Here is a 70,726-nt window from a genome sequence, read left to right on the forward strand (position 1 = left end):
CAGAATCCAGTCTCTGCTCCTATGTCACTTTCTACGAACTGCTCTCTGTTACATAGCATCTTCCCTACTCTTTTTTTTTTTTTGTGGTACACAGGCCTCTCACTGTTGTGGCCTCTCCCGTTGTGGAGCACAGGCTCTGGACGCACAGGCTCAGCGGCCATGGCTCATGGGCCCAGCCGCTCCGCGGCATGTGGGATCTTCCCGGACCGGGGCACAAACCCGTGTCCCCTGCATCGGCAGGCGGACTCTCAACCACTGCGCCACCAGGGCAGCCCCTCCCTACTCTTTTATCCCCTTCCCCTATAACTGCTTCATTTTTCTGCTTTACATTTTACCCCAATATATATTTATTTGCTTTTGTGTTTCTTGTTTCTCTTTCCACTAGGGCATCAGCCCCATGAGTGCAGTGTTATGGATTTAATTGAATCTCCCCCTGCCAAAAAAGTCTTTGTATGTTGAATTCCTAACCCCTCGTACCTCATGATGTGACCATATTTGGAGACAGGCTCTTTACAGAGGTAATCAAGTTAAAATGAGGTCATTGTGGTGGGCCCTGATCCGATATGATTGGTGTCCTTATTAAAAGGGGAAATTTGGAGATAGGCACATACACAGGGAGGATGCCATGTGAGGATGGGGATTATGCTGCTCCAAGCCAAGGAACCACCAGAAGCTGGGAGAGAGGACTGGAACAGATCCTTCACTCAGCCCTCAGAAGGAGTCAATGCTGCCGACATCTTGACGCTGGACTTCTAGCCTCCAGAACTGTGAGACAATACATTTCTGTTCTTTAAACTCCTGGTCTGTGGTACTCTGTTATGGCAGCCCGAGCAAACTGATACAGGCCGAGACTTTGTTCTGTTCATCGTTGTATCCCCAGTCTAGAATAGGGCCAGCGTTTAGTAGGCAACACAATTCATGTTTCTTGAAGGAATGAACCTTGGTTGTGATGTGAAGCGAGGAGGACCATATCCTGGGTGACCGTGCAGATTGAAGAGCGGAGCTGCAGGAGCAGGGCAGAGGTGTGGTGCAGACAAGGGGGGCTGGTGGCTTCAGTCCCTTACAAGTCTCATCCACCCACTTTCTGTTCTTCTTTCCCAAAGTGGTGATCTTTTGCCTGATCAAATCCCATGTTTCTCTTACCCAGTGTGCAAAGCTCATGGGACTTGGGGGCAACTCAGATCTCCCCTTGGGGGAGTGGGGAAGAGAGCTGTCCTCATCCGATCACCGTCTGTGAACAGAGTCCTAAAACAGGTGCTACAGGAGCCACACAAGACTTGCCGTCGAGAGTGTACATTCTGTTGGAGGAGACAGAGCCCTATTTGAGAAAGCCCCTGGTCTGCTGGAGAAGATAAGATATGTGCCCTTGGAGAGCCTCCAGTCTGGTGTGGGTACACAGCCCCTGCCCTGCAGGGAGAGATTGCCAATTGTGATTGGGAGCTTCCAGTCTGATGGGGGAGACATACACACATACATACACTAATAAAATATCCCATAAGAAGCTGCTCCTGGGAGGCCTGGAAAGACTTCCTGAAAGAAGTGGGTTTGCACGGAGTTGGGGGAAGGAAGGGGGGGGTTCTATATGGTGGGGGGAGGAGGCGTGGGCAGAGCAGGGAGGGACTAAGTAGTTATCTCTCCTTTCCAGTCCCAGGTGAGCTAGCCTGGTATCTGGACACACGGGTGAATACGTGACTGGCACAGCCTTTCAGTGGGCTTCCTAGCCATCACGAATCACCCATTTTTAGGAGAGAAAAAAGACTGTTGACAGGGGACGGGAATAGCTTCTAAAGCCTCCCTTCATCCCTGCTGCTCCTGTTTTCCCAAATGTTGTCTCCCCAGGCCCTGGATCTGGAAGGCAGTGCATGCCCACAGCGCCCTCTGCTGGACGGCATCAGAACAGGCTGAGTGCCAAGGCATTTGTGCAGGCAGCCCCCGGGTTTCCTGCCAGGGAAAAGAGATTCGGAAGTCAGGAATGAAGGATAGACAGACCCTGGGCCCGTGTCTGGGAGGGTCCATATCTGCAACCTGGAGGATTTGGAGCTTAAGAGTGGTGTAGTGGAAGGTTAGTTCTGCTTGTGGTGACCATGATAGTTAACTTGCCCCCCAGATCTTATCAAGGGCTCAGGAGCTGGGGGTGGCCACCGCCCTGGGTAACCAGGACCTCTCCTCCACCCCAGTGCATGGAAGGACCCCTCCTAGCAGACTGTCGATGTCTCATTATATCCTAGAGGATGTGTGTCCCTTTCTTCCTCCAACCTGGCATCTGGGGTGGCTGGAATTGGGGTGGGTGGTCTGGATGCTTCCGAGAGGGGTTGATGGTTGAGAGACTCGAGGTGATGCTCAGATGGCAACGAGGGCCACTGTGCTGGATGGCAGAAGAAGAGAGCTTGGCAGAGCTAGGCTGGGACTCAACTTAGTATTTTCTCCCTTTTTCAGACCAGGATAAAGATGAATTGAGTCTACGGGAGCTCAGGGGGCCAGCAGTGCCTTGGAGTGGACAGGCAGCCATAGGACAGAGGACCCAGGAGGCCCAGAGACCCACTGGGCTCACTTCATTCTCTCCTTCTACAGAGATCCTGCAGAGAACCTGAGTCCCTGCTTTCCTGTGCACGTTTTTCATGGTGTGAGAGACTAGGAGACCCTTACTGCCATCCCAGCAGGATGCGCATGTGCACACCCGCCCCCAACCCCAGCTTTTGCAGGATGCACAGTGCGAGAAGAGGACAAAGCAGCAAGCTGGAAGTTTCTTAGAAAGGTGGAGGTAGTGCCCAGCTCATGTAAGTCAGTGAGGTGCTAAAGGGACCTTGGTTCCCCCAGCAGCTTGGAGCTGTGGTGGGGATCAGAGAAAGGGCTTGTCTGTCTTAGTGAAGGTCATTACCTGGCTGAAAATCACCAGTGAAGGCTGCCCGCGAACAGCATTTCTGTTGACCCTTTAATCTCAGCTTGTTGCCTCCTGGAATTTTTTCTATTAGAGGCTGTTAGCACGTTGCGGTGATGCTTTTGGCCTGTTGGGAATTCCTGTTTTAGTCCCCGTTTTCCCTGACTGCTGCAAAGGGATGAATGATTTTGAGGAAACAAGGCAGGCTGCTAGAAGATTTCCAGATGAACCTTGTGTTTGGTTTTGGGGTCAGTCTGTGTAGATTCCAAGACGAAATGGTGGCTGGTGACGATTTTCAAAGAAATATATTTCGTGGGACCACTAATGGCTTCTGAGAAAAATCTGAAACGGGGCAAACAGCTCTGCAGAGATATTACAGCAGGTGCTCTCAGCGTCTGGCTGTATCCCCTCAGCTCCATTCAGCTCAGCGCACAGGGGCTGAACACCTGCTGGCACCTGTCCTTTGCCAGTGGCTTTCTCTAGCTGCGGAAGTCAGCGTGGCTGGTGCACGTGTGGCCAGCCTCGAGTAATGCCCTTGGGAGGGAGGGACCCTCAACCAGTGGTTGAATGGAGCTGATGCACATACACTCCATTCCTTCCCTGTGAGCTTCGAGATGCATCTACTCTTGTTCCTAGAGTTCCCCAGGGGGATGAGGGTCCACACCCATCGTAGTAACCAGGTTCGTAACATCCCCTTTCTGCGTGTCCTTCCTGCAGCTATTTCAATTCCTCACTCGCCTAGGGTGTTTCCTAGAATCACGCAAATACATTATTTGCACTGAATCCTTATCTCAGGCTCTGCTTCTGGGGGAACTACTGTGGCCAACTTGTCCCAATTTTCCTGGGATTGTCCCAATTTTCCTGGGATTGTCCCAGTTTTAAAACTCAAAGTCCCACGTCCTGGGACCCCCTCCCCCACCAAGTTCCAGGCAAACTGGGGGACAGTTGGTCACCTGAGAGAGACAGACGTAAGACAGATGTAATCATACTAAGTGAGGCAAGAGGATCACTGAACCACTATTTTGAGAGCCAAGCACTGGCTTCGAGAACAAAAGAGCAGACACAAGTGTAATTTCGTCATATCATCAGGTTCAACAGTTTTTATGAGCTAAAAGCCTTTAAGAGAACAGTAGCCACCATTTACAAAGAAGCCATTCCTTTGAGAACAGGCACACGCATACAGCCCCAGGGTATGCTTTGCTAATTATTGGTGAACATTAGATGCTGGTGTCCAGGATTCCACAATGTCTACATAACTGGCTACCAGGCAGAAAGGTGATGTGTATTCCAAGAACAAGAAGTGTCACAGGCACCATGGGGACATTACAGGTGAGCAGGCAAGGGGATGGGGTAGCCCGTCGTAGGCACTTGAGGCTCTGAGGGGGACAAGCACCGGCCATGCCACTTGAGCCAAAGCCATCTGGGCAAATAGTGAAACTATGCCGCGGGCGTGCCCACATTCGGCCACAGTGAGACGAGGCGCTTTGCCTTGGAAAGCGGCTGTAAGCTCAAGGTCGCTGGCTCTGAGCCAAGGAGATTTGCAGCATGAACAGGAGAAATCCCACTTTGTCAGGCTACCTGGGAGGCAGTGCTGTCGAGAGGCTGGGGGCCGGGTGAACACGTGGGTCAGGGAGCTCCACAGTGGGGACTGGAGGCCTGGCCGGGAGATGCCGCCAAGCTCCTGACCTTGGGACGGATCTCTGCGGATCAGATTATCCAGCTGCAAAATGCCGCCGCGCCCCTGCCCTGTTTATTTTTACACAGCTGAGGAATGTGCCCATTTTCGTTGTTTTCTCTAGTCCTTGCTAGATTGGTGCGGAATAAAATATCTTCCAAATGCCATGGCAGTGAACACACAACCTATTTCCTGGGGGTAGCAGAGCCCTTCTCTTTCCCTTCCCAGGGCACTAAGGATGCAGAATGCATTTGTGTCTGGGCACCACCTATATTCCAATATGAAAGCAGTGAGAGGCAGCATTTGGACCCTGCCACGGCAGGCGCTGCAGCGCCACACAGGTCCCAGCCAGGCAGGTGAAGGAGGTGACAAGTCCCTTGGGGTAGGCTGCACACAGATCTCAGGAGACTCCTCCAAATAGGAAACTTGAGGGGTCTTTTCTGACAGCTGTTCCACGTGAACAGCTGGAAGGGAAGAAGAGGAACCCTTGCTGTCTCAAGTGTCTGAGGAGCAGGTGAAAACCCACCAGCAGCTAGTCTTGGGACCAGCAACTCCATTCATCAGCCCTAGCAGCGGAGGACCGTAGATGCCATTGGTTTGGTCCACAGGCAAGGGACAGGTTGAGAAAACAACAGTGCCGGCTGGAAACGTATGCTGCTTATTTCCACGTCCAGTGTGAGTCTGCCTACGTGTGGGGTCCAGTTTTCCTGGGATCTGGGGTTGGTCTCCTCGGCTGAGGGGTCTGAGAGCGAGGGCTTTGCCTCTGGGTGTAGCCACAGCTTGGACCCTTGAGGCAGGGACTCCCCCCGCCCCCGCCCCGCTTCCCTGGACACGGAGACCCACAGCTACCTCCGCCCTGGCTGAAGTGGTCAGTTTTATTCACACACCAATGAGTGTCAGAAAGCTTAGGGCGGTCTTCAGTGCCAATGGTGCCTGAGGCCACACCCACAGAGGGCAGGACCGCAGGGTGGGGGTGTGGCCAGTGAAGACACACCCACCTGGGTGGCCAGGAAGTGAGGAAACAGTTCATGGAGCAGACATCCTTCAAATGCTTCTCACCAAGCTCCAAAAAGCACAGGAACACCACCTAATATGTTCACTACGCCACCCCAGTGTGCCTGGCATACAGTAGGATCTCAATAAAGGATTTTTGAATGTCAGTGCCTGAAGAACCCAAAGGGAGATCTAGACCAGCATTTTCCCTACTGAATAACCCGGGGAGAGAGACCTGAATCACCCGTTGGAGACTGACAATGCATATTTACATATTCATGGGACTGAGTTGTCCTGACTTCAAGAAATCTGTTTTCCTAGTGTTTTCCCAACATATTTGCCCGCCAGACAGTTTCTCATGAATTGCTAATTCACATATCAACCAAGAAATAGTGCTGAAAATGCTGATCTAGTGTCACCTCATCCTTTTACAAAATATGAAAAGGGGCCCAGAGAAAGAAAGCAACTTGCCAGAAGTCACACAGCAAAGTAGTGGTGGAGTTTAGACCAACATGTAAATTCCCCAGCTTTTAGCTCCACATTCTTTCCACTAAAGGCTGGGCCTTTTTGGACAGCACCATTAAGCATTTGTACCCTCCTGATTCTTCAGCCAGGCAGGGCATCAAAGTCCTTCTGCATGACCTAGAAAGCAAGGGCCAGGTTAACAAAGACTCCAGATTAATCCAAATCAATCCCGATGTCTGGGGCATCGGTTCACCTACTCAAGAACCCTTGGAACCACTTTAGCTTCAATATATGTGCTAATTACCTAAGGTTCTTCTCTCTTCCTTAAAGCAAGTCCCTTTGGTCCTCTGCTTGGCAATCCTGGGGCAGATTCCTGAGACCCATGTCCTCTCAATACCACTGGAGTTTTTAAACAATGTCTCTTACCCAGATGTCCCCCAAAGCCCTTGGGTTATCTGAAATCAAGGAGCATTTGTTCCTCTGCACCTTTGGGTGCGGAGCAGGGGAATCAGGGAGTGCACAAGTCAGCAACTTGCTTGTGCATCAGAGTCGTCCAGGGCTCCAGCAACTGCTACTGGGGCAGGGTCTGAGACAGGTCCCTGGAGAAGGGGGTGGTGTGCCCATCGCTCTGCTGGGCTTCTCAGTTCCTCCTTCCAGGGGTCTTGCAGCACTGGTTTTACACTGGGAAGGTACTGGGCAGGTACTGGACCACCTGAGCTCCGGTCATTGTCCACACTGAGCTTGGAGACCCAGAAGCAGGTTAAGCAGGAGGCTGGCCAGCTCAGTCCCACCTGGTCACCTTAAGGGGGAAAGAGGCTCAGAAAGCACATGGGACTTGTTCAAGGTCACACAGACAATCAAGCAAGTCCATGGTCACTAAGAGGGAAACACCTCAGAGGCAGAGAATCTGGGAATATCAAAGCAGGGGGAACCCCCCCGCCAACCCCGGCTCCAGGGCACCCAGAGAGGGATAGCCACTTGCCCAAACCAGTGCCAGCCATTTCAGCTCTCAGCCTGACAATATTTCCATTCCTGGGGGGCCAAGAAGGGGATGCCACGCCCCTTCCTCCTTCCCCTGGAGCTGGGACTGCTGGCTGCATAGCTGCACAAGTGTTATTTTGTGGGGGAGGATGCGTGCAGGGAGATGACAAGGTCTGGAGCCAGAGCCTCGAGCCCTTATCCCTCTGTGTGGGCGGCTGCCCGGCTGGCTTCCTCCCCAGGGCGGGGGTGTGGGGGGGTCTGAAGCAGAACAGTCAGCCAAGCAGCAGATGGGACTTGATCTGAAGTCTCCAGCCCCTTCCCCTCCACGTGGGAGGGGTCACCGGCTTTTTGAGGAGAGCCTCAGAAGGTCTGGGGAGGTGAAATCCCCTCGTGGGAGATTTTGCAACACAGCAGGAGGGTTGGGCAGGGTGTGCATTGGGGGTGGGTGGCGTGCGGGATAGGGTACCGCATCCTGGTGGGGCTGCCTTTTCTCCATACGTGATGGGTGTTCTGCTGAAACACCCCTCTCTCTCACCCGCTGCTGAAGACTGGGCATTTCTTTTTTTATTCTTTCTTTTTTTTTTTTTTTGCAGTACACGGGCCTCTGACTGTTGTGACCTCTCCCGTTGCGGAGCACAGGCTCCGGACGCGCAGGCTCAGCGGCCATGGCTCACAGGCCCAGTCGCTCCGCGGCATGTGGGATCTTCCGGGACCGGGGCACGAACCCGTGTCCCCTGCATCGACAGGCGGACTCTCAACCACTGCGCCACCAGGGAAGCCCAAGACTGGGCATTTCTTGAGTCTTCATGAGGCTTCATGAAGGTGTTTGATCCATGGGGTCCTCCACATATCCCTGAAGGGGGACATCTGGGAGGAGGGTGCTTCTCGCCAGGGCCCTGGGGCCAGAAGGGAATCCTTTCCTTGGTTAGGAAAGGTTAAGGCCCTGGAGAGGGGGCTGGGCAAGGGCATGGATTCAGTGTGGAGTCCCAAGCTGATGGACTTCCTTGGTGAGGTCCAGACCCACTTCCAAGGGAGTCTGCAGGACAGAGGTGATGGGGCCCCAGCCACGAGGGAATCTGAGGCTGGGACACACCTGTCCCCACATGGTACACATGGTGGGCCTGAGAGAGGGACGTCCCCAGGGGCTCTCTGCTTTGAAGCTTCAAGAGTCTTTCATTTCATCGAATAAATCACGGCTCCCAGTGGAAGCTGCACTGCAGATGCACTGCAGCCAAGCAAGGTTCTCTGTTGCAAACAAAGCCCCTCCGTCTCACAGCGCGCTGTGGCCACTATCCCCAAACGCCCCTGACCCAGGTGGCTCTCTAGCCCCTCAACACACGGGGATAGAGCTTGCATTACGCAATCCCTGAAAGTGTGTAAAATGACTTCAGGTGTCGTCTGGTTTCTCCACTGGCTTCTGTGACCATGGCTCAGAATTCTTCGGGGACTGCTTTTGCACAGGCTGCGGCTTGATGCTAACACCTTGGCTTGCAGGGTGCCTCCCCTTGTCCTGCCCATCTCCTCTTTTTAGATAGGAAGTCACAAATAGTCTGCAAACCAACACTAAAATATATGAAGGGCTTCCAAGCCAAAATAAAAGTTCCCCGGGTGACTCTTTTAAAGTGCTGGGAAGGATGGTTCTCCGGGCAGTTTGTAAGTGGGATTTAGGGTCTGTCACCATGGAGACAAATGCTCATCCCACAGCGCAGCTGGCAGAGGGGGTCTCCCTCTGCCTGGGCAGGCTTGCGGGTCTGGTTACTTTCAGGCTTTGGGGCCGCTCATCCACCCTTTATTTGAGGGGGGCCATTGCCCATGTGACCCTCCTCCAGAGAGAACTCAGGCTTAAACTGTATTCTCTCTCCCCCTACCCCCCAGTGGCAGTAAATTCCACGGCTCTCCGGATGTCCGGGCAGAAAGGAACCTTTGAATGTTCTGGGGTTCTAGTCCAACTCCCTCACCTCACCCACTTATTTTACAGGTGGCGAAACCGAGGCCCAGAAGGGAGGGAGGGAGGAGCTGGCCTAAAGTCGCACAATTAGGTGGTAGCAAAGTTGGCATTGAACTCAGGCCTCCTGATTGCCAATCCAGGGCTCTTTCTAGCAACCAGTATATTGGCTACAGTTTCAAGAGTCCCCCTACCAGGCCCACGTGGTCTCCTCCCTCCCCGCCACTGCCCCAGCCCCCCTCTCCCCCACTACACATAATTCGGGTTATAGCAGAGCATATTGAACCCTAGGCTCTCATCCCAGTGCCGCAGGAGCACGAACAGCTGGCGGGCGGCAGCCTTGAGCGTGCCCCGCGTGCGGCCCTCGGGCACCTCCTGCTGCTCCAGCCACGAGTTGGCCTTGGCGGCCACCAGCTCCCACTCAACGAAGTAGGAGGCGGAGCTGTGCTCCAGCCATGCCAGCGCCACCACTGTGGCCCACAGCTGCCCTGTGTGCTCTACCGCAGCCCTGGGCTCCCAGCCCGGCTTGCCCTCGGCCAGAGGCTCCGGGGAGAAGCTGTCACAGGAGAGGTGCCGAGGTGAGGGGCTGGTGCACGTCGGGGGACTCGGGGGCTGGCGGGCGGTGAGGGACACTCGGTGGCAGGTGAAGGGTGAGGTCCACTTGAGCTTCTCCATGGGGATGTGGGTGGCCTCACAGAAGGCTTGGTTGAGAAGGAAGGCTCCGGAGGCCAGCTGCAGAGACACCTGTGTGTGTGGGAGCCCCTCAGTGGGCCTCAAACTTTTTAGCCCATGGAGCCCCAGGCCATGCCCAAGTCTGGGTGAACACAGCCCGCTGGTTCACACCTCCCCCAGCCAGCTCGCCCCACCTACCCGGGGGATTTGCGGGATTCCCAGCCCAGCCGAGCACCGCCATGCTTTATCCCACTGGTACCTCAAGCTGATGACTTTCCAAGCCCAGCTCAACATCCTCACTCCAGACCTGCTTCTTTTCCTGGGCAGGTGGACCCAGCTCGGCCACTGGGACCATCCACTGCCATCCAACAGACTCTGGGCAGCTAACCACCCTCTTCCTCCCTCCATGTCAATCGGTTACCAAGTCCCAACGGGTCCCACTTTCTGAACAGCTCTGCAGCCCACCATCTGCCACTTCATGTTGTCCCTGCCTCTACTTCCCTCCCCTGTCCCCCCACCTTCACTCCATCTTTCCTGCATCCTGAGGGGTCTTTGTAAGGCAGAGGCCTTGTCACTTTTTGGAGGCCACCAGCTCAGTATTTTCAATTTTCTCCTAGAATAAATCCAAGCTATGATTTCCAAAGCGCTGGCTCGTCCTTGACTCCTTCCCCTCCACCCATTCTCCAGCCCCCAAGCTCGCTCTCTCATGTGTAAACTGTCGGCTTAACCATGTAACTCCAGCATGTAAACTACGGGCTTAACCATTACATCCTTCCAGAAGCCATGCGTCATTCCTCCCTGACCTCAAGCCTGGAGTAGGTTTCTCCCTCCCTCCCCATCTCCCCCACCAAACCCAACTGCTCCCTCACAGCACCTAACGATCAGAATTGCCCGGTTTCCTTGGCAGTGCCGTGAGCGCAGGGACCATGTTCACCTAGTTCAAGGTTGTCTCCCCGGGGCTAGCGCTGTGCCTGGCTCAACAAATCCTTGCTGAGTGAATACATGCCTCCTGCTCTATTGCCCGGGGTATTTGGAAACTCCAAGTGACACTAGGCACTTGGGTGTGCAGGGGCTGCAGCGGGGCAGTGAAGCTCAAACCGTGTCCCTCCTTTCAGCACCTCTCGCTCCCCAACCTTGCTGAGCCCCAGATGTGGCAGGACCAGGCTCCCTTTCTCCTCGATTCAGAGACACCCACTCCCGACCTGGGGCATCTGCAGAGCCACTTGCTAAACATGTTGCATGTCCCTGGGGTGTTCATTTTACTTGCATGTGAATCATTTCAAGGCTTATTTTTATGTATTGAAAAACAGACACACAGAGGTGGTGGAGTGGAGTGCAAGATTCCCGTGAAATTTTAAAGCGAAGGTGGCAGATTGCAAAGAATTTTCACGGTGCTGGCGCTGGCTTTTAGCAACACTCCTAAACCCCAGATGGAGGACTCAGGCAAACTCCCTCTGCCTGGCTGCTACGTGGGCGGGAAGGTCTATGTCTTCTTCCCTTGGTGGAAGGGGAGCAGGGCAGCCCCTCTGCTGAGTGTGGGCCTGGGGTCTGGGGTCTGGGGCACTCACCAGCGGGACGTAGTCCAAGCTCTGGCTCCCTGGGGTTGACTCTGGAGCCTTGGTCAGCGGCTTGCCCAGGAAGCCCTTGGCCGCTCGCGTCAGCAGCCTGGACTTGTTGAGATTCAGCCTGTGTGGGTGGAGCCGGGGAAGAGTGACCACCGCTGCCCCAGTGGTGTCCCTGTTCATCCCACCCCCCCGAGAGCCCACTCAACAGCTTCTGAAAGTCAGGGCTGCGAGGGGCAAGGTAGTGTTCTTTTTAGGACCCTCTTTTTTTTTTTTTATTTAGGACCCTCTTTTGATAGCATGTTCTTGTTCAGCCCAGTGGTCAGAGAGTCTCATGCTAGCCCTCTCAGGGGGACTTGCATTTGCAAAGACACCGTGAACCCGTGGGAAGTGAACTTGGGACGGGGGTGGTTTCTGCAGGGTGATACCTGAAGGCAGTGCTATCTCTGGGCAGGGGTCCTTCTTGGCATCCTTAAGATTGTTCATTTTCGTGTAAACGTCAGCCTGGGCCTGCCTTTGGCCTTCCAAGCTAGGGACAGTCCTGGGAAAACGGGTGGCGGTAGAGTGAACCCCCAGTGGAAATCCCATGTACCTGGATCCAAAGAGAGCCTCTGAGGCCTTCAAGGAAGAAAGGGTGTTGGTGGCCAGACTGCGCAGGGGACCTGGAGAGCCACAGAATGACAGTTAGGGCTTGACAGATGACCCTGTCCAGATGCTCACTACCCAGATGGGGAAACAGAGGCCCAGAGAGGGCCAGGGGCTTGCCTACACCCCTAGGGATCTGAGCTAATGATTGGGCTGCAGGGCTGTTTCTGATGCAGTTGGTATGGGGAGGGGAGAAATATGTGGGTCTGTGTGTAAAGAAGCAGGCCTCCAAGTTCCCTTGGCTCGTGGCCCCTGGCATCTTCTGGAAGGTTACCTGTGGGGACAGTGACAACTTCACATCAACCCCCTTCAGCCCCGAGTAGGGACATTGGGTTTCCTCAATGGGCACATTGCTTGAAGATTCTCGGCAGAGTGAGGTGGTAGAATGGTCCCTCCGCTGGGAATTGGGATGCCTGTTTCCTGGCCTAGCTCTGTCACCAACTTGCTGTGTGACCTTGGGCAAGTCACTTCACCTCTCTGGGTCTCAGTTTTCTTCCTTTAAAGTGTGGATACTCCTATTTATCGTACATGGAACTGTTTTGAGGAATAAAAGAACCAACAAGGACTTTGTTGGGTTAAGACACTCTCTTGGCCCAAAGATCTATCACTATTTTAATTAAAGGGAGAGCTGGCTGACTGCCCACTCACCTTCAGGAGTAGCATACTTCTCGCGGCCCGGGGATGTGTTCTCACTGAAGGGCGCAGTGGGGCTTTCCTCCACATCTACAACAGAGGAAGCCAGTGACGCCTGAGCTCCCAGCCCTCCCCCTTACCTCCCCTCCTCCCAAGGAGAGTGCTGGTCTGAATTCACAATACCTGGGGATGGGCTGGGAGAGCAAGGTCAAGGTTCCCATCCCTGTCTGGATGGGCCTTCATCTCCCAAAGATACCACCTGTGCTCCACTGTAAGGGTCGGACATGCCTGGGTTCAAATCCCAGCTCTCCCAATGATTAGCTGTGTGACCCCAGGGAAAGTTACTTGCTTTATAAGTTTCAATTGCAAATCAGGGATAATAGTATTGATCTGTGTTGTTGTAAAGATTAAATGAGATAATACACAGATAGTGCTTAGTGCCTGGTCCATGATAAGTGCTCAGTAAAGCCGCGAGCTACAGACCCAGCAGGGAAGCAGGAGCAGGTCAGCGGCCTGAGCATGGTGTTTGGAGGTGGGCGGAAAGGTGGGTTCATGCCAGCTCTCCAGGAGGGATCAGACATGGCATTGACATGTCAGAGGGCTCTGAGCCTCAGTTTTCCCATCTGTAAAATGGGGATAATACTTGCACATCGTTTGTTCAAAATATATAATCAGGATGATTATTCTTATGACTATTATAATATTTCAATGGCTGGAGAGTGACGGGCATATATACTTTTTGAAAAAGCTTCATGCACAGATTTGTTCTGCAAAGCCTCTGTCTCCCTTATGAGACCGTTAGTAGCTTCGTGAGGGCAAGAAGCTCTGATTATCACTGGGTGCTCGGGGGGCAGCACAAGAGTGAACCAGTGACTGAATGAATGAGGCAACCAGCAGGCAGAGAGCATGGTGGTTAATTAACCTCATGGACTCTGGAGCCAGACACGGCTTGTTCAAATCTCGGTTCTCTCGTGCATCTGCGGTGTGACCTTGTGTAAGTCAATTAATCTCTCTGAGCCTCGGTTTCCTCATCTCTTAATGTGGAAAATAAAAGAAACACTCTCAGATGGGTGTGAGGAGTCATGGATAATTAAAGCAGTGCCCAGCACATAGAAAACCCTCAGTGAGTGTTAGCCATTGTCATCCTTGGGGAGGGAAAGGGCTTGGGATAGACTAAGAGTTTAGACGTCCGACACACTGTGCGTGAATCAGAGGACAATTCAAAAGAAGGGATTTGTGATTTTGATGGAAGCCATGGGCCACCAGTAGCTGAGCTACAGAGAAAGGAAAGGGTAGGCCAGAAGTTTCCTCTAGACTGGTAACCCAGCTTGGCTCAGGGGTAGAGCAGGTTCCCCTTGGTTTTGGAGGCTCTGAGGGACCAAGGAGCTGGCAGAACTCCTTAATTCTGAAGAGATCCTCCTCGGGATTTTCACCTCCTTACAAACTGTTCCTTTTTTAACCCATCAAAGTCTGTGAGCACTTTCTAATCCCTCACGTAAAACATTGTTATGATCTGGGGGTCGGGGCTAGTGGCCAGGTGGGACCTCTGATGTCCTTCCCATGCACAGAAGAAGGCAGGAGATGCTCATTGTACATGTGAGGGCACGTAGGAAGGGGTTAGGACTAGTGCAGCAGTTAGGCTGTCTTTAGTGGGACAAAAAGACACGCAGACATCCAAGACACAGAGGATTAAGGCAATCCTGTGAATTAGTAAAAGGTCACCAGATGGTCAAATCATGGATCTTCAAGGACCCAAGCTGCAGGCATAATGAAATCAGGTGAAGGTAGAAAGGATGCTTCTGGGAATCCTGGAAGAAGCAGAAGGTGGGATGGAACCGCCTCTTTGCTTTTTCCTTTATTAGGTTTCCTGGCATTCAGTACCTGGGAGGACTCAGAGGTTGGAGGCGGGAAACAGCCACTGAGGTTGGTGGACCTTGAAAAGGGAGAGGTGGGGAATGGTGTGGGCACGTGGGCAGGGAGGCCAGGCTGCTCTCTGGCTCCCGGTGGCTCTCTCAGCAAAGCTGTGTAAACGACGCATGCCTGGGCCATGCTGAGCCCTGCTGCCCTTCTCAGGCCTCAGAGAATCCAGGAAACCTGGCCTTGCTCTCGCCCCATAAGGCCCAGAGTGAAGACTCAGAGAGAGAGTCCTTCGGGGCCTCGGACATGAGTGTGCAGTGGCTCAGGGGCCCAGGCTTCAGAGTTCACCGGAGGCGGCTCTTACTTAGGTTCTGAAATTTGCCATCTCCGGCAGCCGAGTCTTCCCCAGGCATCGTCTGGGACCGCCCGAAACCAGCAGAAGTGCCCCTCGACTGTTGGGTCAGCACCCGAGAACTGACCATCCGCAACACAGCACCTTCATGAGGACAAGGAGAAGGGGTCAGATGGGTACAACTGTGCCAGTCTTTTGCCTCTTCCCCAAGGAAGATGGGCTGGGAGAGCAAGGTCAAGGTTCTGGCTTCACTCTGTCAATTATCTAAAGGCAGGGAGGCATTGCAGAAGGTAAGACCATGAGCTCTGAGCCAGAATGACCTGGGTTTGAACCCCAGCCCCATCTCTGACTAGCTGGATGGGGTACTGACCACTCTGAGCCTCCATTTCTTTACCTGGAAAATGGGGAGAATAATACTTACCTTGCCAGGTAAATTCTACTGCTGAGATAATGTTCAGAAAGCACCTATGTTTTCTAGTTAGTTAGAAGGCTGGTTTTCTCAGAAACACCCCGTTTCCCTTCTCTCTCAGCTTGGTGTCTCAGAAACTGAGGTCCCAGTTTCCTCTCCCACAGGGCAGGGCCCTGAGTCCCAGAGCATCACCATCAGGGTATGAAGATGAAGCTACAGCAGCCAACAGTGTGTTTTGGGAAACTCCATTCTCGGAGAACACTAGTTTGGAAGTTGTTCCTTAAAAAATGAAGAGTTCCAGGGCTTTCCTGGTGGCGCAGTGGTTGAGAGTCCGCCTGCCAGGCACAGTCAGGGTGACAGTGCCCAGTGGGTGAGAAGACCCAGTGGAGTGACAGCCTGGGCTGCTGGCCAGAACCTGAAATCAGAGGAACTGAGGCAGAGAGGGAGGGAGTGGGTCGTTGAATATTTTGGTACCAGATTTTTAAAAAGCAGGGTGGGGGGAGGGCAGAGGAATCAGAAAAGGCATATTTTGTTTCCAAACACAATTCTTTCAGGAGTTCTGCTTTAAAAAGAAAAAAGAAAAAGCTGCTGCAAAGAACAGAAAATGTATTGATAATTCAGGAAAGAAAAAGTGCATATAGTCCATAAACATACGAAAAGTTTTCAACAAAGAAGCTAAAGAAATTCCCCAAAGGTACTTTTCTCCCCTCTCAGTTTAGTAGGTTTAGAAAGATAAACAATTTTCACTGGTGATGAGGATAGAAAACCTTCCTCATGATAACCTTTGGGGGCAGGGTCAGTTTGGTAACATACATCACAATAATTTAAAATGGGCCAACTCTTTGATATGCAATCTTAGTTCTGAATGTCAGCCCTGAGGAGATTACCAGACAGGTGCACAGGGATGTTCTTTGCAGCACAATTTACAATAATCAAAAGGGGAATAAACAGGGCTTCCCTGGTGGCGCAGTGGTTGAGAGTCCGCCTGCCGATGCAGGGGACACGGGTTCGTGCCCCGGTCCCAGAAGATCCCACATGCTGCGGAGCGGCTGGGCCCGTGAGCCATGGCCGCTGAGCCTGCGCGTCCGGAGCCTGTGCTCCGCAACGGGAGAGGCCACAACATGAGAGGCCCGCGTACCGCAAAAAACAAACAAAAAAACGGGAATAAACAAAAGGTCTAATAATAGGTGGCTACATTCTGAAAAACCTTAAGAGGTGGTGGAGGGACTTCCCTGGTGGTCCAGTGGTAAAGAATCCTCCTTCCAATGCAGGGGATGCCGGTTGGATCCCTGGCTGGGGAACTAAGATCCTACGTGCCGCGGGGCACAACTACTGAGCCCACGTGCCTCGGCTAGAGAGCCTGCCTGCCGCAAACTACAGAGCCCACGCGCTCTGGAGCCTGCGCACCACAACTAGAGAGAAGCCTGCACGCCACAACAAAGAGCCCGTGTGCTGCAACTAAGACCTGATGCAGCCAAAAATAATCAATCAATAAACAAATTAATTAAACATTAAAAAAAAAGAGGCAGTGGAGAGGAGTAGGAGGGAGCACAGACTCTGAAACCAGGCTACTGGGAGTCAAAGCCTGACTCTGCCCTTCACTGCTGTGTGACCGTGGGCAAGTTACTTACCCCTTCTGCCTCTGCTTCCCCACCTGTAAAATGGGGGAAACAGTATCTTCTTTGCAGAGCTGTTTTGAGGATCAAATGATTTAATGTATATAAAGGGCTTTGGAACGCTGTCTAATTGGCTGCTATGATGATGATCACTCCCTGCAGTGGGGTACCTGCTGCTATTAAAATGAAAAGACGGAAAGATATTTCCCACACCCAGAGTTTGTACGATATAGCACATATTGGTATGATCCAGTTTATGCAAAATTATGTCTTTTGATTTCTCTACATGTAGACACCTGTAGAAAGAAGTCTGGCAGGATGATCACACCAAGGGATTAATTAGTACTCATTTCTGGATAATTGGCAGTCCCAGTCACTTTTGTTTATTTTATGTCTTTCTATATTTAATTTTAATTTATTTTTTTATTGAAGTATAGTTGAGTTACAATAGTGTGTTAGTTTCAGGTATACAGCAAAGTGATTCAGATTTCTATATATATATATATATATATATATATATATATATACACACACACACCCACGTATATATTCTTTTTCAGATTCTTTTCCCTTACAGGTTATTATAAGATGTTGAGTAGAGCTCCCTGTGCTATACAGTAGGTCCTTCTTGGTTACCTGTTTTATATATGTGTGTATATGTTGATCCCAAACTCCTAATTTATCTCTCTCCCCCTTTCCCCTTTGGTAACCATAAGTTTGTTTTCTATGTCTGTGGGTCTATTTCTGTTTTGTAAATAAGTTCATTTGTATCTTTTTTTTTTTTTTAGATTCTACATGTAAGTGATATCCTATGATATTTGTCTTTCTCTGGCTTATTTCACTTCATGTGATAATCTCGAGGTCCATCCACATCTTTCTATATTTTAGAATTTTCTACAGTGAGCACATACCAATTGGAAAAATACAATCAAGTCATATTCATTTAGTGGGAAAAGGGGAGTGGGATGGTTTCACAGCCCTCTGCAGAGCAGTGGGATGGGGGTTCTTGTGCCCCCTACCCCCTGGCGGCCAAACCATCTGCTGGGGGGCGTTTTAGCTTCAAGGCCCTTCCCTGAACCCCTCCCCACCAGTCTAGGCTACTTTGTATCCCAGTCCCCCTCCTCTGGCCCACTTGGGAATTGCTTGGCCCTCAGAAGAGCCCTGGCCGCGCACCTGCCTTACCAGAGTTGGGGTATCCCACGACGGTGGGCAGGTAACGGCTCTTGCTTCTGTCCACAGGCACGAAGGCTGTGTACTTGCTGATGACGTTGCAGGCCTTGCTGGTGTGCACGGCGTTCACTTGGTAGCGGCGGCTGGACCCTGCAGAGGGAGAAGGGGGGGGTCACTGTGTGGAGTGGGAAAGTCCTCCGTGACATGGAAGCTCTGGAAGCTAAAAGGAGGGCTAGATCCATGGTCCCATCTTTGGAATTAAATAAGCCCTTAAAATTAAGGAGTTACCAACTTGCCATTAAGGTCATTTAAAAGAAACCCTCAAGATTATTAAAACCTCCAACATCACTTCATAAAATAAGGATATTTTAATGCAAAAGAAGTAAGACATCTAATAAAAAATGACAGTTACTTTCCTTAAATAACTTTAGTGTTATTAAAAAAAAAAAACCAAATCTCTGTGTTGTCAGTATCTTCTATTTTCATTTTGCAGCTCTCTGATGAGAATCTTGCTGCAGGATTTCACAGGTCCCCTGGCTGTGTGGGGACCATTGGTCTGGCCCATTGGGACAACCTTGCAGGGACAAACCAGAGAGGGAGAGTGGTGAGCATAGGGTCACACAGCAAGTTAGGAATGGACCTGAGATCAGGACTCAAGATGGTCCCCAAAGCCCAGGCTCTTCCTACTGAGCAGGTGAGCAGTCTCCTTGGCGTGAAGGATGGACAAATGTCCTGTAAACTGTAAGGTAAAGTGCTCGTGGGAAGAAAAAAAAAATTATAAAAATACAAATAATATAAAATATAAACCATGTAGTATTGTTATATAAATAAAGCATAAACTATAATGAATAATAGAAATATTCTCTATTTATATCTCTATTTATCTGTTCTCCAGGTGTGTTCCATCAAGATCCCACGAATCACTGTCTTGAAAGTTTGCCCCAATTCCTGAACTAAATTAGTCTCCCCACCATCCCTGTTATACAATTTCTTGGATCCCTGTGTTTCTTCTTAATAGCATTAGGACAAATGCGCTCAATTAATTGTGCTTATTTGATTAATGTCGGCTGGCTTCCCTGCTAACCTGTGTCAAGCACTCATAAGTAAGGACGGGTATGGTGGTGGCCACTGCACTGCTCAACCCTGAGCCTGGCCCCCAGCTGATCCATACTCAATAAATGGCCTTGATTGGTTACTGGGTGGACCGATTAGATCTAGGGGTTCTGTGGGAAGATAGGTGTGGTCCCAGAGCAGCAAGGCAGGTGGAATAGGGCGATCCCCACGGTTCTGTCTCGGGAGCCCTACAGGGGCGCTGCAGGGAGATGCCCTGGGAAGTGAGGAGGAGTGAGGGGTGTGTAGCTGAGGAAAAGGAGAGAGGAGAGGACTGGTTACCGGGTGGGTGTGGGAGGTGGGAGGAGCGTGGGGCTGGGAGGGGGCAGATCAAGCAGGGGGTGGAGCCCTGGGCCGCTGTGTGTGTGTGTGTGTGTGTGTGTGTGTGTGTGGAGGGGGACTGTGGGGGTCAAGGGAGGCACCTGGGGGCAGAGATGGGGAGGGGAGGCGGAGCATTGGGCGGTGGCAGGGCAGTGGGGAGAAGGAAGGGGGTGGAGCCAGGGGGGGAGGAGGGCAGTCCCTGGGGGAGAGGCAGGGGAGGGGCATGGGGCGGGGCTGCGAGGAGGGGGCGGGCCCGCGGCCCTCACCTTGCTCGATCTCTCGCTCGCGCTCCGCCAGCTGCTCGAAGTCGCGGATGATGGCGCGGGCCGCCAGGTGGTGGAAGGTCTCGCCCCACAGGTCGGGCTCGCGCGCGCCGCCCCTCTTGGGGCCGGGAGGCCCCAGCTCAAAGCTCACTTCCCACTGCAAAGGCTGGCTGTCGCGCAGGCCCTTGACCACGGCCTTGCCCAGCACGGGTCCTGGGCTGGCGGGCCTGCGGGGACTGGCCCGCTCCTCGGACTCAGCTAGGGGCTCCCAGTCCGAGGACGTCTCGGTCTCGAAGGCGGAGGGGTGATGGGACAGCTCTGGGGGCGGAGGGACAAGCGGGCTGTGATCTGAGCTGCAGGACAGGGGTTCCATTCCTAGGCGACATCATTCCTCCCCAGGATGCAGACACCGCTAAGCAAGGACAGTCCCCCTCCCCCCTCCCGCCCCCAGGGAACACACAACTCTTTCCTTAGGAGAGCAGGGGTGGCACTGGCTTGTCCCCAAGAGTAGGGCAGACCCACCTCTCAGGAAGCCGGTACCTGAAGGGGCCAGATAGGGTGGCGGGTTACTCCACAGGTAGGACACCTGGGAGCCTCACAGGCAGCCCAAGGGCCAGGTTGATTGGGAGAGAGGGATTGGTGAGGTCATCTGGGAGGGATGGGCCACAGCAGATGCCCCCCTTCCAGGCTGGGCTACAGCCTAGGATTCCTCCCTGTCCCCAGTCAGGACTTGGACCCTGTGGGCACTTACCCAGGTCCCCAGGGCTGCAGCTGTCTGAGGCAGGCTTCAGACCAGACCCAAGATCCAGCTCGTTCATGGGGCTCCAAGCCTGGGTCTCCTGGCCGGAGGGCAGGAAGGGCTGGCAGCCTTGGGGCAGCAGAGAGGGCCTGCGGGCCACTAGGCCCCAGAGTCTGGGGCCCTGGCTCAGGTCCGGGCCACTGTTCAGCAAGGGCTAAGAATGCAAGAGGAAGGGGAGGAGACTGAGCTCCTGGTGGCTGGCCCCCTTCCCTCCACTCCCAGCCACAGCTCTTTCCCTGGCTGCCCCAGCTCCTCCTGGGGGACTGCCCCTGTAGTACCCAAGGACACATGACCTGCTCTCCATTACCCATGAGAAACATCAACACAAATAATCCCAAACCATGGATAAAGTCCAAACCAGGAAAACCGTGGAAAATCACATACCATGGATAATATTCTAAACCCACCTTTTTTGGTTTTGGCCATAAAGTTTAAAACTCTGTGTGTGTTTGTAGTTATAATTATCAGCCTTTTCCCTTATGTCTTCTCATTTGTCATGCTTAAAAAGTCTTTCCTACTAAAAAAAATTCTAGAATTTTTGTGATTCTATTTTTGTTTAAATCTTTGATTCACAAAAAAATTTATTTTGATGTAAGGAAATAGAAAACAGCCTTTTCTTTGATTTTATGAAGAGTACAAACGTCATCACCATTTACTGAATACAGCTCATTCATTGAGTCCCTACGGCTTATCAGTTCTCTACCTCTATCCTGACAAAGCTGTCATGTATATTTGGTTTTATTTCTGGACTTTCTGTTCTGTTTTGTGGATTTAATCTGTTTAATGCTAGTACAAAACACTTCAAAAGGCAAGGAGTAAACTGGGAAATATATTTGCAACACGCATGACAAAGATCGTTTTCAAGAAAATGCTCTTTAAATCACTGGGGTGGAGGAGAAGGGAGATAAACTCAATAGGATAATGGGTTAAGGGCATCTGCAGGCAGTTCATAGGAAGAGGATTCTATAAGCCCATGAAAAAATGCTCAGTCTCATGAGCATTGCTCTAAATTGAAATAAGTTATGATTTTTTTAATCTTCTGGATTAGCAAATATTTAAATGTTTGATGACAACCATAGTTGTCAACAAGGAGACAGTTTCTCATGGACTGTTGGTGGGACTCTGCACCGAAGCACACTTGTAAAAGAAGGATTTAGCTGTGTGCTATCTCTCAACAAGATGCACACTCTCCTCTGACCCAGCGATTCCACTTTTAGGAATTTAATTCTGTGGTAATACACAAGGATGCAAATATCCATGTGCCCGTATTGTATATTTATTACGGTACTGTTTGTAAAAGTGAAAATCTGGAAACTGTCTAAATGTCCATCGCTAGGGGTTGGTAAATACGTTATGGTACATCCACGCAGTGGAAAACCATACAACAGTGAAATGAAAGAGGCAGATTTTTTCCAGACCAATATGGGAAGATGTTCAAGATAGAGTTTATTTCAAAAAAGTAAATTGCAACTGTTCTATATTTTGATTGTGGAGAGAGTTACATGACTACATGCATTTGTCAGAACTCATAGAGCTGTTCACTGAAAAGAATAATGTTACTGCATATAAAAAGTGAATTAAAAAGACATTTAAAAAGTAAATTGGAGAGCAGTTTGTATATGTGATTGTTCAAAACATATATGTGTGTCGCATATGTGTGTTTTTTAGTGTGTGTAGTATTTCTGGAAGGGAACACCCAAAACCAAGTGGGTCAGGGCACAGGGGAGGGGGACTTTTATTTTTACTTTATATTCAACTGAACTGTTCGAGAGTTTTTTTTATTGAAAACTCTGAGTACGTATTACTTTTGTAATTAAAGGATATTAAATTAGTTAAAAATAAATTTTGCGCCTCTGGGAACACATATATCTGCCTGGAAGGAGGAGGGGATGGGGGGACAAAGGCACTTTCGGGTGTAACAGAGAGAAAAAGTGCCTCTTAGTTTTTAGGCTAACAGTTAACCATGGGGTCTTTTTCATCTCTATCAAATATTTACTGGAATGAGGCCTGTGCGTCCCCATTAGATGGGGTCTCCTTGGGGCAGGGGCTAGATTCATCCTTCCTGTTTCCTCTGGGCCTGAGGTCCTGGGGATGGTACAAGGGTGTGGGAGATGAAAGGGACTGCTCTGTCTTAGGACGGCCTCAGTGGGAACTGGTACCCAGCCAAGGTTGCTGGGTCCCAGGGCATCCCTAACCTCTTTACCACAGCAGAGACTGGGATTCCCCCTACCCCTGCCCCACCATCACCAGCACACTGAGAAACAGAAGCTGCTACAGTTTCCATAGCAACAAGTTAGTCTAAGATTCAGCCCCCTTCACCCAGCCATAGGCTGCAGGGAGTGTATATGTGTGTGTGTGTGTGTGTGTGTGTGTGTGTGTGCATGCATATACATTCACACAAGTGTATTGGAGATAGATTGTGGAAGAAGCCAAGCAGGGAATGGGGAGAGATGAACAAAGACGGGCAAGAAGTGAGGAAGAGAGCTGCCCAGCTGCCCAGAGCTCTCACCAAGTAGAGTTGCATTTAAAGGACACCTACTGTGCGCCAGGTGCTGCACTAGACACTTCACCTTTTATCAGCCAATGCTGGAAGAGTCCTCCAGCTGCAGTTGGCTCCCAGGAAACATCTGTTGATGGCTGCTAGCTCAATCATCTGACAAGCTATTCTCATCATGTCATAGATGAAGAAATTGGGGCTCAGAGAGGCTAAGCAACATGCTTGAGGGGCAGAGTCTGCCCGATTCCAAGGTCAGTATCTTCCAACAGCATCGAGTGGCTCCTGGCTAAGCACAGAGGAGAGCCTTCAGGGGCAAGGTGGCAGTGTCCCCGCCTTTGGGGAGCATAGGGGGCTTATGTGTATTTGGAGGTGGGGAGAGATGGGGGTTATGGGTGGGAATGGGAGAGCGAAAGGCTACTTTTATGGAACCACAGACTCACAATGACAAAGCTACATAAAGCCCATTCTTAAGAAAATGGGATAAGGCATACAGATAATAGCAAATACCAATTTGGTTTAGGACAGTGATTCTCAGCCTGGTGGTTTTGCCCCCCTCCCCTGGGGACATTTGGCAGGGTCTGCAGATGTTTTTGGCTGTCCTGACCGGGGATGGTATTGTCCCTGGAATCCAGTGGGTAGAGGCCAGGGAGGCTGCCCAACATTCCACAGTGCACAGGACAGCCTCCACAGAAAAGAATTCCCGTGTCCATAGTGTGGGAGCTGAGAAACCCTGGTCTGGCCGGACACTGGATGACTGGTCCTGCTGTGCTTCTAACTCTGAGATGATCTCTGCCCCGTGTGAATGTACAGCCTTGGGGTTTTCAGAAGGTGCAGAAGGTGACAGAGAGGGGAAAAGAAGGGCTTTTCAGGAAGAAGGTCCTTCGCTGCAATCCCTTGATTGGCTGTGTGACCCTGGGTAAGTCACTTTACCTCTCTGACCCTCAATTTCCGCATCTGTACGGAGTGGGGGTTGCTGGCCCCCACATTCCCTCCTTTCCAAGGGGTGCTGTAAAATCAAATGAGAGTGTAGATGGGGGTGCTCCTTGCCAACTGGGAAGTTTTACGAGCAGAGAATGGGTGATGTCATTGACCAATGGGTATCATTATTAGGAAGTTTTCATTGGAGGTCAGGCAGGTGAAGATCCAGAAAAAGGAGGAAGAAGTGACTCACTTCACTGTAAATTGTGGTCAAGCTCCATCCTTATGGCTGAAGCAGGAGACAGAGCTCTTCCCCATCTATGGCCACCCCCAACTCCAATATGCCCTACTTGGGTACCTGCAAATCAATCTGCCACCGCGGAGCATCCAGGCTGGTCTGCTTGGTGAGGTCCTGCAGCTTGGTTTTCCTCAGTGGGTATCTCCTGGCAGCTGTTGTGGGGTCGCTGGCCGTAAGGGCCCTTGGAGAGGGCTTGTGGGTGGTGATCTGGTTGGTGCTGTATGCCCGCCGTCGCTGGGAGAAGTCTAGACCTGGGCAGGAGTGGAGACAGGGAAGCCATCAGGGTGGAGGACAGTGGGGAAAGAGAGAGGAGCTTGCATACCCCTTTCTTGCTTGGAAACTTCTTGAGTTTTCCACTGCTTACCTACTGAAATATGTGCAGATGCCTCACCTCACCTGGCATTCAAAGCGTTGCCTAACCTAGCTCTAATCTGTCCACCCAGCTACTCTCCTTTCTGCTCATTTCTCAAGGTATTATGTGCTCCAAGTATACCAGTTGTGTCTGCGTTTTCTAGGAATGACACCTCCACGTCTCTGCTTGGGCAGTTTCTGCTGCTGCCTGGCATCTCCTCTCCCTCCCCACTTCTAAGAACCACTGCCCTCATTATGTCTTTGTTAATATCCTCTACCAGATGTTCTTTTCCCTGGGATCCTTACAGTTTGTTAAACTTTCTTGTGGTCCATGTCATTCTGCTTTCTAAGAGAGTTAATGCCAGTTGTATCTCTCTCACTAGATGGAGAACTTCTGAGGGACAAGTGCCATGTTTGAGTCATCTTTGCTTCCCACACTGCGCTCAGTACCTAGCCTTAATAGGTCATCAGTAATTACCCCCTGAATGGAAACTAAAACCATAAAGAGGTTTTGGAGGAAGACAGGTCTAAACTCTTTATCTGTGCTCTACCTCTTTCAAGTTCCATGTGCTTAGTCATGTTGCTAAAATTCTCCAAGTTTCAGTTCCCTCATCTGTAAAGTTGGTATTATAGTACCCACCTCCACAGCTGCTAACCGTTCAATGAGATTGTAAAAAGTGCTTAACACATAATAAGTGTTCAGTAAAAATGTAGCAATCATGGCCTCCCTGGAGAAGGGAGTAAAGCTCAAAGAACAACTGACTGACCAGGACTGGTGGCGGAGTCTCCGCTGGATGGCTGGGCATCTTTGGCCTGCCTCAGGTTGAAGGGTGTCCCCAAGCTCTTGGCACAGTCTCCACTGTCTGGGCTAGGTCCCTCATCCTGTGAGTGGTAGAAGACAGAGCTGCTGGACTCCTGAGAGTGTAGCATGCTGTATCTCTTGTTCTGGAGGGAGGGAGAGAAAAGAGGGTTTAGAGTGAGGCTGGATGTCAGGAAGGACATCCAAAGGGCAGCAAGGGGTGTGAGAGGAGATGGTGGAGGTTCTACCTTTGAAGAACTGAAATAATAAGAAAATTTTTTGCTTGCTTGGGGAATTTAGGCAGACTCCTGCCTAAATTTAAGGGATGGTGAATGGAGGTGGTTTTTCATATCACTTATGCTGTTTATATTTTTAATCATATTCTTTATTAAATGCTAAAAAAGTGTAATTCTAAATGCTACTGCTGTCTCCAAATAGATAACCAAAAATAACAGCATGAACCATCTGTTCCTTTTGCTTCATTCTCCATGATATAAACATATATAAAAATATAAGGGCTTATTGGGGTCATCTTGTGTTACAAAAGCTGGACCATATTACTTACATTTATCAGTAGCTTGAACTTTGCACTTAAAACATTTTGGAAATCTTTCACGTCAACTATTCTTTTAAACATTTGGCTGTACGATATTCTACCACCCCTTTTTATTAAGCATTCGCTTTGTGGCCATTTTTTTTTTGCCACCATAAAAAATGCTACAATAAATCCTTGACCATGAATCTATTACATCACTTTTATTTCTATGTGTTTGATTCTTAGGAGGTTTTTCTGGGTTGAAAAGGTATATATTTCTAATTTTATTAGTTATTTCTAGATCACCTTCCGGGAGGGTAAGTCACGATTATACCCTTACCCAACAACTCTTCTAGTAGTAGGAGAAAGCATTGCCAGTCTCATGGGTAAGGAAAGGAGAATAGATTTGACAGTCCCTGCTAGTAGTAAGGTCTGTGGATGATCTGCTACCTCTCAGACCTCCAAGAAAGGCCTGGATTGTGCAAAGTCTTGACCAGCATTTTGTTTAGCACGTTCTCCCTGCAGTTGAACACTCTAGTCTCCAAAACACTTTTACCGTTACTGACCATGGTTCTTAAGAGATTCCATAACACTTTAAAATCTGGAAATTTCAAATAAAATGTTAACTTCTCTTGAAAGATTGGAAACACATTTAACATAGGGTCCACATTCTTGCATGGTAACTGTTTGTTAGGGCCGAGTAGGGGCTGAGCATTTAGACAGAGTGTGTGCTCTCCAGTTTGCTGTATTCCTCACCACCCCTTATTTCCTCTTATGGGGAATGTCTGCTATCTCTCATGACATTTGTCCCTTTAATTTTTACAACAAGCCCATTTCGTTCATTTTATACCTGCTCAATCCCTCTAGGCATTGAGTTTGTGTGACTCCTGCTTAAAAACAAAACAAGATGACAAATCCTTTAAAGGAGAGTGGAGAGACTTACTAACGAGGGAAGCTAGATGAGGAAATAGCATCTCAGGCAATCTTCTACATTTTAGTATGGATTCCACCTCCCTTTGAGAAGTTCCTCACTGTTATTCCACTTCTGCCACCACATACAAGAGAATTATCCATGTAAATGAATAAAACACAAATTCATCTAAGGAGATATGATCTGTCTAGAGTGTTCAGGGAAAGAAATCTGAGTGCCATTGTTCTGAATTGAACTATTCACCAAAATCACTTGGAGTAGATTATGCAAAATGCAGGTTCCTGGGCCTTATCTTCAGAGATTTTTATTCAGGGGACCTGGGTAGGAGCTAGGGTTCTGCATTTTAAACATGTTCCCCAAGTTCTCCTCTTGCAGGGAATCTTGAGAACCACATATTGAGATGGTAACATTTACCCAAGCAGTGTCACCATGACTGAATGTCCATGGCCTGACAACTATACCCCACAAGAGTAAACCCAGATCCAATTGGCTCCTAGCTGCCACAAATAAATTGTCTTTCCAGCCAAGGATGGCTTTGTGGGAAGGGTTCTGGACCCCCACTGACCCCTGGAATTTCTAAAGTACTTACTGTTCTGGGATTGGAGATGTATAAGGAGGCATCACATACAATGCCATACCCCACCAGCCGTTCTCCAGGGAAGAGGGAGCTGGTGCTGACAGGTGAGATCAGGACCTCGGTAGTCTCAGGGAAGACCCACTCCACTGTCACATCACTCAGGACTGGGGCCATGGCCTTCTTCAGGGATTTGACCATCTGTTGGACAGGGTCAGAACACAGGTTGGGGGGATGTGTGAACGGGGGTGTGCACAAATGAGGAGCCTGAAGACTATGTGGGTGTGAGCATGAGAAGAGGTAGCAGGGAAGAAGTGACAGTAGACTTTGGGCGTCTTGCCCAGCAGCAAACATGCCTCTGCGTTTCTTAGACTCCTAGAGCATCAGAGTTGGAGCAGATCTTTGCTTTCACCTTCTCTAAGCTTAGCATTTTATAAATGAGAAAAACCCAAGACTCAGAGTAGGGCTGTGATGAGCCTGGGGCACACAGAAAGTTTGTCTCAAAACATGGACTGAATAGTGACCTTGAGCAACTCAATTTACCTCCCTGGGCCACCGTGTCCCCTTCTGTTAAAGGGAGTTAGTAATTCTCAACTTTCAGTGTAGTTGGGAAGATACTGCATTTGAAGTATCTGCCACATGATAGGCATTCAACAAATGACACCTGGTTTAGCGCTTAGACAGTGGTTTAACGTCCCCTAGGACGTTAATGGACTGGATAGCTGGGGAAAAATGATTTGAGGATTGTGGCAGCCATAGAGGTGCACTCTCAAATTTCCCTTTGAGAAAGACTGTGTTCTTTTTTTTTTTTTTTGGCTTAAAACAACAGCAATGTACTTTTTTTACAAGCTCTCGAGGCCAGTAGTCTGAAATGAGTCTTATGGGGCTAAACCCAAGCATTTGGCAGTGCTGCTTTCCCCTGGAGGCTCTAGGAGAGAATCCCTTCCTTGCCTCTTCCAGCTTCTGGTGGCCGGTGGCATTCCTTAGCTTGCAACTGCATCACTCCAATCTTGGCTTCTGATGTCACACTGTCTTCTCTTTATCTGAAGTCAAACCTCCCTCTGCTTTATTCTTTTTTTTTTTTTTTTTTACATCTTTATGGGAGTATAATGGCTTTACAATGGTGTGTTAGTTTCTGCTTTATAACAAAGTGAATCAGTTATACGTATACATATGTTTCCATATCTCTTCCCTCTTGCGTCTCCCTCCCTCCCACCCTACCTATCCCACCCCTCCAGGAGACATAGACCTACTAGAGAATGCACCTGAGGATATGGGGAGGGGGAAGGGTAAGATGTGACAAGACTGTGTTCTTTTGCTGCAAGGAATGCAGTTAGATGACAGTCTCCATGTGCAATGCCTCAGCTTTCAAACCAAGTTCACACCTCTCCCTGGAAGCCCCCAGGCAACAAATGAGCATGGCAGAGATATTAGTGCCTGGTCTTTCCACCCAACAGAGACAACCTAATGGGCAATTCTTGCTCCAGAGACCCCTGGTGGGTTGGATGAGACCCTGTCAGACCTGCACTGCAGTCTGAGGCTCTCCCTGACCAATCCTGCTTCCCTCCTTCCCTTTCACAAGTGTTGCATCTGCACGTGGACTAAAAAGTTTCCCCTCCTGTTTCCTCCTCTTTTCCCTTCTACAGATTTTATCCCTCAAGACACCTCTTGCACTCTTAACTTCAGCTCTGTTTCTTGTTCTTGGAAGAGCTGGACTGACACAGGGATTTTCTAAGTGTTGGATTATTCGTGCCAATTATGCAAGACATGGAGAGAAGACTATAATTGCCTTGATTTCTGGGTCCTTTAGATTCTTCTGAGCCATCATTTGTCACCATCAGGAACATGGCCAGAAACGACCCCAAGCGCAACTCCTATCCATAGAGGCAGTGACTCCTTTGGGAACCCCAATCCTGCCCAGCCAGTGGATGGAGCATATGAGCCAGTGGCTGGAGACCAGGGCATCTAGTGTCCTGTACTAGCTCCAGGAAATGTCCACTCTGTGGTCTCCAACTCTGATTTTCACTGGGGTGCAGTGGAGTGCTCAGACTTGGGGTGAAATCCCAGCTTCATCACTGAGTTGCTGTGTGACCAGTGTGGGCCTCTGAGGTCCCAGCACCAGAAGGGATGGAGGCCCTTCTGCCTACCTTGGGTTGCAGCCGCTCCCCCTCCACCAGGAGCTCAGCACTGCCCTTGGACACAGTTGCCAGCCCTTTCACCAGTCTGTGGCAGACGTTGGGTCCAATTCCAAAGCTGTAGCACCTGGAGGAGGGGGACAAGAGAGGCTGCTACTTCCCATCCTCTCTGCCATTTTTGTCCCCTGATGGGGAAAGGGGCAGACCATGATCCAGCAGAGCTATCTCAGAGCTGGCCCCAGCTTCAGGTAGAGGGTGAGGGAGAAGAAAGAGGGCCATCAGTGGGCATTCACATTCACACATGGACAGCCCATCGCCTCCCGCCCCAGCGCAGAGTCGAAGCAGGTAGGACTTCTTCTGCCTAGACTGCTCTTTGAGACCTGGATGCAGAGGTGTGGGCATCTTATCCCTCCTGAACCACTGTGGGGAAAAAGCAAACTTTGAAGTTGGCCACACCATCCTGGAAGCAAAGCTCTGTAGGAATTGTGGGTCCCCTCTTCTCCTCCTGGCACTTTCCACGTTGCCCCAGCTCTGACATCCCCAGCCCAGGGCAGCCCAGAGTAACCGAGCCCTAAACCTTCAGCCCTGTGCCCACCTGGTGGAGAAGGCATGGTTTCGCAGCAGCTCCAGCACCTTCCCGGTGTTGTTGACGGCACCATCTGTGATGACGAAGAGCAGCCTCGGGTGGCCTCGGGGCACTGGCTGCCGGATGACCCACTTGAGCGGGGAGAGAATGTTGGTGCCACCCATGTCAGCTTGCATTCTCTGGATGTTGTCACAGGCCTTGGCCAAACTCTCCTGCAGAGAAGGGTCATGGGCAGGGGGATCGTCCCCAGGGTCATTATATGGTGTGGAGACTCTAAGCCCCTTGGAGGATGAATCCTTTGTTTCCCAGGATCTTAGTTCAGCCTCACTGGAGCTGACTCATGTTCCCAGTTTCATCTCTGCCCCACGCACAGGAAGAATAGGTGGCCACTTTTTGGTGTGAGTCTGCCCAATAACACCACCTACCAATGCCCCAAATGCCACCATTCATGATGTATTAACCTACTGTTGTCCTTTCTTTGTTCCTCTTTCAAAATATAAACACCCCTGGAAAAGGTAGCGCATCAAGCCCTAACTGCCCAGCACAAATGAGGTTTCCTTTTCTGGTGAGTGAGGCAGGAGATATGGTGGAAAGACCACAAGACTAGAAATTTTAAGACTTGAGTCCTGGCCTGACTGTGGCACTAAATCCCTATGATACTCTGAGGAAACCATTTCCCCAATCTGGGTTTCAGATTTCCTCCCTCCTGGACCGACACTGTGAGACCCAACTGGTCAAGGATTCCTGCCACTGGATGGACGTCCCTGTAGCAAGGACAGATTCTCACTGGACATCAGATGTTTTCCTGCTCCTGACTCAGGAAGATGCTCCTCCAACATCCACACTTGGAGTAATGGAATATAACAAAAGTCTTAAAAAACTGTATATGTACCTTTGGAACCAGCAAGACTAGGCATTTATTCCAAGCGAATCATTAAGGATGTATGCAAAGTATTTGCTGCAAAGATAACTAAATAGAAAAAAATGGAGACAACTTAAATGCCCACCTGTAGCGGTTTCGTTAAACAAGTCGCAGCCTATCTGTGTAGTGGAATAGCAGGCAGCTATGGAAAACTACGTTGCAGGTGAATACTTACTAGCATGGACACATGCTCACGATAGGCTGTCTTGTTAGAAAAATAGGTTGCAGAAAGTATGGGAGGTCTAATCCTACCTTTATTGAAAATGTATGTAAATGCTTAGAGCAAGAAGGGATTTATACTAAGCTCTTAACAGTGGTTTTTCTTTTCTTCTGACTGATCATGGGAGATTTTCAAATTTTTCATTTTGATTATCTAGATTTCAAAATTGTGGGACAATCAATATATATTATTTCTGTATTTAAAAAACTGACAAGTAAGTTATTTTTAATTGAAAAGTGGCTCCTATGCCCTTCTTTCCTCCCTTCCCACCTGCCGTCTCTCTCTACCTCCCTTCCATCCTTCCCTCCCTTCCTTCCTTCCTTCCTGTTCCTAGACCTGGGTAAGATGTCCGCCACCCTCCCACCTTTATTTTGGCTGTGCTTCATGGCTTAGTAGGATCTCAGTTCCCCAACCAGGGATTGAACCTGGATCACAACAGTGAAAGCCCGGACTCCTAACCACTAGGCCACCAGGGAACTCCCTAGGATGCTCCCATTTTGAACATCCTATTGGGGCCAAGGGTCCTCTAGTTACAAACTGTTACCTTGAGCCATGCGAGCGCCATTCTTAGTCCACTCGCTCACCTATTTACTCCTCTATCCCTTGTTATTCACTCCTTTAGCACTCCTTGCATGAGTCTATCATTCTAATGAGATGGAGGCTTCAGTGAGTGGGAGGCCTAAGATATATCCTCTCCCTACCCCTTCCCTCTACCCCCTCCCAGCGTACATCCATATTTTGCCCCACATGATCTTTATTTTAAGGAGGGGGGAGGCCAGAAGACTGCCTACATGGAGATAGCCTCCCTTTGGTTCTTTGCTCCTGGCATCATCTAGGTTCTATATGTGTGAACAGGTTCTATGAGGGCAGGCCTCGGGGTTACCTCCTCTTTCCTCTTCCTTCCTTGCCTCTGTTTCTCACCACCTGACCCCTTCTGGTCCCAGCCATGCCCACTCCTTACCTCATTGTAGGTCTGACTGGAAGGGAAGAGGGTCTTAAACGTGGATCCAAACCCAATGACATTGAAGAGGCAGGCCGGCATGAGGCTCTTAAGAGCCACCAGCATGGCATCCTGACAGGTAAGAAAGGAATTTTTAGGATTCAGGAAGGAGTTCTTACCTTGGCCATCACACAGCGTTGTTCTCATAGCAGCACAGAAGCAGCCTCCAAGTGGACCTTTCACCCTCTGTCTGCACCCAACATCACTTTCTCCCCCAGATAAAGAAATTCGCTGATGTTGACCAGAGGCTGAGCCAAAGCCATCATCATAAAAGTCCTCATCTGTGTAGCAAGTCTGATTTCTCAAAGCCATTCTATCACAGTTTTCCTGTGATGGCCCCACAGGAGGTCAGTTTCACCTCCTACTGACCCTGAGCGGTAAGGAGAGCAGGGAGCGCCCACCCCCTTCCACCAAAACAAAACTGACGTCTAAGGGAGGCACGTGGCCTGGTCCAGGTCCCACCGGTGATGAAGCAGCCCTCTGTTTCAAGGTCTGTGAGCATTAAAGAGTCTTAACCCATCTAACTATGCAACACCAGGAGACTTTGATCAAGGTATATTCTAAACAATAATGACAAAGAGAGAAGGTGGAGGAGGTGACAAGAGGGAGAATGACGATATTGATGGTAATGGTGACACAATGCAATGATAAAGGTCAGGCGATTACTATATGCTAAGCACTTTGTATTCATTATCTCATTTAACCTCTGTAACATGTATGATAGCATAGTGGTTAAGGAGATACACTTTGAAGTTAAACGTATCTGGGCTTCAATCTCACCATACACTTTGAAGTTAAACATATCTGGACTTCAATCTCACCTTTGCTATTACTAACTTGACCTTGGGCTAGTTATATCACTCCTTTGAACCTCAGTGTGGCACACAGTAAACATTCAGTAAATGGTTATTATTACCAGCCCCATGAGATACATATTAGTATCAATGCCTCTGTTTTACAGATAAGGAAACTGAGGCTCAGAGGGTTAAGGAATTGCACTGGATCGTAAAACCTGAGAATAGGACTGAGGCTTTCGAAGCATAGCTCCGAGATCTTTATTTATGTTGGCCCTGCCTTGGCACAGAACTCAGGAATGAGTGGCTTTCCCTCATCCCTATAGAGTTTATTGATGGCACCCCAGGGATCTCAGCATAGCTTCAGAGAAACAAATTGTTATACTCCAAAACCTTGAAGGAAACAGCAGCAAGTAGATCCTGGCAACTTTTACACCATGTGGCCTTCCAGGCTCTGCAGCCCTGCAGCCCCTCTTCCACTCCCCTCTGTAAATATTGACATTAATGTTCTGTCCATCCCCTTTTGTTGCTTGTGTCAATATGTTTCATTTTTCTGCAAAAGAAGTCAATCTGTTTATTTTTCATTAGTTACTGATGTGTGTTGCTGCTAGGAGGAGACTCTGCTGGTCCATACGGATTGTCTCTGCTCGCACCTGTTTTTGGCAGCAAGTAGCAGCTGAAGAATGAGACCAGCTGCAGGAAATTAAATTGGCTGAACGTTCCCCTTTGGCATGGCTGTTTGGATTTCTATTCTCTCCTACCTCCCTAAGCCTAGTTTTTCCTACAACTTCAACCTAATGAGCCACCTAATGACTCAAGCAACCCCTCAATGGCCTCATTGTCAGTGGGGAAAGGGATGTGTGGCCTGAGTAATTTCTGCGACTTTTTCTAAAAGGGACGCGTTTAGCAGAATGGATTGTGCCAATGCAAAGCCATTTGTGAAAAGGATGACCTTGAGCTCACTGAGCTGAACTGGAAAAGAAAGCAAGAGCAACTCCAAGGGGAAAGGGACTGAGACGTGAACCAAGTTATTGTCAGAGAATCCTGACAATAGGTCTCTAGGTCAGGAACTGGATTTCTACTCATAAACCAGCTTCATTTCACTGGTGGTAACTGCCTGGAACACCAAGATGAGAAGGAGGTAGAGACTGAATCCAGGCTCAGCACTGAAAAAAAGTGTCATGGTCAATTACTGATGTCTGTCTGGGCTTGGAGGAGGGGAACAGAGGGATGTGTGACATATGTTTGCCCTCCTTGAATGAATCCTTCTTTCTTATTTTACAGAAAGAATAAATGAAGCTAGAGTTGAGAATCAACTTGTCCAAAACCACATAGCGAGTCAGTGGTAGAATTGACTCTGGAACCCAGGCATTGTTTTTCTCAGAGCCATGTAGCAGGAATGACAATCAGAGAAGAGAGGTTGCCTCAGTGGAAGAGTCTGTATAATTCCCTATTGGCAATCTAAGGAAAATGAGCACTGAATACAGAAGGTTCAGGTTCCCGCACCAGCTCTGTGATGTTGGGAAGAACATTTAGTGTCCTGGGGACTGAGTTTCCTTACCTGGAAAATGGCAGGGAAAATGGATTAAATGCTCTCTGAGAGATGTTTTAGGTCTGTGATCCTATCATACGTTAGAGTAACTGAAGAGATGTCTTACAAGTTGGTACAGCTGTGGAATGGAATACGCATGGCCACACAGTCCTGGAGCATGCTTCAGCACTCCAGCACTGTGGACAGCTCCTTACTTCAATGCCTGCCTTTGATGGTGGGCAGGGGTGGGGAAAAGGTACCAAGCAGTCCTGCATCCCAATGTCAAGAGGCTCAAACAAGAACTTGGACCTCATATATGACTGCTCTGTCATACTTCAAGACCAATCCCAGTCACAGCAAGGCTTAGGAGATAGCTGTCGTCACTGATCCCACTTAAGCCCATTCCTCCTGGCTCATTCTGTTGCTCTGGAAGTAAGAGAGACAAGGTCGGGAGAAGGACAAAATTTCAGGTGACAGCAGAGCCCTCTCCTTGTTCTCTCATCCCTTGCTCTCTTGAACTATGATCCTTTACTGAGTTCAATAAACAGCAACCAAGGGCTTTTTACACATAAACACAGAGCTAGACCCCATGGGGAGAGACGGATGAGAAAGAGCTGGTCCTTTTCCTTAATGAGTGGATAATTCCAGAGGAGGAGACAGACATCTGCACAACTAAAAATACAAGGAAGTGTTGGATAATGCCATAATTGTGGTGAATAATCTCCTCATGGAGATGGAATGCTTCTGGATGTGGGGGGAGAGTTTTATCGCTCTTTCCCCTGAACTCCTTCAGAACCCTCCAAAGCATCAAGACCATGCTCCCAGGCAGGCTTGGCTAACAGGGCTATGCCCCTCACTTGACTGTGAGCTCCTTGAGGGTAGGAACTATGTTTACAAACTACCATCTTTCCAGGTGGCCAAGCACAGGGCTTTGCACATATTAGGCATTTGAAAAAAAAAACCAAAAAAAAAGGATGAACCACGTCATTTCTACTGGATTCTACACATCCCTTGATGGCAGGGGCCATGTCCAATGAATCTCCAATGTCACGTGGTAGAAACAGTCAGACAGACAGATATGGGTTTAATTTTAGACCATGATCTTGGGTACATTACTGAAACTCTCAGGATGGGTTTTCCTGTTTGGAAAATGGTGACAATTTGGCCCACCTCATAGGATTATTGTCTGGATTAAACACCTAGCTGTGCATTAAGTGGCTACACAGTATCTGACCCACAGTAGGTGCTCAGCAAATGCTAGTTCCCTTCCTTTTTGCTCTGTATCCCTCTCCACCTAGTACCTAGTGAGGTGTTTTAGCCAGAACAGGGACACAACAAAGGCGTGTAGAATGCCGAGGGAAGCTACTGATCACTTCATCCCTTGTAAATGGACAGCAGTTAACCTCTGCTCAGATCACTTCAGGGGTTTATTTTGGGAGCGAGTTGAGTTTGGGTGGGGTTTCTGTTTAAACTGACATACACAAAAGTTGTTTGTCATTTCTCTTAGCCATGGATAGTCATTTAAGGAACGGGTTCAGGTGTGGAAGGAGGGATACTTGGGACAGAAAGTGCTGAGAAGCCGGGCACCCTGGGACCCTAGATCCTGGGGGTAGGGATCCTCTTAGAGGTACCTTGACTCGGTGCATGTTGGTCCCATTCATGCTGCCACTCCTGTCGATGAGGAAGATAAACTCGCCATGGGTCTTTCTTAGGTTCGGCTGGACTGACTGGAGGTCAGGACAGAAGTTGAGCATGATGACAGAATGGTGGGGAATGTCCTTATGGAGGCGTTTCCGGATGATTTCTGTCTGGAGGAGAAAGGGAAACTCTCTCACTTGGGCGTTCAAGGGGTCCAGAGCTACTCCTGGGGGTTGTGCTGGTCCCCCATTACTCTCCAAGTCTTGTCAGGATCCCGCTCACCCTCTGTGTGAAAGACTTCCAGGTTGACCCTACCTGGCTCTTCTGCTAGACATTCACAGGTTGCAACAACAGAAAGGCCTAGGTTTGAATCCCAGCTCTGTCACCGTCCAGCTGTGTGATATTGGGCAAGACCCTCCTCTGGGTCTGACTCTTCTTTGTAAAACGGGGCAAACAATGTCCATTTCTCAGGGTGGTTCTGAGGATGAACTGAGCTGGCACGCAAATGGGAAGGTCCTGGCACACAGGCAGGTCCTCAGTTGAATAGTGGTTTCTTTCCCTTTCACACCCAGGGGATAAGCCACTCTCTGGCTCGTTTTGGCTGTGAACTCGGATTCTCTGGTTTATTGATTCTCTCCCACTGATAACTTCCTACTCACGCTTCAAATTTTACCTCTTTGGAAAACCTGCCCGCATCTTCCTGGTGGACTTAGTTTCCTCATCCATGAAATGAGGACAAGAGCACATACCTCACTGAGTTGTATGGACTAAATGCAATGCCTGTGAGACGGCTTCCCAGCAGAGAGATTGTCTGCACAGCAGCCATCTACGCTCTTGCTCCTGCCATTGCTATTTGTCATGGGGACCCAGGCATGTCTCACACTGTGAGTTTTTGCTCATCTCTGTCTCCCCTCTAGCTCGGGGGCTACTTGAAGTCAGGTCATGCTCGAGTCTCTTGCATCGCCAGGGCTTAACATAGAGCTTGGTGCAGAGATGGGCTCAGTAAACATTAAAGGAAGGACAGCACCAGAGTTCTGTATCTTTACATGTGTCCTCTTAGTTGGCCTTGTCACACCACTACTGAACTGTCCTCGACTCTCCGGTCACTTTGCACCGAATCTCATTTCCTCTCTCCTCACTCTGCCGCCCTCTCTCTCCACCTCTACTTTCTCTGTCTCTGTATCTGACTGTCTCTGCGTGTACATATCTCTCTTTGTCTATTTCTCAATTTCTGTCTATTTGGGTCCCTTTCTCAATTCAGTAGATGACATCATCACCTGCTCAGGTGTTCAAACCAAAGACCTAAGAGTTGTCCTCCATTCGTCTCTTTTCCTCACCCCACACATCCACTCCTTCAGCAGAGCGCTGCCTGTTCTGCAGCTAAAATACATTCTGAACTTGTCCTCTTCTCTCTGTCTCCGCTGCAATCACCCAAGCGCAGGACAGTACCATCTCTTGCCTGGATCTTTGCAATAGCTTCCTCCTGGCCTGATTCCTCTACTTTTATTTCCCCGTGGTCCCTTCTATAGAGAGAAGGCAGTGTGATCTTTCTTGTTACTCTCTTGCTTAAGCAATAGTTTCCCCTCACACCTTGTACCAGGGCTCATGAAGCCCCCCTAAGGACTGACCCCTGCCTACCTGTCCACCTCATGTTTGCCCTACATTTCAGCCATTCTGGGCATCTTTCTGTTTTCCAAACGCATCACCATTATTCTGCTTCCAGTTCTTTGCGTGTTCTTCCAATGCTTCACAATCCACCGGGTCTCATATTCAGACAGGCTTTCTCTAAACACCTGGCTGAACAGCACCCGGTACTCATCACTCATTATCATATCATCCTGCTTTGTGTTTCACAGCCCCCGGCCCTCACTTAAACAGATCTTTCTCATGAGTTTGCTTCTTGTCTGTTTCCCTGTGCTAGAATATAAGCGCCATGAGGAAAAGATGTGTCACTTTCAGTGCTTTCGTCCTAGTGCCTAGAACCTATTGGGCACTTAGTGTTTGTTGAATGAATAAATGAGAGGATGAATCTGTGTGGGTCTTTTTGTCTGCTACTGATCTATGTGCATCAGTATTTTTGTCTTTCTGTCTCTATTTGTCTCTGCTTCTCTCTGCATCTCCATCTCTCATACATAATGTCTCCCCCTGTGTCATTTGCCCCCTCTTTGCTAAATCGCAGTTTTTGACAGCTCATCCCACTCACTCTTCCTGATTGATGCCTCTGGATGCCCTCCTCCCTCCCACTGGGAGCTCCTTTGCCAAAAGCCACTGCCCAGCCTGGCCCTTTTGATGACAGAGCCCAAGGCAGCAATAGCCACATCTGGTAGTGACAGGAGCCCGATTTTTGCCTCTCCGAGGCATGGGGTGGGGGTCCGGGCTCAGGATCCTCTGATGTCTTGAGCTCCCATTATCCAGTTACAATAAACTCATCACTTCTTAGCAGCTGTGGGTTGATGGCTGTCATCCCTGGAGCTCATGAGGATACAGGGTATTTGCATAACCAACCCAAGGTGGCAAATTAATTCTCATTTGCCTCAGTGGTCCCAGAGCTAATTGATTTAAGGCTTGGCAGGCACGCCTGGGAGGCTCACTGCCAACACCCCTTGCTCACGTGCTGCAGTTCTCAGAGCTGAGTGGCACCCCCGGCATTCCCACCACCGCTATGGGAGCCTGTCTCCAGCCTCTTCTCCCAACTGACTCATCTGGGTGAGGGGGCACCTCTGGGAGGACAGGTGTTTCCACTGGGGTCTCTAACGTGGGGATGGGCATTGAGCCACCTACACCTTCCTTTCGCCAACTCCCCTACCCCCCACCAAGCAGGGGCTTCCAGTGGGATCTCTACCAAAGGGAATGATGTCATCAGCTCTAAGTTATCTCCGCGTTCTTGTCTGTTCCTCTGCCAATCAGGCCAGCAGGAACGGGGGGCCCTTACATCCAGCACAATTGCCCCACATGAGCAAGGCAAAGTCCTTAGCCTCTTTGTCACCAAAGCCAACTCCCTTTTCCCAGCTCACCAGTTATTTTGGGTGCTAAACCTCAGTTTTCTCATCTCAAAAGGGGAGACAATAAAAAGAAGTATCCCGCGATTCTTAAGCCTACCTTGGCACTCAGGACCCGGCTCGATGTGCAGGGTCACGAGCAGGATGGAGACTGTGGTGGTGGCTTGTGGCTGTGTCTCAGCATCCTCCTACCCCCCTTCCCCACCCCCAACCCCTTGCTGATGGAGCCCTTATCCTTTCACTTCGTGGGGGAGGGGCGGGCAGAGGGAAAGGATCTTTCTCAGGCTTTCCCTGCTCTGCCTTTATTCTTTACCTAATAGCAAGCAGGGATACCAGAGGCAGGAAGAGCAAGAGACCCATTCAGCAGGTGGGAAAAGGGAGGCCCAGGAGTAGAGATGGAGCCGGGAGGGCACCCAGCTGTAGGGTCCTTGGTGCCTCTTGGGGGTGGATTAGCCTGGAGAAGACCAAGGTTGTTTCTGCCACCAGCCTAGAATTTTGCCTGGCTTAGGCACCTTGGTGGCACTAGGAACAGGTGACCTGGCAGGAAGCAGGAGGGCAGTGCCAGGGTGACTGCTGCATCTGGACGTCCACTTTCCCTCTGCCACCAGCTTGCTGTGTGACCTCGGGCAAGTCACACCCACCCCCAACCTCAGGTTCAGGCTCCTCATTGGTCCAGCAAAGACCAAGTCCCCAGTGCCACCCCAGTTCTGCCACCACTGATGTTGCTTCAGTCACCCTCACCTTTCGCTCTGCACTGCTGTCCTTCTTCATCCCTTTAATGAAATCTGTTCTTCCCTTCAAGTGCTGGTCAAACTCTCCCAGGGTCATGTCCCCTTTCTCCATCAGGACATGTGGCATGTAGGGCTCTGCAGAGATGAGATCAACTCTTGGCACTTGCCCGAGGGTGAGGGTGATGCTGGGGGCCTTGGTGGAGTGGCGGATCTTCACAGTGCGGAGGACTCCCAGTTGGAAAAGGGGGATGGGATCCCTGGCTGCTTGAGGCAGTGTGGGACCCTGAGAAGACTCCTTAGCTGGGAGGCAGGAGAGCCTAGTGGCTGTGGGTGATTCACTGCCCCTCCCTGGGCCTCAGTGTACCCGTCTGTAAAATGGGAGTGATTCTGGGCTCTGATCTTTTTGCATCTAAACATTCGATGAATTCTTAGAGACAAAAGAGTTGCTCCCTGAGAGTTCAGAGCTGCCAGGGTCTCATGGAGCTTTAGGGCTTCAAAGATCTCTGCTCAGCTGGCCTGCGGGCAAAGCACACCACTGGGTGGGTGAGACCCTGGGGTCTCAGGAGCTAGAATGGGGCAGGAGACACTCAATTCTGCCAGTTAGCGCTACGTTTCCCAGGCGGCAAGTAGTTGGTCTCCTCCTCTGTCACGCGCCCCTACCCTCTCACTGGCCACTGGGTGGGGGGCCACGTGTCTGTGCCCCATGGGATCAGCACCTCCTCCCTCCCACAGGCATCCTGGGGGCCCCGCCTGGTGCACAGTACCGCTGGGGTGGATGAGGATCTCCACGGGCCGGTCGAAGGTGTGCCTGTTGGCCAGGGTGATAATGATACTCTTGGCGGAGCGTGCGGACGGGGAGGCGTCAGCTCGGATCTCGTGGGTGGGACTCTCCACCCCTGAGTGGCACAGAAAAGTGGGGTAGGCTCAGGAGTCCCCGGAGAGAGAGGAGCTTGGTGGGGGACCCTGAGAATCAGGCCAGAGATGACTGGCACTCCAGCCCCCTCAGGGGCTCCTGACCTGCTGTGTAAAACCGGGGACAGGCCTTCTCAATTTCCCCGTCTGCAAAAGGGGGGCTTAGCTAGATGGGCTCTAATGGCCTTTCCTGCCCTGACCTCAGGATCCAGTGGGGGTCAAAGGAATGGCTTCCTCACAGGGCACAGAAAGACAGAAAGAGCTCCATGCTCCATCGGTGGGCACTCCATAAATGCCTCTTGTGTTGGGATGTCCTGTTGCTCTGGGAGAACCCTTGTTGACAAGAAACCACATCCTAGTGTCTCTTTAAAACCTTGACTGGATGGGGGAGGGGAACCATCAGAACAATGGTACCCGCCTCTGGCTGCTTGTTAGAATCACAGGGGAACTTTTAAATGTTCCAATGCCCAGGACTCACCCAGACCAATGTCATCAGAAGCTCTGGGTGGGGGGCGGGGGGGGGGGGAATCGCCTGGGAACTTTTTTTTTTTTGCGGTACGCGGGCCTCTCACTGTTGTGGCCTCTCCCGTTGCGGAGCACAGGCTCCGGACGCGCAGGCTCAGCGGCCATGGCTCACGGGCCCAGCCGCTCCGCGGCGTGTGGGATCTTCCCGGACCGGGGCATGAACCCGCGTCTCCTGCATCGGCAGGCGGACTCTCAACCACTGCGCCACCAGGGAAGCCCTGCCTGGGAACTTTTAAATGTTCCAGTGCCCAGGACTCACACAGACCAATGTCATCAGAAGCTCTGGGGTGGGGTCTAGGTGGTGGGATTTGGAAAGTTCCCCAGCTGATTCTGCCATGCAAGGGGAAGAGCAGGAAGCAGCTTTGTGGCTGTGGCTCCAGAAGAAGACTGAGGACCGCGGACTCCGGATGGCCATGTCCTCGTGGACATTTCCCCGGGGAAGCCATTGAGGTGAGGGTAGGGACAGCCTTGAAACCTGTCCTTGGGAAAGACTCATCTTGGGCTGCATGCTGGGGAGCAGGAAACGGGGGCGAGGGGCATGAGCTTCAGGCTGTCTTCCATCTGGGCTGGCCAGCTTTCCCTCCCTCCCCTTCCTTTACCCACCCCGCCGTGGCCTCGGACCTTCTTTCCAGCCCCATCCGGGTCTAGGCAGCTCCCTCTCACCTGCGAGCAGGCAGGGCCCACGGATCTCCAGCTGGAAGTTGAACTCGTATTCCGTGGGGTTGGACACATCGGTGTCCAGGAGAGTCGCCAGGCTCAATTTGTTCCAGGAGTCCAGGTCCCGGGGGCAGAAGCAATGCTTGTCTTTGCTGGGAAGGGGGCCGAGAGGCAGAGGAGGTGGCCAGTCAGGGCTGAGGCAGGGGGAAGAACGAGAAGACATGGAGAAAACGGCAAGTCCCAGGCAGCCCTGGCACCCCAGCAGCCCCAGCCAAAAGGGGGCTGAGGGGCTTCCTTCCACCCCAGATGCTGACAGTCTCACTCAGCCTGCCTGCAGGGAGAGCCTGGATTCAGACCTAAGGTACCACTACCTACGATGGATGGGCCAGGCACCAGGCATGGGGGCTCACACTGTTCTCACCACGCCCCCAGAGGAAGGCCTCAGAGCCCTCATCTCCCCCCCCACCACGTGGGGAAACCGAGGCTCAGCTACATGAGGTCACTAGCCTAAGTTGCCACCACTGGGACTCGGCAGTGTGCATCCTCACCCGGGTCTCTGTGGCTCGGCCGTGAAACGTTTTACATACGTCACACCACTTCTGGAATACCTGCTCTGTCTCTGCAAGCTGGGAACCCTCGCATAAAGCCACTTCTCTGAGTCTTGGTTTTCTCATCATTGAATGGGGATAATAATGACACAGCCGTCTTGAGCAAGCGCTTAGCAAAGTGTCACTGCTGAACGCTCACGTCTCTATCTTTGTCATCCCTCACCCTGTCTCTGATTCTGCTCTATTTCCCTCCCCTCTATGGTCATGCCTTCTGAGGTCTTTGATACATGCTCTGAATATGCACATATTTTTGTAAAACACACCATGACTTTTGGTTGAAAAGAAAGCTTTGTATTAGGAATCTCATTCAATTGCTCCCCTTTCTTTCACCCAACACTGTGTCTGTAAGCTCTGTCCAGGTGGCTGTCTGCAAAGCGAAGTCTTTCCTGCTGATGTGCTATGGCTTGGGGCCATCTGTTATATTGTACGTATTTCTTCCTGCCTTCACCTCCCTGTGTTCACAGACACCAGCACCATGAACATCTTCATCCGTGTGTTATGTTTGGATGTATAAAAGGATTTCTCTGGGATCCCTGGGTCAAAGGGCACACACCGAGTATTGCCCGAGATTGCTTTCCAGGGTGGCTGGGCCAGTTTCCACTTCCACAAACAATGAATGAGAGTTTCCTTCTCTCATCCTCACGAACACTTGGTATTATCTATTTTTCTTATTTTTTTCCCATGTCCCTCTATCTAAGCAACTTTGAGGTTCATCAGAATTGGATGCAGGCGTCTCCCAAGAGCATCTCTGTTAACTCTGCCTGCTTTAACAGGCAGGAATTAGCTTATCAGGGCCACCTCAGGGGCACCGGGGACTGCTTGGCCTCTTGTTCCCTGATCCACCAAGGTCTTGAATGTCCCCGGGTCTGCTAGGTCCTGCCTCTTCCAAGCACCTGGCTTGGCGCCTATGGCAGCATTTATATAGATGACACACGAGCTGGTGTTCCCTGGCCTGAGACTGGCTGGTGCCACCAGCTTCTCTGTTGTACCAACAAGTGTCCTCACCCTAGATTTCGAGGCCCTACACAGGCTGACTCTCCCACTTTGCTAGAGTCTTACTAGCCTTCCAGCTGCTCTTCCAACATACCAAGTCTGTTGCTGCCTCAGGGCCTTTGCACTTATTGCCTGCTCTGCCCCCTGCCCCGAATGTTCTTCTTCCAGTATACTTCCATGGCCAGTCCCCTTCATTCAGATCAGGCCTCAAGTGTTGCCTAAGCCCTGTCTATTCTAGCGAAACTAGCACCCACCCCATCCTGTCCCCCTCTAGCCTCTGTAGCAACTATCTCCATAGAGCTCATCACCCAACAAATGACATGTTTGTGGGCTTATTACTTTATTGTCTGTCTCCTCCCTTAGAATGCTAGCCCCACGAGGGCAGGGACCTTGTCTGTCTAGTTTACTGCTGTATTCCCAGCACCCAAAACAATACCTGCCCCATGGTAGGTGTTTAATTACTATTTGTGGTGTGGTTGAGGAGTGCCCTCTGGGCTGGCCCATGTGGGAGGCTAAAATAACCCTTCCCCGTCAGGTCACCTTGAGGTCAGCACTTTAACTGGTGGTGTCCAGGGGTTTGCTGTCACTGTCCTCTGTGTCCCAGTGGGCACGCGCTCCCAGCTGTCCCCATAGCCCAACCAGGGTATGTATGAAACTCCTAGATACATACGGGTACATCTTCCCAGATTTCAACTTGGCTCAAAGATTCAGGCTCAAAGCTGGGGAGGGGGAGTTAAGTAGTTTAACTGGTAATTAATTCAAGTGTTATTTTTCTACCACAGTGGTGCTAACATATTGTGGAACAGATTTTTTTTTTAATGACACGAATTGAATGATAAGATACACGACTTCAAAAGACATCTCCTGTATGCATCAAGCTACTTTAAAACTGGCATCCTCTCTCCCTGCAGAGGAAACGCTAGTCCCCCTGGGCTTATAGGTGGGAAAATGGGAGGAGCCCCAATCTCAGCTGCAGGTGCCTCAGGCTGTGACCCAACCCCTTTTCCCTCCTCCCCCACCGGGGGAGTATAGAGAAACTGTCCTGGAGTGTACCCTCCCGGCCCTGCAAAGCAGAAACTAGCACACCATTGTAAAGCAATTATACTCCAATAAAGACATGTAAAAAAAAAAAAAATCAAGAAGCTACATTATATTACCAAAAAAAAAAAAAAAGACTCCTTGTTGCTTCGGGGAGAAATCCAAAGTCTACCAGGGCCACCGGGTGTCCTGTATCTCTGCAGCCTCATCTCATGTCACCTGTCCTTCGGTCCCCCTCTGTGGCCCTGTCCTTGCTGCCTCAGGGCCTTTGCCCCTGCTGTTCTCACCTATAGGAACGCTTCTCTCTGTGCCTATATCCACCCCCCTCCTGGCTCAGCCCTCAGCTGAAATACCACTCCTCAGAGAAGCCTGACCAGGCCCCCAGACCCCCCGCTCCCCGGTTGGGTCCCTCTTTTATACTCTTCGCCAATGAACCTCTCCTTTACTGCACTTTTCACATAATTAATTATGCATGCAAGTTCATAAACAGCTCACATTTGTTGTGTTATCTGTTGGATAATGATCTCTCCCACCAAGTTCCAAAAAGGCAAGGGACCATGTGGGTTTCGTGTCCTCTGGGTCCCTAACACCCCCTCCCCAGTGTCTAGCACCTAGGTGCTCTGAAAATACCTCTTGAGTGCATTAAAGAAAAAAGCCTGGAAATTCTGATACCAAGCTGTCCAAATCCTAACACTTCTGACCAGTACCAACACAGAGCATTTCAGGGAGATTCTTAAGTGCTCGAAATGTGAGCAGGGGAGGGACAGTTACTGAGACAGGGGCAGCTACAGAGCTCAGCCTCACCTCCTATCCTTCCCACCGGCCCATCTCCCTGCTGCACCCGGGACTCTGGCCTTGTTTGGGCAGGGGCTCCTCACCCATGGGTCTGTTGGTTGGAGGGGCCAGTGCTCTCGGTGCAGAACTGAGGCACGGTTGGGGCACAGACAGCAGGTAGCAGGACTCTCACAGCCCCGCTGGGCAGCGTCGGGAGCTCCGAGGAGGTGCTGACAAAGATGGTGACGTTCTCCATAGGGGCGATTGTCCCCAGGTTGACCACAAAGAGGATCCGCTCCAAGTCCTCATCCAAAGCCACCTTTCCTGGTGTGCAGGAAGGAGGGATGTGGCAGAATGTTTCCTCAGTGCCAGGCCTGGCGTCAGGTACTGTGCATACATTCTCTCCCATCCCCTCTAAGCTTGCTGTGTGTTAGGTTAGAGCAGTCTGTTCTGCTGATGGGAAAACTGAGGCTCAGCATGTGGGTGCAACTTGCTCAAATTACTCAACAAATAACTAATTTATTGAGCCAGGATCTGAACCTACATGGGTCTGATGCCAGGCCTGTGTACTTCCCACTGTATCCTGCGGGGATTGGGAGACTGGGACCCACAAATCCCCAACAGAGGGTCACATCTCTATCCGCAGACTCTATGTCCCCCCGAGAATCACGTTGGAGCATTCCCCCCTCCCCCAGGATCCATGCTCTCTCCTTTCATCTGAAAGGCCCATCCCTCATTCCTTCTTAGCCCATCCTACCCATCCATCCAACCCCTCCACGAAAACCTCCCTGGTCCAACCTGGACCGCTCTTTCCCTCCTCTGACATTATCTGGACCGCTTTTGGCATAGCCACTGTCAACTTCCTATCGTGGTCCCTACCAGGCATGTCCTAGCTATTCTTCCAGGCTGGGAGAAGTCCTAAAATCTTGGGGGAAACTTTGCATCTCACATCGTGAGTGTTCATTAAAAGATTCTTGAACATCTCAATGGTCAGGTGAACAAACTTCACCTCCATCATAAATCCAATGGTAAGAATCTCATATCATATGATCCTTGGTCTGGACTCAAGCCTTGGCTCTGCCACTAACATGCTGTGTGACCTTGGGCCAGTCACTCACCCTCTCTGAGACGCAGTAGCCGCAATAGCAGGCATCAGTAGCCATGCTGTGAGTACCTACTCTGTACCAGGGGCTGTGATGGGTGTTCTGCATGCTCTTTGTTGAGATTTGGACGCATAGGATTATTAGTTACAGTTTACAAATGAGGCTTAATTTCTTATCTGAGCTTGCAAGCAACAGGATAGGCAATCAAATCGTGGTGTGACTCATTCTACAACCTCTGAGCTTAAATGGCATGCTCTTCTGTTTTTTAGAGATATCTCAACAATCCTTCTGTTGCCTCCTTTGAGCCTTATCACTCTTTCCAGGTGAGAACAGAAACAATTACCTCTATTTTCCAGATAGTAAGGTGAGGTTCAGAGAGGTTAATTATTGGCCTGAGGTCACACAGGATTCCTGACTCGTAGTGTAGTGCTCTCTCTACCCTATCCCATTGCTGCCCTTTCAGTCTGCCTGAGACTCCAGCCATGCCCAAGCCCTGCCACAGCCTTTCTGGCCTTCTTACCTGTGACAGTTGTAGCTCGGAGGCCAGTGGCATCTAAGTGGCCACCCTCCATCTTGGCTTTGTCCTTGATCTGTACTGTCACGACTTGGTCGGCAATGACTGCCTCAAAGCCGAACACCATGGTGTACTCATCCAGTGGGTATACAAAGAGACCTGCCAGAGCAGGGTCCGGCATCGCGGGGTGCCCCGGACCCACTCTGCATGCCCCACCCCGGAGAAGGAGCTGGAGCCTTTGGTCTGCCATCCGAGTGGATGGTACTCACTGCCACCTGGAGGACTCCAGAGAGAACTTGGGCTGGGACCTCCTGGTTCTGGGGGCTGGGCAGGAGATGCACAGCAGCAGGCTCTGTGTCAGCTGCAGGGCAGCTGGAAAGGGACGGCTGCTCCCCTGTCCCAGCCAACTCTTACTCTGCTGGCCTGTGAGGCCGGTGTGACCAGGGCTTCTGATTTTTCAAGAGAGAGTGGAAATCTGGATTTTTACGTGACCTGATGTGTGGGACTAATAAGACACCTCTGTGTGGTGGTCCCGTGCATGGCACCCAGGAGCTGGGGCTTTGGAGGAATAGGGCTAGGGTTCTAATCCGGGCCCTGCCCCCTTCCCCAGTCTGGTGACCTTGGATAAAAACATTTAGCATCTCTACGCCTCACAGCCCCATCTGTAAAATGGGGATAATAGAGCCAAACTCAGGGTCGTTATGAAAATGGAAAAACCAGCCACCACTTATTAAACTACATCCCCCATAGTGCGTGCCCTACATCTTTCTATCTCAGTGCTTCTCGAACTTCAAGAGCACATGAATCACCTGGGGGTCTGGTTAAAATGCAGATTCTGACTTAGTGGTTCTGGGACAGGGCCTGAGATTCTGCATTTCTAACCAGCTCTGGGTGATGCCGATGGCTGGGGTACCACACTCAGAGGATCAAGGTCGTATCTCATTTTATCTGCCCGCTAACATGAGGGCAGCACTGTGCTGGGCCCATGGTGAACTCTCCACAAATCCCAGCTTCCCATCCCTCAGTTTCCGCATCTACAAAATGGGGGGGCTGTCCTTTCTGCACGTGGAAAGCCAAAGGACTGTCCCAGAGCTGTTCAGTAATTTAGTCCCTGGGTTCCTCGCGGGTCTCACTTTAAGCCACCCTCTATAGGTTTCCTTAAACAGAGGAAAAGTGTCGTTTGCTCTGCCCAGGAGGTTTCCGCAGGGAGGAGACTTTCCCTTGCAGGTTTCTTTTGGGAACTGAAAGAGTTTCAGAAGCTCAGGTCAGGCTGGAGGGTGGTGCCCCGAGACATGAAGTTTGGGGGTTAGGAGGCCCCCGTCACTGTGGATGAGAAGAGATGCTAACCATAGCAAGCCTTTACGCAGAACCCTCCTGGCCAGCCTTCCCATAACTCTCTTCCTTAAGTGCAAGGAGAGGAGTGTAATTTACAAACATCTCTTGCAGGGGAACGCCGGTCCACACTCCTGACTGCCTTGCACTGATGACTCATTTGCAGACTGTTTTCCATTTTACGCTGTCCTTCCTCATGTATCACCTCATCTGTTCCTCCTGCAAACCCTGGCGTCCAAACAGGTGCAGGAGCACCCTGATGTCGAGAAGGACAGTGGCTTCCCCAGGGTCACGGGGACGAGAGCCACACCTACGACCGGGAGCTCCTGGCTTCCACTGAGTCTGGACGCCTCTCCTACTGTGAGGCTCACTGGGGAAAGTGGAGGACTGACTATCTGACACAGGTGGGCATGTCTCGTGAACATAAATAGGGCTGGGACAGTGGGCTGGGGCCAAGCCCCAACCTGGGTTCGAATCCTGAGCTGACTTGCTACCAGCTTTAAGACCTGCAGGGCAGAAGTGGTATTCCTGTTTAGCAGATGCGGAAACTTGAGACTCAGAGAGGTGACGTGACTTGTCCAGTGTCAATCAGCTAATACATGTCAGGATGGGGATTCTGCTTGGAGGAGCAGGTGGTCCTGGGGAAGCGCCAACAGGGATCCTTACCCTGGAAGGGCTGGGCTTCCAGGTTGCCATAGGTGAGGGAGGCGGTGAGACCCAGGGCGTAACCACTGACAAAGGAGGTGACGTTGGATGCGGTGAGGGGCAGGGCTGCCCCTGTGATCTGGTTCAGCAGACCAGGCATCTTGATGGCTACTCAGCCTTCAGGCCTGCAAGAGACAGGAAGGCAGGAAGTGGGGAGAGACCCCCCATCCCTCCCCAACTCAGTTCTCCCACTTCAGCCCCCACAGGAAGTCAAAGCATTGTTCTCTTCACTTCCCCCAACTACTTCCCACTCAGTGACCCACAGTGACTCTTGACCACCCCTCAGAAGAGAAGGAGTGGTCATTCCATTTCTTTCCATTTCACAGTAGAGAGACTGAGGCCTAAAGACATGTGACCTGCCCGGATTCACTCAGTGGGTGGGAGCGCAGGCAGGGTTAGAGCCCAAGCAGCCTCGTGTCCAACCTGAGCTCCTCCATGGCAGTGCTCTCCTAGCTCCGGATGGGAGTCCAGGGGCTCTGATCCCATCCCTTTGTCAGTCCTGTGCTCTCTGAGCCTCAGATGCTTCCTCTGCAGAATGAGACGATTGGAATAGCTCACCAAGCCCCTCGTTTGCTGACTTCAGTGAATCTACCCACTACAGTCAACACTTGGGGTGTAAGGGAAGTGAGAAACACCCACCCCCACCACTCCAAAGATACTAAAGTGAAAAGAGCCACCATCCCTCCAGGTGTGCAGACCAAAAGCCTGGGGGCCGTTCTCGGCACCTCTTTTTCCCACCCCCACACCTAAGCTATTGCCAAAGATCATGATTTATCTCTGGGAAGACCCTGGCATCCATCCATGCCTTTGCTCCTCTGCCACCAGCATCCCTGCCCCAGCCATCACCATCTCCACCTGGGCCGCAGCTCCTACCTGGCCTCTTGAATATACTCCTCCCCCTCTAACCCCGGAATCCATTCTCTACCCAGTGGCCAGAATGAACAGACCAACACACAAGTTGGACAGATTTCCATCACCCCCGCCACCCTCTCTCACCCACCAATGGTTTCCTATTTCTCCTAGAATAGAGACCAAAACCTTTTAAAGTTTTGGCCTAGAGCCCTGTGTGATCTGGCCCTGCCTGCCTCTCTAGCTGATCTGTCATCATGTTCCCAACCACACTTTGTGTGTCTCCCAGCTTCCATGCCATCCCTCAGATGTGTCCTGTGCTCTCTCCACCTTTGCACTTGCCGCACTCTACCTGGAAGGCTCACCCCATGACCCACTATAAACTAGTGACCCCCTATTGTCCTTCAGTGTCAACTCAGGGCCCCCCTTCGCCGGGAAGCCAGTCCACGCATGCCCAGCATCCTTTCTCTGCCTCTTACAGAGCCGAGCTTCTCTCCCTCTGAGCACTTCCATTAGTTTGTAAGGATGCATCTTGTTCCCGTGAGATGACTTGATTCACGTCCGTCATCCCGTTTGGAGTGCACGCCCCTGGAGGCCAGGTCTATTTTTGCTGCCCATGGCATTCTCAGTGCTGATTGAATACATAAAAGAATGTATGACTGTCATTAATCCAACACCAAAGACTTCGGAGGGCTTCTCAGGGCAGGGTATCGATTCTCTATGAGGTTCCTGAGACCCTCCCAGGCAATCACCTGCCTTCATGAGGTGGGGTGGGAGTGGGAAGCAAAGTCAAACAGAGGGTGTGGAATATGAATTTGAGATTCTTTCTGGATCTTTCTCTCGGTGATGTACGTGCCAGGCAAAGCTGCAGCGGGCTGGTAGCCTGTTGCCATTTATTTGCAAAAGGCTGTTCAGTGAGTGCTCTTTACTCTGCCTTTGCTCTGAGAAAGGAACTCTTTGCTTCTATGTCCTCCTTGTGTCCCCAAGCAAGGATCCTCAGGTAGGCCAGCAGTGTCTTTTTAATTACGTTCTCTCTGTGGCTCCGGCCCAGACAGCTCTCAGCCCTGGCGTATCTGCAGTGGGCTGACTGACAGTAGGAGGAAGGTAAGGGGCTGGGAGGGAGCGGCTGTATCCCCAGCTGCCTTCTTTCAGGAGTTCTCCATCTCAGGGGCCTGGCCAAGCCCAGAACAAGACGGCGGAGTTCATTTCCTGACAGAGCCTCACTCCCTGCCATCCACACTCTCGCCCTCCTTCTCCTGGTTCCCTCCTGTCCAGAATGCTGACTGGGAACCAGCACGCAGACGTGTGGTGGACTTGAACTTAAGCTTCAGTTCAACGCGAGGGAGAGTTTTGCCCAGGGCGTCTCAGCCAGCCCCCTCATCCTACACTGGCCCTGTGCCCGCCCCAGCTTCCTGGGGTGACTCTCACCCAGAGAGTAGGGCTTGGGTGAGCGATGTGGATAACACAGGCAGACTCACTCCGCACTGACCCTTTAACAATGTCAGCCCTCTTGGGAAGAGTAAACTTGAAATTCTGCAGGGCCTAATTCATGCAGTCTCCATCGATTCATCCAGCACTGATAAACACCTACCGCGTTCCAGGCCCTGAATTAGCCACTAGGCATACAAAGGTAAGATACAACTCCATCCTTAAGGAACTTACAATCCAGAGGCAGAGGAGTTGGGGAGTGGGGGAAGATAATGGTAACAACAGGTGGAATTTGTTGAAAACTGAAACTGTGGCAGGCACACATATTATCTCATTTAATTCTCACAACCTTATAAAGTGTATTGTTTTGCAGGTGATGACATCGAGGCCTCAGACACGTTTGGTTTCGTGCATGAGTTTGGGGTGCCCCAAGGGCATACTGGTACCCAGGGTGCGTGTGTGGGACTTTCTCCTGGAGGAGCCCAGGGGCATCCCTGCAAGAGATGATGGGGACCAGAGCAAGTAATGCTGAGCACCCTCCCTCCAACCATCCCAAGCTGGGCCTCCAGTGGGCGTCAGGCCACAGGAAACTCCTACGAGAGACCTAACAGGGAGGAAGCCACCAGACAGTGGAAGCCCAAGACAGTGTGAGAAGCCAGGCTTGGCCTCAGGAACAGTGTGGTGTGAGCGGGGCTGAGGTGGTGACAGGGGCTGATCTTAGTGTGTCAGGGTCAATATTTCACTAGGCATTTACCCGCCTCACCTCCTTCCTGATCGGCCAGACCACCTGTCTTTTCCCAGGTCCTTGACTTTTGGGATGCAGAATCTGGGCTGGTGAGGTGAGAGACAAGAGAAAGGGGAATGAATGCGCTGGGAGAAGGGATGGAAGGGGCCACTAGACCTTAGAGCAGCCAAGGGGAGAGTGAGGGGGCGGGCAGGAAAGAGGATTTCTAAGAAGTGAGCGAGCCACTGTAATCCCTGGGTATTCGTCCCCTCATTTATAAAACCAGGTGAGTGGAGGGGCCAATAGCTCCCATCTCATCAGCACTGTGAAGATTAAATTGAATAATGTGTACAAAGTACCCAGCACAGTGCCTGGCACATAGTAGGAGCTCAATAAATATTTGTAACGTGAAATGAATGAATGAATGAATGCCGGCAGCCTCCCAGGGACACTAACTTTTAGCGGTCACCTAGGCGCTGGGAGACAGGCGAACAAGGCAGAAGTGACATAAAAACTAATGGAGGTGACAGATATCACATGAAGCTGCAAAAGCCAACAGATTCAAAACCTGACCCCTTCCTGTCACCTCCACTGCTGCCACCCTCTTGTCCCCCTACAGTTTATCCCCAATGGAGTAGCCAGAGTGATCCTTTGAAAACATGGATCCAGTCATGTGGTCCTAGAGCTCAAACCCTTGCCAGCTCCCCTCACCCCTCAAGACCCCCTGATCTGGGCCCCATGCCCTTTCCTTTCTCATCTCCCCATTGGTGACTCTGCCCTGGCTCTCATGCCATAGAGCTTTTGCACTGGCTGCTCCCACTTCCTGGAACGTTTTCCCCCTCACTATCCACGTGGCTCTCACCCTCACTCCTTCAAGTCTTTGCTCAAATGGCACCTTCTCAGGGCGGCCTATCCTTAATACTGCATTTCAACTTGCAACCTGTTCCCCCAGCTTCACTTCCAATCCCTCATCCTGCTCTTTTATTTTTCCCAGAGCACATATTACTAACATACTCTATATAAAGCATTTATTATGTTTATTGCTTATCACCTGTCTCTCCTCCACAAGGGCAAGGATTTGGGACCTGTTTTTCTCAAGATATATCCCAAGTGCCTTGAGGAGCGCTTGCATTATTAGCAGGTGGTGAATAAATATTGTTGAATGAATGAATGGATCAATACATATAATCACAGTGCAAAGCTGGTCACTTCTGGGTTTCCCATTTTTCTAGCTGAGGACAGCTCCCCAGGGAAGATGTCAGAGTTAAATCCATCATTTAGGTTTTCATCCCAGTATTTATCAGTCAGCAGCCCAGATACACCCTCCCCGCCAGCACGGAGGTCCCACCCGTCTTCGAACAGACCATCCATCCATAGGGGATGCTCTGTGGCTCTGTGCCCCTGAGCCAGCCCCTGGCCCACTTCCTCCTCTGCTAACCTCCCACTATGCCTTCTGCAACCACCACTCGGCGGCTAGCAGGCTCCCTGAGAGGCTCTCTGTGTCCTTGCCTGAGGACCTGCTTCCCCTTCTTCCAGGAGGGGCTGCTATTCCTTGCACCCCTCAGGTTGGGAGGCTACACCCCAGCCCCGCTTTGTTGCTTGCCATCTTCAAGGTCCCAACCACACCCTCCTCTTAGCAAACACTTGGCACCTGACTCCTGGCTTCCCTGCTCCCCAAGCCCTGCCATCAGCTGGGGTGATTTCAGCATCCATGGGACGGGTGCACCCAACTCACTGAGCTGCTATCCCCAAACCCCCGCATCTCAGTAACCCCTGCTACCCTCCAGCTCAGCCTCCAATTTCCGCTCATTCCTTGAACTTGAGATGCCATTCATGATTGCTCCATCTCCAAAACCTGAGTCACTCAGGCACTTAGGTCGCTCTTAAAATTGCAACCTCTCAACGCTTCCTAGCTCTCTTTTCCTGTTTTTTCCTTAGCAGTTACCACCATCTGATAGACTGTATATTCTGCTTATGTATCTTGTTTGATGTGTCTCCCCAACCCTCTAGTATAATCCCCAGTGAAGGCAAGAATTTTTAGTTTGTTTCTTGGCTATATCTGCCACCCATAGGATAATACTGGGGTATAGTAGATGCTCAATAAATACTTGTCAAATAGATGAAACATCATTCCAAGTGCTTTACATATAAAATTGGGTAGCACCCCTCAGAGGTAGGTACTCTTACTATCCATGTACTACAGATGAAAACACCAAAGCTCAGAGAGGTGAGGTAACTTATCCAAGGCCACCCAGCCAGTAGGTGATGGGGCTGGGAGTTAACTCAAGCAGGAGGACCACAGAGCCCATGTCCTTAACCATGAGGCTACATTGCTTCCTGCATTAAGCTTCTCCCCAAGCCTTGACATTTCTGCCCGAACGCTCTCCCGAAATCCTCCTCTGTTCTCCATCCCCGTTGGGGCTGCTACTTTGCTCTCTCCTGGGCCATCTCTACCAGCTCGTACTTGGTCCTTCAACCTCCAGGCTGTTTCCCTTCCCGTCCCCTCTGTCACCCCATGTGTAGGCACATGCGTGCACAGACACACACACACACAGACACACACACACACACAGCCGCCTCCCTTTCCCCTGAGCTTAATGGCTCCCATTGTTTTTGTCCAACAGGGCAGGTTAAACTCCTAGCATGGCATTCAAGGTTCTTCCCCATCGGTTCCCTATCACCGTTCCGTGTCACCTCCTGCCATGTCCTACATGTCCACTTTGCTCCAAACACATTGACCTCACTATGCCTTTCCCACACTGGAGCCTTTTCCTGTAATGATTGTGGCCTTCTTCTCTGCCTTTCAAAGTCCTATTCACCACTTAAGACCCAGTTCCACTGTCACCTCCTCCATGAAGCCTTCCCTGATACCCCAGCCCATCAGACACGCCCTCCTCGGGACCTCCACAGCCTCTTGTCTGCCACATCACACATCACAAAGCTCCGTAACTGCCCATCTGTGATGGCTTGTCTCCTCCGCAGGGCTGTGAGTGAGGTAAGGACAGGGGGTGCCCCTCCTCCTTTGCCTGTGCCCCAGCTCCCTGCCAGGGCTCAGTTCAGAGGAGGGATTCGAAATGGAGGCACCTACCAGTGTCTAGTGTTTTGCAGTCGTTGCTAACGCTCACACTCCCTCACGTTACAGGTAGGGAAACTGAGGGGGACATCTGGAAGCCAGGATCACATAACTGGTGAGTGGTCAGGCTGGCTGGGATAGGAAGCAGCCTTCCTCCACCCTTCCTGTACTTTCCCTTCCCCCGCTGCTTCCTGGTCCCTGCCGAGCACAGGAGCAAGGGAAAGAAGGGAGGGAGGGAGGGGGAGGGGGAGGGAGGACCAGGACCCTGGTGAACTAGGGCTGTTAGCCTCAGGGACCCTGGGCTTCCCCTGCTCTGATGCCTCTCAAGGTGGGGCTGTGATCCCGATTGCACCACGAACCCTGCCAGCCCCCGTCCATCCTCCAGGCTCCAGAGATGCCTCTGGGGAAGCCTGTGGCTCAGGCCCCAGTTTGTCCTGGAACAGCCTGGGGTGCAGTGTTCCAGGCTGAGCACAGAGGCTGGGTGACAGGTGCCTGCAGCAGGCGCAGTGTGACCTGATTTAGATGCAATGAGGGAAGGATGTGCAGAGATAGAGCAAGGAAAAGGGTGCTGGGCCCTGCCTGGCTTCGGTCTTCCTGGCAGCAGCATGGAACTCCTGCACTGAGGTCCTGGGGTCAAGGACCTCATGCCTCCCTTGCCAGGGGATATTTGCTTTACAGAAAGGGATTTAGAAAGGGAGAAACTTGCTTGTGGGGTAGCAGCTAGGTCCCAGGATCTAGAGTACTGCCTGAGGGTAGATTCTCTGGACAGCCACTTCCTGGTGGCCTTGGGCCAATTACTCGGCTGTGCTCTGCCACGTACATACTGCGTAACCTTGAGCAAGTTATTAACTTCTTTGTGCCTTAGCTTCCACATCTGTAAAATGGGACCGTGACGGCACCTGCCTCCTAGGAAACTGGGCGGGAAGCGGACGAGTCCTGATGGGGCTGGGGTCTTCTCCTCTCTGCCCTCCTCCACTGGCCGTCCCTGTGAGGGCCACCTCCGGGCTTGTGTTGACCCCTGTGCAGACCACCCAGCTGGGAAGGTGCTTGGGTCTCTGCCCAAGTGTCCGTCTCAGTAAGTCCTCGGATTCTGCCCTTGGAGCTGAAGTTCCCCATCTCCTTTCATCCCCAGGTCATTTTTGTCCCAGAGACAGCATGGCAGGGACAAGCGAGGCCTGGAAAGTCATCCTGGAGGCCTCTCGCCCTCACCCTGGTCAGATCTCCCCCAGATTGTATCCACAGAGTTGGAGACCCCCAGCCGAGTGGGCTCAGCCAGGCCTGGTCAAGATGCAGACAGTGAGCCGGCCAAGCAGTTCTGGCCTTGCCCGCCTCCCACTCACCTCGGGCTGGGGGGTCCTCATTCTCTTCCCTGTCGCTGACACTTCTAGGAAGTCCATGCTTTCATGCCCTCGCTGGGAGCCTTTCGTCCAAGGACCACCCCACCCACAGACCAACACTGACGCTCCCATCAAGTGGGGGCTGAGTCAATGGGCTCTCTGGATCCCAGCTGATGGTTCTACGCTTCTAGAATTCCGGGGCTCTCAAACTCTGGTCTCCTTCCTCTAAACCTCCCCACTTTGGGCTCCTATCCAGCCGATGTGGGTAAACAAACCCATGCTTGTGACACCCCCTCCCTCCCCTCATTCACCCCATGCTCCAACCAGGTAAGATCACTTGAATTCCTCCAATCAGGCCTGATTTTTCCTGCTTCCACATCTCTTCTGATGCTGCTCGTGCTGGCGGGAACGCCATCCCCTCCTCCAGAGGGGATCTGACTCATTCTTTAAGGCGCAGCTCAAATGTCACCACCTCCATGAAGACTTCTCGGGGGTCCTATGCCGAATAGGACTGCTCCACACCCACCCTGCAGCACAACCAGCACCTGTCACCTTAGCCATCTCATCACCCGCGTGTTGTGTGTCCTTTCAACAAATGTACGCATGTCAGACCCTGAGCCACACAGGTGAACAGGCAGACGAGGACTCTGCCCCGAGGAAGGGATTCCACCCACCCCAGCTGGGAGGCTGTCAGCTCCTAGAACTCAAAGCAAGAACTCTCTCTCCCCAGTGTCTGGCACCTAGTGGGCGCTCAGCAATGAACTCAGTGAATGACAGCATGCGCTCCATTTGTGGAATAAATGAATGAGTGGGTGAATGAATGACCAGGATGGATGTGGCAGGAATGGGAAGAGGCCCTGGCAATGGGTTCATTTAAAGAACTGAATAGTAGAGGAAATCCCTCTGTTTCAACCCAAAGCCTGGTGGATTCCATCCCAGAGACAGCTGCAGTCTCCTTTTGGGTGGGGATCTGGGGGGACAATCAGGACAGAACAGGAGCAGGCCTTTCAGCGCCCAGCGTGCCTGTGATGCCCGGGGGACCTGGAGCGCAGCCAGTCCGGGCGTCCAGGACAGTCAGTCCGGCGCGTGGCTGAGGCAGAAGCCGCCCACGCCTTCTGAGGCTTCCAGCTAAGAGGCTGCGTCTGGACCTGCTGAAGGAGAGAGAAAGAGGCACATGGGGATTCAAAAACTCCAGGTCCATGAAAGCTGTCAGTAGAGTTACTGATAAGAGTCTTTGTTGTATGACATTCGGGAGAGGATGCTTTAAATACACATGCATGGTGCTGGTCGGCAGGTGGACGGATGCCTGTGCTCTGGGGGTCCAGCAAGCTTCCAGCATTGGAGTCTCTACCCGCTGAGGCGGGGGTCACTCAGAAATGAGCTTCCACACCGCTGGGAAAACTAGACTCCATTTCCATAAATTCAGTTTATACCCATCCTTCCAGGGGCACATTTGCAAGATGAGCACCCCTGGCTCACCTGCCAGCATCTTTGCGGCCCCATTGAAAGGCACTAAATGGATTCTCCATGTGGCTTCGGCCTCGTCCATGTATCTCCAGGCCATCGTTCCCTGTCTGCTGAGGAGCTCATGGGATGATGGCGTGGAGGGAAGGCTATTTTAGAACCCCCCCTGTAAACCTTTCCCTTCTGGAGCTGCTCCCTTGCCGTAGGGAAATGTACCTAGGCATCCTTGTGGTGTGCCCTGCCCAAACACCTCTAAGTGGTGAAATGACAGGGAAGCTAATTCCTGCTCCCAGAACCTGCCTTTCCTCCTCTGGATCGAACACTTTCTCACTGGTAACGTCTTTGAAACTCAGTTTCACCCTCTGTATAATGGGCAAGTAAAATGGTAGTTTATTCCCCAGGGTTATTGTAAGGATTACAAGTGAGATATTACATATACAGTGCTTGTCCCAGTGTATCTCCTTTTCTCTTTGGAATTTCCTCCTAGTCTTACTTTCCCATCAACTTAGACTGCGTCTGGGCACCTGTGTTTTTTGGCATTTCCCCATGGTGGCCATGGCCACCCATAGCCCCCAGATCTGCCATCCAGCCACCCCAGGGACTCCCTTTCCCAGGGCGCCCAGCCTAGGCATTGGCTGAAGAATTGCCTCATTGCCTTAGCCTCCCTCTGAGGTCCCAGGTCGGTTTATGCCGAGCTGCAAGGCTGCACCCACACACACGCTGTCCCCTCAGATGGCACAGAGACGCTATGTAGGCTGAGGCCACTGCACAGGAGGTCAAGGCCCCCAGGCCTGAGTGCCAGCTCTGCCACCCACTCCACGTGGGCCCCAGACTGGACCCTGCTGTCACACATACAGCCTGTGCCCACCTCTCAGGCCTGGCACTCAGCACAGCCGGTGGGACGGAAAGACTGGTGGTTGCTGGCTTAGTGTCTGTCTTTGTCCAACACCCTGAGGGTGGATGCCCTGGGGGTAGGGACCAAAGCCATCTGGTTCCTTGTTATATTTCCCAGCTCACAGAGCAGTGGCTGAAACAGTTCTTTAAAAAGAATAACAACTAACATATATTGAACAATGAACACCTACCAGGTGTTATTCTAAATGCTTTTCATTATTCGCTCAAGTAACCCTCGGGACAACCCTGTGAAGTAGGCATGATTATCATCCCCATTTTTCAGATGAGGAAACTGAGGCCAGAGTGGTTATATCCCTTGCCCAAGGTGATATACTCATAAGTGGTAGAGCTGGGATTTGGACTCTAGCTTCAGAGATTGATGTCTTAACCATAAGGCTTTATCACCCCCTCAATATTTTTTTGCAGAATGAAATAAGAAGTCACCTCTCAACTCCACCTGGGTCTTGGGGTCTTCATCTAACAGCGTGAAGAAGTGGGGCTAGAGATTTAATCCTGTCCCCCTTTCCCAAATTGACAGTCCAGAGTCCATTCCGGAAGGAATCAAGTACTTGCGGCTGTTCTAAGGCGACTGAAGCTGGTCATTGGTTCCTCATTTGAAGGAGGCCACATGTCTGACTGTTGAGTCCATGCCCAGAGGCAGCACTCCAGTGTTTCTGGAGTGCCTGGGAGGATTATCTCATTTAATCCCCATAAAGACCTTATGAAGCAGATCATCTTCACTTTACAGCAGAGGAAACCAAAGCTCAGAGAGGTTAAGTAAACCTCAAGGTCACACAGCAAGTCATAGTACAGTCAGGATTTGAACGCAAGCAGTCTGGTTCCAAAACCTGGGTTGTTAACGGAGTCCCCCTGCTGCCTGCTAGCCAGGGTCCATGTGCCAAGGCCCAGTCAGTGCCGCTGGGAACTTGCTTGCTCTTACGCAGGGTCTGTGTTCCCTCTGTATGGATTGGGGCAAAACTCCCATGTTCCACATCCCACTGGCTCCTGCTCTTCTGATGTTCCTTCCAGGAGTGGAGGGCGGGGATGGGAGTGGGGATGGGGCACATCCTTCCCCGTGCTTTGAGCACAGACGATGGATCCGCCCCATGGCTCTTCTCCTGCAGAGTCAGCACAATTGAGGTGACTCCCACCGGAAATCTCTGAACCAAGAGGCAAATGGACCATAGTGGATGCACACAGAGGCCTCCAAATGGATCTCAAGGGGCAACTTACTGCAGGAGAACCTCGGAAGAGGTCTGCAGTGTCTCTTTTTTTGTTGGTGGTAAAGAGTCAGCTGACAGTTAACAGGGAGCAGGGAGACAGCTGACGAAGATGGGTCTGGGATACAGAGCTCCCCACTGCCAACCAGATTTAAGGAGAGAGAATTTAGAGGTTCCTGACACTTGTAACAAGCTGTCACTGAGTCAGGCACTGTGCTAAGTAATTTATGTCGATTATCACACTGATTCCCCCTAACCCTGTAAGTTTTTTTTTTTTAACAGATGATCTGAGTGAACTTAAGAGAGGTTAAGAAACTTGCCCAAAGTCACAAAGCTAGTAAGTGATAGGTCTGGGACTTGAACAGCGGCAGTCTTGTTCTGGTGTCTCTGCATTTACCGTGCTGCCTTAGCCAAATCCACAGAAACAAGAGAAAAGCCTATCCAAGGTACAAAGTGGGATTGTCAGCAACAGAGATGAAACCAACCAGAGGCAAGTAAGCAGGAGTCCCCCAGCCTGAGGGTCAAGAGCTCAGGCTCTGGAGTCCCAGCAGAGTTAGGTTTGAAGCCAGCCTCTAACTTGTATCTCTAAGTAACATGGACAAGTGACTTCACCTCTCTGAGCCTCAGTTTTCTGATCTGTAAAATGGACACATTAGAGGCCTACATCCTAGCGTCATTAGGACAAAACGAAGCCATGTGTGTGAAGTGCCAAGCACAGTGCCTGGCCTGGAGTAAGGGCTTCTCCAGTCTGGACAGTGTGTCTGACTCAGCTAGGGGGTCAGGGGCCAAGCTAAAGCTGTGTGAATGAAACGGGGCTGACTATTAAAGGCGAGTGGGCAGCTTTGTCCTGTGTTGGGGAAGACGGGATGAGGGACAAAGTTGGTCAAGGCCGGACCTCCCAACAGGCTTGTGAGGAATCTCTTAGAAAGGGGATATCTTCGAAAACGCTTCAAGGTTCAAAGAATTGAAATGATAGAATTAAAAGTAGTGAGGGGGTTCTGATCCCTGACCAGCTTACCCTCTCAAATCCACCACCAAGCCTTAAAAGCAATAATAAAGAGCATTCATGCCTCGTATGAAGCGATTTATAATCAAAGCACGTTCACATCCATGAATTAATTGGAGTTCTTTAAGTAGGGATAAAATAAAGATTATTATCCCCATTTTACGGATCAGGCAACTGAGGCTCAGAGGGGAAGTAACAGAACAGAATTGGAACTCCTGTAGCAGAGCTTCCTCTATACCATGGACTGAATGTGTCCCCTTTAAGTTCATATTTTGAGGCCCTAATCCCCAGTGTGATGGTGTTTGGAGGTGGGGCCTTCCATAATCAGATTTAGATGAGGTCATGAGGGTGGATCCCCCATGATGGGATTATACAAGAAGAGGAATAAACCAGAGCTCTCTTTCTCCACCCTGTTAGCACACAGCAAGAAAGTGCCCAGCTGTCTGTAAAGCAGGAAGAAGTCCTTCCCCAAGAACTTGACCTTGCTGGCATCCTGATCTCGGACAAGCAGCCTCCAGAACTATGAGAAGTAAATTGTTTAAGCCACTCAGTCTATGGTATTTTTGTTACAGCAGCACAAGCTAAGACCCTGTGAAAACCAACCTACTGCTTTGCTAAACTGGGGCTTGAGAGTGGCAAAAGCAAGCTCTGCTGGCCACAAGGTATTCATATCTGCTGATCAGAGCTAGCGGCCAGGACTGGGAGCTAAGATGCTCCAAGGGATCCAATCCAAGATAACCTTTCCTCTTCCCCCAATTTCACGTTAACGTCCTCCTAAAGGCTACGCCGCCCCTCTCTTGGAGAAGCCAGAGTGTGATCTTCATGCTGTTGGGCAGATCTTTCTGGTTCTCCTCCTCTGGGCACTCAGCAGGCTGAACTTCCCTGCCCTTCTGAAGGTGTGGTTGTGTGTCTTGCTTCCGCCAATGAACTGAGTGGAAGTGAAGTTGGTCACTTCCAGGTAGAAGATGTAAAAGCCAGTGTGCAATTGGCCATGCCTTGTTCCCTGCCACGGTGATCATGGAGACACGTGTCCACGAGGAGCCTCTGTTATCCTGGACCGAAAAGTGACTGAGTTCTGTGACAACGTGCATGACCCCAGGATGTGCGGCACAACCAAGGATGAAAACACTGCTGCTTGTTACTAAAGCATCACCTCATCTAACTTATCGAGTCGATCCATGCATGGGTCTCTGAGCAAATATGGTCCCAGGGACAGTAGCCGCACTATTGGGAAGGGAGTAAGAGGTGGGGGAAGGGGAGATTTGCCAGCGAGTCCACTAGAACATAAGCTCCATGAAGGCAGAGATTTTTGTCTATTTTGTAGACAGTTGTATGCCTAGTGCCTGGCAATCAACAGGAGCTAATTAAATGCTGAGTAAATGAAGGAATGACCTAGGGTGAAGCGGGCAATGCAGAAGCAAGAGACTTGAAAAGCTAAGTGCATGGCATTCACTCACTCGTTCATTCATTCGTCCATTCATTCATAAACTTTACAAATATTAAACACTGACCACATAAGGTCTCCATATTTCCACAACAATTGGACCAGAAAGGGGCCAAGTGAATCCACTTAACACAGGGTAGAGGGTTTCCCTGGTGGCGCAGTGGCTGAGAGTCGGCCTGCCGATGCAGGGAACACGGGTTCGTGCCCCGGTCCGGGAAGATCCCACATGCCACGGAGTGGCTGGGCCCGTGAGCCATGGCCACTGAGCCTGCGCGTCCGGAGCCTGTGCTCCACAACGGGAGAGGCCACAACAGTGAGAGGCCCGTGTATCGCAAAAAAAAAAAAAAGAAAAGACAGGGTAGAAAATTTCATAGGAAATGGTGAGTGGAGAAAAGTTTTCAGCTGGGATTTTATTGCAAGAAATGAAACTAAAAATATGAAAATAAAAACTAACATTATCAAAGTAAGATTGTAAGTACAACCACATGCTCAAATTTTCAATGAACAAAGAACAAAGCAAGTATTGATTGGGTTGGGGTTGGTAATATTTTTGAACATTATATGCTAGCATGACATGACGTTTTTTCATTTCATATTTCACTGTCACGGCATAATGATTAAAGTTTCCTATCATGAACTCATTGTGGCCAATTTTCTCTCCTTGTGTTATTAACTGGCCTACCTCTGCCAGGTTCTTGTTTGTCTATGACTTTGTGTGGGATTAGAAGAGTCCTCCATTGTCCCCTTTGATTGGTGTCATTAAAATTCACAACTTTTACAGGATTGCAATTTCACCGTGCAGTCCATTGGCATCGTATGGTCAACTGCTGACCCCACCCAACTACCAAAGAGGACCTGATGGACATGGATGTTAAGTGATGGGCAGGGATTGATGCTGGCATTGAGCAAGGAGAGCTGTTCAGGTAGGGACTATTTTTTTTGCAGTACGCGGGCCTCTCACTGTTGTGGCCTCTCCCGTTGTGGAGCACAGGCTCCGGACGTGCAGGCCCAGCGGCCATGGCTCACGGGTCCCGCCGCTCCGCGGCATGTGGGATCCTCCCGGACCGGGGCACGAACCCGTGTCCCCTGCATCAGCAGGCGGACTCTCAACCACTGCGCCACCAGGGAAGCCCCGGGACTACTTTTTAAGTGGTCAGTTCGTTAAGGTTCTTCTAACACGGTGACTTTTTTTTAACTTACAGCCTCACATTTGTGGGGTCTCAGATGGTGATTATTCAGATTCCAGCATGAGTCCGTACAAGCAAAGCAGGTAGACTGATCCCTCACCCACGGCCCCCTTCGCGGCCGTGCTGGGAGCATGCCCTCCTGCTGCCCGTGCTGACCCTGTGTCTTTCACTATCTCCAGAGTGGCACTCACTGAAAGAACCACTTAACCAGTGTCCTGGGTCCAACAGTTAGATCCCTAGTGTGGTTGTAGGAAGAGGGAGAAGAATCCAGCAAAGGGTTTTCAAACTAGGGACTGGGATCCCCTTGGATCCCGGTGAGGATTTGGGCAGTGAAATTGCAGCTCCTCGGGTTTGTCCATTTGTCCCCCTGAGGTTCAAACCTGATCACTGTGCTCTCTGCTCCACACTGTCCACAGCCTTAACTGAAGGCCAACCGCATATCAAATCCAGCCTCCCTGATGGTCACCCGCAATCCACCTCTGAAACCTGGTCCCATATCACTCCTCCACTCTCACCCTATGGTCCTGAAAAAACAGAATATTTGCTCTCCCTTCCCCTATTCCATGCCCTGGCTATGCTCTCCCCTCAACCCAGAGCACCCTTGTGCCATCTATGTGTTTCTAAACCTACTTATCCTCCTGGTCCTGTCAAGTCCCTCCTCTTCCCTGAAGCCCTTCCTCATCCCTTTATCCGGGTGTGACTGCTCCCTCCTCTGAGTCCCCTAGGACACAGCCTCACTCAGTCACATCCTGCTATGATAATCACCTGTGGGGTGGTCCTAACATCTTTTCTAAAGGATGGCACGAGGCCCTTCTCTTGTCACTTCCTCTCAGGGCACCCAGGACGTAGCACATAACTCAGAAACTGTCTGCTGGACCTGCCCACATCTCTCACTTCATTTCTGGTGAAATGACTCTGTCATTTGCTATGTGACCTCCCACTGAGCTCTTTGAGCTCTCCAAGACTCAGTTTCGTCATCTGTAAAGTGGAGATGAAATAAAATACCATAGGGAAGGTACCTGGTAAGGGGATTTCACAAGGCAGGGAGGACACTCAGTACTGGTCCCCTCCCTCCAGCCGCCTCTTCTCTGTTTCTTTTGGAGGCTCATCCCTCAGGGCCAGGGCTAAAATGAGGCAAGTGACTGGTCATTGGAGGCAAAAATTCCTCAAGGTCCAATCTCAGGCCTTCTCCTCTGCTCTCTGTTCCCTCCCAAAGTGGTTGACCCCTGCCCTGCTCCAGCGTGTGAGTGGATGTCTCCCAGCTGCCTCTCTCCGCCTGGCCCTCACCTCTGGGCTTCGGGTTCTTGTAAGGCCCCTAGGCATTCTCCTCGTGGCTGGCTTGAAGAGACCTCAAATCAAAGAGCTCTTGTCATGGGAGCTTTTTTATATCATCTTGGGTAATTGATTAATCTTGCTCTCCCCACTTGAGACCGCAATGCCCAGCACAGAGCCTGGCATAAAGTGGGCACCCAGTGATGAGTGATTTTTATTCCTTTCCCTCTTTCCACCTTAGGTTGTTTAGTTCATGCCAACCGACTTACTTGATACCAGCTGACCAAGACCTCCTGCCCATCCCAACCCTGCCTGTACTCACAAATCTGGCCAAGTATGAAAGCTCCTCTGCTCCTTTTATCCATCCATGTATCCACATCCCTCCACCGCTTCTTCCGGGTCCCCACTGTAACATCACCTCCTCCAGGAAGCCTTCTCAGCTCCACACTGAACACCCCTAGCCCCAGCCCCCTATTCCAGAGGGTTTCATGGGTCAGCCGTTCTGCTGGGTGAGTAACCCCAGAGAGCACAGGTTAGGGAAGGGTTCCAGCTGGATTTTCACCAGGCAGTGCCCGATGGGCACATGCTCTTAAAGGAGTTTAATGGGATGAAAAGATTTGTGCACTCCTGGTGACCTGGAGCCATATTCTGTCCACTGATCCCACTGGACTGTTCCCCATGCCTCAGGGGAAGTCTGTTGACTTCTTGTTTATGGTGACACTCTGCTTGGCATGGCCCAAGCCCCCTTCCCAGTCTGGCTGGACTGGGAACATGTATGAGACCACAAGAAACCTGTCAGCTTGGCCACTGGTTATGTAGTTGGAGGGAATGGGCCAGGGCGTGATAAGAGAGACCCACTCACCCAGCAGAGAGGACAATTTGAATCTGAGCATGGGCCCAAGGCGAGGGTCCTGAAGGAGAGTTGACCTGGAGCACCTGGGTGCCTCTTCCGCTGTCCCCATTCCCCCAGGACTGTCCATTTTCCCCGTGGAGCGGCCTCCCCCAGAACCGCAATCAGCGTCATATGTTTGGTAAAGAGAGGCAGCCAGCGAATGAGCCCAGCTCAGTGAGGGAAAAGCTGTTCTTCCCTCTGGGCCCAGGACCACTTTACTAGCAGCGCATTCACCAGGTAGCAAACGAATGGCCAATGACTGGAGTCCCTTAGAGCTTTAACTAGCCCGGATTTGGGGCTGGTCTCCTACGACCCTAAGTCACCTAAGGCTGGAGAGGATGCTCCGCACCCCAGTCCCCCCTCCCAGCCCAGGACCCTTGGCCCGTCTCATGTCAGAAAAGCAGTGGGGTCTGCAGGCCACCCATCAGGGCACAGTGCCCACCTCCCTGGGGCCCTGGATCATAACCTGGGGTGGGGAGCTGGACTGGAAACGGCAGGACCATTGTCCCTGGGGAGGGATGCTAACCAAGCCTGGGTGACAGGTATTGCATGCGGCCAACATGTCAGGCCTCGGGGATCCTGGCCGCCAACCTCTGGGTCAAGTTCCATCCACAACTGCCGGCATGTGTACATGTGTGTGCACGCACACACACGCATGGCCCACACTCTTTGATCTTGGCACACAGGACACCCCATCCATGTACCCCTACACACATCAGCACATTTACCCATGCACTTACCAACTCCTGAGGCTCACTCCCTACCCTTCACACCCTCCAGGGACACACAGTGCCGGTACTCTTCTGGAGCACACATCCCACGGTCACCACACCCCCAGGCGCTCAGGCCCCCTGCCCCCAAGCCCCCCCCGCCCCACCCCCCAATTCCAGCTAACGGAGGGAGCCTTTGTGCCCTCTGCCCTCCACCCCTGAGCAGGAAGGTAGGATTCATCCAGGGCCCTCCGAGCCTCTGCCCAGATCCCAGGTCAGGCGAACGCAGGGAACAGGTTTCTATGCCAGCAGAGGAAAGGAAGGGCGCTCTGCCTGCTCTTAAGTCTTCTTCAAAAAAGAAAGGAAGACCGGGCGGTAGGAACAGAAACAGGAAGGTGCCTGCGGCTCTAGGAGGGGAGGTGGGGAAGGGGGAAATTCGTCCACTCCCCGCAGGCCCCGCCAAGCCCCGGTCTGCGCCTCTGCTGGGCGGGCGTTGCGGAGGGTGCCCCCGGCTGGGACTGTTGGCGCTGCTGCGGGAGATGTTATGACGGGACTTCCAGCCCGGGCTTGACTTGTTCGCAGACGCCACAGCTGCCCGCGGGTGCCAGTCCCCCTACCCGCATCCCCAGCCTGCCCGCCTCTCACCCGCCCGCCGACCCCTTCTCCCTCCTGCAGCTCCGCTTACCTGGCAGGAGCCGGGGGTGTGAGGCCCTGAGAAGGGCGCACGATCAGCTAGCGGCTGGCTTTGGGGACAGTCACACGCCCGGTACCCGGAGGGCAGCGGGCACGAGCCCGGCAGCCAGGGGAGGACAGCCCGAAGAGCTCCTGATGGCCCCGGGGCCCCGGAGGACAGACAGGAGACTATGGGGGACAGGGAGATGGTGAAACAGGTGTCAGGGAAGGGGGGAGGGGGCAGAGACACACAGGGAGCCGAAGACACAGAGAGATTCACACACAGAAAAAAGACAGAGAACTAGACACAGAGAGAGAGAGAGCTCTAGAAAGAGGGAGAGAGAGGGGAAGGAGTTGGGAGGTGGGGAGAAAGGGGGGGGGAGAAAGAGAGAGAGAGAGAGACAGAGACAGAGACAGAGAGAGAGGGGAAAGGGGAAATCTGGGCAGCAACATGTGGTCGTGTGATCTCTCACTTCTGTTGCTGGAGCATCCTGAGCCCTGTGTCTGGCGGATCCCCCATCCCACTAGTGCAAACACACAATGTACACATGCAGATGTATGCACATGCTCACACACACACGCACACACACACACTCGGGACAGCCCAGCTGCCAGGTCCCCACCCTCACACAAGCTGGACCAGACCTTACCTTGCCCCAGAAAGGACACTGTCTGGGCAAACGCTCCCTCTGTCCACAGCCCCAGCATCTGCCTCCCTGTGCCCAGAGCTGCTGGAGGGGGCGCCCAGGGCAGGGCTCCCGTGCCAAGCCCAGCGTCCGAGGCTCCTGCAGCAGGCTAGGTGATGCCCACATTGCAATGGCTGTTTAGATGGCCTGCAGGAAGCAGAGCCATTTGTTTTGTCAGAGCGTAACCATGACAATCACCCGACGCACACACCGCTGGCGCTGCTCCCCCCTCACCCTTTCTCTCCCCCCATTCTCCAGAGCACAGGGGAAAGCAGGAGGCCACTTAGCAGCCTACTGGGGCTGATGGAAAGGGCCTGGCCAGCGATGACAGACATGCCTGTGGCAGCCGCTCCCTGGGGAACGGGGCTGCCACCAGGAGAGTCAGCACTGGACAGGGCCCGCTTGGGTCCTGGGCCCTTCTGCCTGAGACCAGGGCCACACCCAGGAACAGGGGCTTTATTCCAGTTTTATAGAGAAACTGCAATCAGAGAGGTAGAGTGATTTACCCAAGGCCACACAGTTAGGAGATGACAGAGTAGGGATTCAAATGCCTGCCTGTCAGATTCCAACGCCTGGGAACTTTCCATCACACCCCACTGGCCTTTTGTAGCTATCACTGTGCTGGACACTTGCAAGCAGGGCCCGGAAGAGGTGCAGGCTCTCATTCTATACCAGACTCTGGGAGGAAGTTGCTATGCTCCTCATTTCAAAATGATTGACATATACACACTACTATACTTAAAATAGATAACCAACAAGAACCTACTGTATAGCACAGGGACCTTTGCTCAATATTCTAAAATAATCTAAATGGGAAAAGAATTTGAAAACTAATAGATATACCCATATGTATAACTGAATCACTCTGCTGTACACCTGAAATGAACACAACATTGTAAATCAACTAGACTCCAATGTAAAATAAAAACTAAAAAAAAATGAGCTCAGAGGGGTGAAGTAATTTGCCCAAGACCACACAGCAAGTAGAAGAGTCAAAATTCGAGGCCAGGTCTGCCTGACTCCACCTTTCCACCCTGCCTCTTTCACCACACATCGGGTTACATCCAGGGCAGATGACCCGTCCCTTTTCTGGACTCACTGCCTAAGTAGGGTGGCATCTGAGAGTGGGATGGGGGCGGTGGGTGGATGCAGTGAGGTAGAAAGTTGTGAAGGGAGCAGAGACACCGTGTTGGGTGCAGGAGCTCCCTGCCGGCTAACAGATGACACGTGATCTCAGACAGGAGTCTGAGAATCAATGATTCCACCATTAGGGAGTCATATCTTAGGATCCCTGAGGGCTTTAAGTCCCACCAGACCTTCATTAAATGTCTGCCTGAAACCCCGGTAGACATCACTGCAGGCGTCAGACAGCTGAAAGGGAAGCCCCAGCAAGAGAATTTTGGAGAACCGTCTGGAGGGAGGGATTGTGTGTGTGGGGGGTGGGGGGTGGGTATTGCTGGGCAGAGGGAATGCAAGAGGGGTGGAGAGGAAGGGGAGCTAGCTTGTGGGCAAACGAACTTCTCCGAGTTGGTCATTTTGCCTGGATCACCTCTGAATGCCTGCTGGGGTGTGAGATCAGTCACCAGTAGAAGTGATGACGGGGGATGGAATGCTGCCTTCGTCAAAATGGAGACTAACCAAGATACAAGGCATCATTCACTTCAGTCTGAAACTATGATCACCCACGAAGAGCTAGGCTTTGGGTCCAGGGCTTAAAGAAGGGGATGATGAGACTCAAGAGTGCAGGAACTTGGTCAGGTGGGAAGAGGCACAAGGGTTCCCAAGCAGCTTTTGTCCCACTTAACCGTCCTCTAAAGCCTTTCCACAAGCACTGTCTTATTTCATCCTCACCATCACCGGTGCAGTGGGCAGAATCAGCCTTGCTCTAGACCAGCCGGGAGACTGAGGTGGAGAGGTGACGTCACTGGCGCCTGTAGTGGCTTTGAGCCACTTTTCAGCTCAGAGAGTTCCAGTTTCCTGGAGGTAAGGGACTTGGGCTTAAGGGGCAGGGCCACTGAGAATTCCAAGCTGCCGCACCCCCAAGGTTCCCAAAACCCAATTCTCAGCCCCCACGAAGTACAGAATCTCTGTCCCCGCACCATTCAGTTTCCATATCCACTGGTTACCCTTTCTCCTCAGCCTTCCCCAGCCTGGAGTTTGCATTTCAGGACCAAAGTTCTCCAGGAATCAAGGTCAGCCAGGTTGAGTGGCTACATAAGAGGTGGCAGGAGACAGAGGATCTGGGACACGACCTGGGAGGGTAGAGAAGCCTTCCAGCTTGGAGTTACTCTCCGGAGCTGTCTCTGCTTGGAACCTTCAAGACTTCCTTACCCATTGTATTGGTTTCCCAGGGCTTGCTGTAACAAACGACCACAAACTGGGTGACTTAAAAGAAAAGACATCTCTTCTCTCACAATTCTGGAGGCTAGAAGTCTGAAATCAAGGTCTCCACAGGGCCATCATCCCTCTGAAGACTCTAGGGAAGAATCCTTCCTGCCCCTTCCAGATTCTGGGGGTGGCTATGATCCTTGGCGTTCCTATGTTTGTAGTTGCATCTCTCCAATCTCTAACTCCATTTCCACACAGCTGGGTATCTCTGTGTCTTGATGTGTCTATCTCCAAATCTCCCCCTCCTTTCTCCTGTAAAAACACCAGTCACTGATTAGGGCCCACTCTAATCCAGTATGACCTCATCTAAACTTGATTTTATTTGCAAAGACCCTATTCCAAAAAGGTCATGTCCACATACCAGGAGTTAGGACTTGAATTATATTTTGGCTGGTGGGGGGCGGGACACAATGCAGCCCATAAAACCTATTTAAAAGGAAATAAAGAGGGACGTGGGACAGGCATGATTCCAAGAGGCAAGCTTTCTGGACTTCCAGAAATTTGGAGAGGAGAG

General features: G+C 51.2%; 1 protein-coding gene across 3 annotated transcripts; it reads right to left on the reverse strand.

Moving 5' to 3' along the window:
* Positions 1–7,990: 7,990 nt before the first annotated feature.
* VWA5B1 (von Willebrand factor A domain containing 5B1) lies at positions 7,991–50,347 on the reverse strand. 3 transcript variants are annotated; one of them, XM_089899714.1, is made up of 21 exons: positions 48,928–50,347; positions 46,936–47,088; positions 45,417–45,636; positions 41,906–42,051; positions 40,570–40,701; positions 39,816–39,940; positions 36,069–36,245; positions 32,074–32,184; positions 29,980–30,182; positions 29,397–29,511; positions 27,265–27,450; positions 25,178–25,355; positions 24,120–24,310; positions 20,299–20,500; positions 19,551–19,865; positions 17,866–18,003; positions 14,671–14,802; positions 12,465–12,539; positions 11,764–11,833; positions 11,178–11,295; positions 7,991–9,681 (listed from the first exon to the last, which is right to left on the reverse strand). In XM_089899714.1, the coding sequence occupies exons 1-21, from the start codon at positions 49,064–49,066 to the stop codon at positions 9,187–9,189; spliced, it is 3,621 nt and encodes a 1,206-aa protein (XP_089755840.1). In that variant the 5' UTR covers positions 49,067–50,347; the 3' UTR covers positions 7,991–9,186. The 3 variants fall into 3 exon arrangements, with proteins under 3 accessions (XP_089755840.1, XP_022407818.2, XP_089755848.1); XM_022552110.2 differs by having other exon boundaries at positions 14,689–14,802; positions 45,417–45,673; positions 46,916–47,088; XM_089899722.1 differs by lacking the exon at positions 12,465–12,539.
* Positions 50,348–70,726: the final 20,379 nt, after the last annotated feature.

The sequence above is a fragment of the Delphinapterus leucas genome, chromosome 1 (assembly GCF_059928025.1).
Source record: "Delphinapterus leucas isolate spDelLeu-1000000601 "Yukka" chromosome 1, BTC_Dleu_Yukka2, whole genome shotgun sequence".
In the NCBI taxonomy this organism is placed as follows: Eukaryota; Metazoa; Chordata; class Mammalia; order Artiodactyla; family Monodontidae; genus Delphinapterus; species Delphinapterus leucas.

Bases quoted from the DNA above. Each gene is read 5' to 3' on its own strand.
- VWA5B1 (XM_022552110.2), bottom strand. From the start codon at position 49,066: ATGCCTGGTCTGCTGAACCAGATCACAGGGGCAGCCCTGCCCCTCACC. The intron at 29,512-29,979 runs GTGGGCACAGGG...CCCCTCCTCCAG, and splicing joins AACCATGCCTTCTCCACCAG to GTGCTACAGCTTTGGAATTG. The intron at 25,356-27,264 runs GTAAGTACTTTA...CCCTCCCTCCAG, and splicing joins ACATCTCCAATCCCAGAACA to AACAAGAGATACAGCATGCT.